The sequence below is a fragment of the Lathyrus oleraceus genome, chromosome 6 (genome assembly GCF_024323335.1).
Source record: "Lathyrus oleraceus cultivar Zhongwan6 chromosome 6, CAAS_Psat_ZW6_1.0, whole genome shotgun sequence".
In the NCBI taxonomy this organism is placed as follows: domain Eukaryota; kingdom Viridiplantae; phylum Streptophyta; class Magnoliopsida; order Fabales; family Fabaceae; genus Lathyrus; species Lathyrus oleraceus.
In genome coordinates, this window is record NC_066584.1 from 519,210,429 (window position 1) to 519,282,517 (window position 72,089).

The 72,089-nt window shown below is 36.2% G+C and overlaps 5 protein-coding genes and 1 pseudogene across 6 annotated transcripts; 4 read left to right on the top strand and 2 right to left on the bottom strand.

Moving 5' to 3' along the window:
* The first annotated feature begins 19,524 nt into the window (after positions 1–19,524).
* On the top strand, positions 19,525–20,446 carry LOC127096581 (uncharacterized). Its single transcript, XM_051035127.1, has 2 exons — positions 19,525–19,966; positions 20,044–20,446. Exons 1-2 carry the CDS (start codon positions 19,609–19,611, stop codon positions 20,364–20,366), a joined length of 681 nt encoding a protein of 226 aa, XP_050891084.1. The 5' UTR covers positions 19,525–19,608; the 3' UTR covers positions 20,367–20,446.
* Positions 20,447–27,031: 6,585 nt separating this feature from the next.
* On the top strand, positions 27,032–32,865 carry LOC127096582 (uncharacterized). The gene is made up of 8 exons (XM_051035129.1): positions 27,032–27,431; positions 27,532–27,641; positions 28,105–28,161; positions 28,244–28,543; positions 28,991–29,235; positions 31,053–31,359; positions 31,446–31,719; positions 32,385–32,865. The coding sequence occupies exons 1-8, from the start codon at positions 27,129–27,131 to the stop codon at positions 32,637–32,639; spliced, it is 1,851 nt and encodes a 616-aa protein (XP_050891086.1). The 5' UTR covers positions 27,032–27,128; the 3' UTR covers positions 32,640–32,865.
* Positions 32,866–33,130: 265 nt separating this feature from the next.
* Positions 33,131–35,211, top strand: LOC127096584 (extensin). 2 transcript variants are annotated; one of them, XM_051035132.1, is made up of 3 exons: positions 33,136–33,586; positions 33,756–34,823; positions 34,935–35,211. In XM_051035132.1, exons 1-3 carry the CDS (start codon positions 33,505–33,507, stop codon positions 34,964–34,966), a joined length of 1,182 nt encoding a protein of 393 aa, XP_050891089.1. In that variant the 5' UTR covers positions 33,136–33,504; the 3' UTR covers positions 34,967–35,211. The 2 variants fall into 2 exon arrangements, with proteins under 2 accessions (XP_050891088.1, XP_050891089.1); XM_051035131.1 differs by having other exon boundaries at positions 33,131–33,586; positions 33,756–35,211.
* A 1,338-nt stretch (positions 35,212–36,549) lies between these two features.
* Positions 36,550–38,894, top strand: LOC127096583 (inositol transporter 1). Its single transcript, XM_051035130.1, has 2 exons — positions 36,550–36,939; positions 37,094–38,894. The coding sequence occupies exons 1-2, from the start codon at positions 36,777–36,779 to the stop codon at positions 38,476–38,478; spliced, it is 1,548 nt and encodes a 515-aa protein (XP_050891087.1). The 5' UTR covers positions 36,550–36,776; the 3' UTR covers positions 38,479–38,894.
* A 174-nt stretch (positions 38,895–39,068) lies between these two features.
* On the bottom strand, positions 39,069–44,426 carry LOC127096585 (DNA-binding protein BIN4). The gene is made up of 13 exons (XM_051035133.1): positions 44,159–44,426; positions 42,704–42,789; positions 42,413–42,566; positions 42,202–42,263; positions 41,757–42,033; positions 41,578–41,639; positions 41,377–41,430; positions 40,592–40,709; positions 40,170–40,216; positions 40,004–40,030; positions 39,749–39,824; positions 39,507–39,643; positions 39,069–39,411 (listed from the first exon to the last, which is right to left on the bottom strand). Exons 2-13 carry the CDS (start codon positions 42,749–42,751, stop codon positions 39,310–39,312), a joined length of 1,164 nt encoding a protein of 387 aa, XP_050891090.1. The 5' UTR covers positions 42,752–42,789; positions 44,159–44,426; the 3' UTR covers positions 39,069–39,309.
* A 6,509-nt stretch (positions 44,427–50,935) lies between these two features.
* LOC127096534 (uncharacterized mitochondrial protein AtMg00810-like) lies at positions 50,936–51,847 on the bottom strand (annotated as a pseudogene).
* Positions 51,848–72,089: the final 20,242 nt, after the last annotated feature.

Here is a 72,089-nt window from a genome sequence, read left to right on the forward strand (position 1 = left end):
TCGATGTTATCCTTGTTGTTATCGTCTGAATCTCATGCCAATGCCTTGATAAAATTCTTGAAGACTGCTCATGTACCTCAAGAGACCTCCGTCGATCAGTTCGAAAACTATGTTGCTAACCTGACTGTTGACAATGGCCTAGGTTTTTCCAATGCTGACCTAACACCAGCAGGGAAGAATCACAATAAAGCTCTGCATATCTCCATTGAGTGTAAAGGGATCACTTTGTCTCATGTGTTGATCGATAACGTCTCTTCCTTAAATGTGCTGCCGAAAGTTGTGCTTGATAAACTTGACTGTAAAAACACCGAACTGAAACCTAGTGACATTGTGGTACGTGCTTACGATGGTGCGAAGAGTGTTGTCTATGGCGAAATATTTCTCCCTATCAAGATAGGACCTCAGGTCTTCAACACTACCTTTCACGTGATGAACATTCGTCCTGCCTATTCCTGCTTGCTGGGACGCCCTTGGATTCATGAGGCAAGTGCTGTAGCCTCGTCCCTCCATCAAAAGCTGAGGTATCCAATAGAGGGCAAGATTGTCACCGTGTGTGGAGAAGAAGAATACATTGTCAGTAGTGTACATGCCTTCAGATACGTCGAGATGGATGGCGAATTCTTTGAGACTCCTTCTCAATCATTTGAAGTAGTTCCTCCGGCTAGTCCTGTCCTTAAGCCAACTTCCCGTGTGCCCAAGGTTATTCACGCTCCTCTTGCTATGATTTCTTTAAAGGACGCTCAAGCCGTGGTTGAAAATGGTGGTTGTACTGGTTGGGGTCAACTGATCAACGTACCATACAAGTCTGACAAGTCTGGCCTGGGATTTAGCTCTGAGAAGAGGGCCAAAGATCACGTTAATGCTGTAGAAGATGCTGATAGCGATTGTGACCTGGATAGCTGGATTTTCCCAACAATTGGTGACGGACTCAACAATTGGAAGGCTGAAGACACTATCCCGATTTCCTTTAGTCAGGAGTAATTGTCATTGTCTATTTTAGTGTTGTAAATTTTTTAGTTTTTACAATCGAACTTCTTAAAGCATTGTGTCTAAGCCCGGGGCACAATAGCTAATTTGTTAAGGGTTTTGTCATTTTCATAAGCATATTCACATTCAATAAATCAATGGATTTTTTGCATTCAAATTGCGCTATTTATCTTTCCTGTCATCTTCCAAACAAGCTATGTTTTCTTACACACACTCACGTAACGAATTGCAGATCCATACCCACTCTGGATCCTGTTGATAATAGTTCTACTACTGTTCATTATGACTTTGAAAATCCGATCTACCAAGCCGAGGATGAAAGCGAGGAAGATTGTGAAGTACCTGGAGAACTTGCCAGACTGTTACTGCAAAAAGAAAGAACTATACAGCCGCATGAAGAGTCAATCGAAATTGTAAACCTGGGTACTGAAGTGGACAAGAAAGAAGTCAAAATAGGAGCAGGCTTGGAAAACAGTGTCAAAGGAAGATTGATTAAGATGTTACATGACTACATAGAGATTTTTGCCTGGTCCTACGAAGACATGCCAGGACTGGATACTGACATAGTAGTGCATCGTTTGCCGACGAAGGAAGATTGTCGTCCCGTCAAGCAAAAGGTTCGGCGCATGCGTCTTGAAATGTCTGAGAAAATCAAAGTCGAGGTTATGAAACAATTTAATGCAGGTTTTCTGGCTGTTACTTCTTATCCGCAATGGGTTGCTAATGTGGTACCAGTGCCAAAGAAGGATGGTAAGGTGCGAATGTGTGTAGATTACAGAGATCTGAATAAAGCTAGTCCCAAAGACGACTTTCCACTCCCGCACATTGATGTTCTGGTAGACAACACCGCTCAACATAAAGTATTCTCCTTCATGGATGGATTCTCGGGTTATAACCAGATTAAGATGGCACCTGAGGACAGGGAGAAAACTACGTTCGTGACGCAATGGGGCACTTTCTGTTACAAAGTAATGCCATTCGGTCTAAAGAATGCAGGGGCAACTTACCAACGTGCTATGGTGGTTTTGTTCCATGATATGATTCATCATGAAATAGAGGTATATGTGGATGACATGATAGCCAGATCTCATACTGAAGAAGAACATCTCGATCATTTATACAAACTGTTTGAGAGGTTGAAGAAATACAAGTTGAGATTGAACCCGAACAAATGCACCTTTAGAGTAAGATCCGGTAAACTCTTGGGATTTATCGTCAGTGGCAGAGGAATCGAGGTTGACCCGGCTAAGGTGAGAGCTATCCAAGAAATGCCAGTTCCTCGTACAGATAAAGAAGTCAGAGGTTTCTTGGGACGTTTGAATTACATTGCCCGGTTTATTTCCCATTTGACCGCTACCTGCAAACCCATCTTCAAGTTACTGAGAAAAAGTCAAGAGATGATATGGAATGATGAATGTCAAGAAGCTTTTGACAAAATCAAGAAGTACCTCCAAGAACCTCTGATTCTGATGCCACCAGTTGAAGGAAGACCTCTAATTATGTATTTAACCGTGTTAGAAAATTCAATGGGGTGTGTGTTGGGGCAACATGACGAGTCTGGTCGAAAAGAGCATGCCATATACTACCTTAGCAAAAAGTTTACCGACTGTGAAACAAGATACTCACTGCTCGAGAGAACTTGCTGTGCTTTGGCCTGGGTTGCTCGCCGACTAAGACAGTATATGTTGAATCACACCACTTTATTGATTTCTAAGATGGACCCTATCAAATATATATTTGAGAAACCTGCCCTCTCCGGAAGAATAGCAAGATGGCAGATGATTTTAACAGAGTATGATATCCAACACACTACTCAGAAAGCAATCAAAGGAAGCGTGCTAGCTGATCATTTGGCTCATCAAGCGGTGGATGATTACCAATCTATGAATTTTGAGTTCCCAGATGAAGATGTCATGCTTGTTACTGATTATGAAGAACCTGGATCGGATGAAGGACCCGAACTGGGATCCCGATGGACTATGGTTTTTGACGGATCTTCTAATGCATTGGGCAATGGTGTTGGTGTTATAATTATTTCTCCCAGGGGTTGCTACACGCCTTTCACTGCCAGACTATGTTTTGATTGTACCAATAATATGGCTGAGTATGAAGCATGTATTTTGGGACTCAGAGCTGCTATAGACCTAAGAATCAAGTCTTTAAGTGTGTACGGAGACTCAGCCTTAGTAATCAGTCAGATCAAGGGAGAATGGGACACTAAACATCTGAATCTCATCCCTTATCGAGAGCGGGTGTTAACATTAATCCCATACTTTGAAGAAATTACATTCGAACATATTCCACGAGAAGAGAATCAATTGGCAGACGCATTGACTACCATGTCATCTATGTTCAGAGTCAGATGGGACAATGAAGCTCCCATGATCACCATTAAACGATTAGATGAGCCAGCATACTGTTATGAACTTAATGCTGATGAAGTAGAAGAGAAACCTTGGTTCCACGAAGTAAAAAGATATTTAGAAACTCAGGAATGCCCTGAAGGGGCATCCATCAATGACAGAAAATTTCTGAGGAAGTTCTCCGCTAAATTCTTTCTGAGTAATGGAGTATTATACAAACGTAATCATGATTCGACTCTGCTTCGCTGTGTGGATAAAAAGGAAGCAGAAAAGATTATGGAAGACATGCATGACGGTATTTTTGGGACTCATTCTAGTGGACATACAATGGCCAAGAAGATTCTGAGATCAGGGTATTATTGGTCTACCATGGAAGCTGATTGCCACCATCACTCCAGAACTTGTCACAAGTGTCAGGTCTATGCGGATAAAAAACATGTGCCTCCTGCTCCATTGAACGTGTTGACAGCACCTTAGCCCTTTGCAATGTGGGGCATTGATATGATTGGAGAGATTAAACCTACTGCCTCTAATGGACATCGTTTCATTCTTGTTGCTATTGATTACTTTACAAAGTGGGTAGAGGCAGCCTCATTTGCTTCCGTCACCAAGAATGTGGTGGCACGATTCATCAAGAATAGTCTCATTTGTCGGTATGGCATCCCTGAAAGAATTATCACTGACAATGGTACTAATTTGAACAACAAGATGATTACTGAACTCTGCACGCAGTTCAACATAAAACACCATAACTCTTCTCCGTACCGGCCAAAGATGAATGGCGCCGTAGAAGCGGCTAATAAGAATATTAAGAAGATTATACAAAAGATGACAGTAACATACAAAGATTGGCATGAGATGTTACCGTTTGCTCTTCACGGTTATCGCACTTCAGTGCGCACTTCGACAGGGGCAACTCCGTTCTCTTTGGTCTACGGAATGGAAGTCGTCTTACCAGTGGAAGTTCAGGTTCCCTCTCTAAGAATCATGAAAGAGGCAGGATTAGATGAAGACGAATGGATTCAGACTCGACTCGATCAGATAAATTTGATTGATGAGAAGAGACTTGCGGCAGTTTGTCATGGGCAGATATATCAGAAGCGCATGACCCAGGCATTTAACAAAAAGGTCAAGAGACAGGTGTACCAAATTGGCGACTTGGTGATCAAGCGTATCATTCTACCACAAGGTGATCCCAGAGGCAAATGGACTCCCACATACGAAGGACCATTTGTAGTTAAGAAGGTATTCTCTGGTGGAGCCATGATACTTGCTACAATGGATGGCGAAGACTTCCCGCATCCCGTGAACGCAGACATAGTCAAAAAATACTACGCATAAAAGAGACCCGCTAGGTCGACGTATCTAGGCAAAAGTAAGGGCATCCCGGCGAACCAAAAGGGTTCGGGCAAAATTAGGGATAAACATATAAAAATGTACACCCGGCAAGTCGAAAACCTGACAAGGCGACTTGGGCAAGAAAGGGTATCCTGGTGGACTGAAAACCTGAAAAGGCGGTCCAGGCAAAAATTAGGGATTAAAGCGTATGACTATGTCCCGTTCTTAGACAGCTTCATCCAAGTTCAAGGGACTAAACAAGCCAATCACTTCCATCCGACAGCAAGGGATGAGATGCTTGAAGACATAATGACAGTAGTGGAATTAAAATCAATAGGACTTTTTTCTGCATAGCTTTCTCTTTGTTTTCCTGACAATTTCCTCTTACTAGGATTTCTGTCTCCCTGTACACGAATTGCCTGTTTATAGGCCCTCCTTCAAAATCAATACAATTGCTTTTGTTCTTACTTTCTCTGTTTTGTTTGCATAAACGTCCATTGATTTAATTTGAATTAATATATGCCTTTGAATATGATCGATGTTTACCAAAAATGCATGCATAAAATAGAAATAACAATTACTACAAAACTTCGGGATCGAGGAGAAGGTCTAACCACGCTTCTCAATGAATCCGTTGCTAATTCTATTCCCCGGCAAAGCCAGTCATTCCCCAGAAGAAATTGGCAACACTAGACAAATTGGTTATCTCTTCCACCCCCAGTCGGGCTTCTACTGAACATTTCTGCCATCAGACAGAAATCAAATACCCCCAGCTGAGAAAGGGCCATCAATACAAATATCTCCAACCAGAATATGGGGATTTATTTTCCCCTGGCAAAACATTTCAGACACATAATTCATTCATGCATCATTCCGCATCATATACATTACATCATTTCATAGCAGGCACATGCATACCCTGTTCGCAGGCATAAAACATCTCATGCATCATGACATGGCATGAAACTAACTCGATTTTTCAGGTTAATTATCCTCCTGATCACATCTGAGATTCAGGCACATTTTTCAGATAGAATCCAGATGAATATCCATTCTGACAAACGTTCTGACATCCTCCTAATGGTGGCATCTCCAAGCCTACCCCAGATGATCATTGCAAATACAACAACAAATATTATCAGATACAGCCTAACGTACGGTTCATTCTGATTCAGCCCAACACATGAGTCCTTCAACTCAGATACGATCTAACGTACGATCCATTCTGACTTTCAGCAACTCCAATACGGTCTAACGTACGACCCATTTGGACTCTCAAATCCTCAGATAGTGCCTAGCGTACGGTACATTCCGGGGTGTAGTCTAGCGTACGACTACTTTCTTCTTCAGATACAGCCTAACGTACGGCTCATTCTGCGACTCCAATACGGTCTAACGTACGACCCATTTGGATTTTCAAATCCTCAGATACGATCTAACGTACGATCCATTCTGACATTCAGCAACTCCAATACGGTCTAACGTACGACCCATTTGGACTCTCAAATCCTCAGATACTGCCTAGCGTACGGTACATTCCGGGGTGTAGTCTAGCGTACGACTACTTTCTTCTTCAGATACAGCCTAACGTACGGCTCATTCTGCGACTCCAATATGGTCTAACGTACGACCCATTTGGATTTTCAAATCCTCAGATACGATCTAACGTACGATCCATTCTGACTTTCAGCAACTCCAATACGGTCTAACGTACGACCCATTTGGACTCTCAAATCCTCAGATACTGCCTAGCGTACGGTACATTCCGGGGTGTAGTCTAGCGTACGACTACTTTCTTCTTCAGATACAGCCTAACGTACGGCTCATTCTGCAACTCCAACACGGTCTAGCGTACGACCCATTTGGATGTTCAGATCCTCAGATACAATCTAGCATGTGATCCATTCTGATCCCTTATCCCCAGCAGCGTATAACATACTCTGACTCCCCAGCGAAGTCGATAGCCTAATGGATAACTCACTATACGGTCTAGCGTATGACCCGGTACGACATCCATGTTTTCAGATATCGTCTAATGTACGACGAATTCTGAAACTCTCATCATCAAACTTCCCGGATGGCATCTTTAAGCCCATCTCCATCAGGAATAACTTCTGATTAACAAGTGTAAATTTTTTGGGCATTCTAGTGTTTAATATTCTTCCACCTCCAGACTACGAATGGCATACATACCATTCTAACTCTCTCGGTTCAAGAATATTAAACATGGGCAGCTGTCATACCCCAAAATTTGCCCGTTAATATTACAAGGCATTTTTAAGGCATCCCAACTTATTTTTCAAGGCATTGATCTCAAAAGAACAAAGACCCAGCACACAGATGGCCAAATCCAGAAAATGGCCCAAACTGGCTTGCTCGCTAGGCGAGCAAATCCTTCGCCTAGCGAACCCCTCGCTATACCGCTCGCCTAGCGAAGCTTGCGGATATCAGAAAATTCTGGGCTTCATTCTGAGCCCATTAGGTCACAAAAAGAGCATTATAAATAGCAGAGCTTCACTCAGGAAAAGGGGGGGAACAAAAACGAAACGAGGACGGGAGATAGAGAGAAGGCGCAGCAAACCCTGAAGGCTAACTCAGAGAGCAACCCTAAAAGAAACCCTGAAGGAAACTCATTCGCATCAAAGCCACCTCCGCCCAACTCAATCCGACTGGCCAAGTCAAGGTTGCGATTCGATTGCAAACAGGTTTGCGTTACTATTACCGCTTTATGTTCTTAATTTGCATGTGATATTATAATTGAATTCATAAACATATTTGAGGTTTTGCATGTGAATTTAAGTGTGCCGGAATATTGTGAATGCTGAACCATGTAATTATGTATTGGATGCCATAAGCCATGCAGCAGGTTGAGATCATACTGTTCTGAAATTCAAAACCCGCAGCCGCTCGCTAGCACATCGCTAAGCGAGCATGTAGCGAGTATTCGCTAGGCCTTCGCTAGGCGAGGCAGAGGCGAACGTGACAGTCGCTAATATTTTGGTTGTTCTGTTCTATGCTTATCTGATCTGTTCTATGTTAATCTTGCGCTATTTTGCCTGACATTCTTACTGCTGTGTTTCTTTTTACGGTGTAATCTTCGATTACACCCTGATTTGGTATCCTGACCTGTGTGCTGAATGTTGTCAAGGTTCACATATTCCCAGGAACAAGTAGCTTACTAGGTATTCCACTTTATTTGTGGGATACCCTTGTGGAGATTCATCCTAAATTACCTAGTTGATTGTAATGTGGAGATTCATCATAATTGTTTAATCGATTTTAATGTGGAAATTCACCTTAATTACCTAATTGACTACGACTATCTAATTAATTGTAAAACCTTGCCTTTAAATAAGTGATCTTGGACCTCTCTTGTTACCCTACGATTACGGTATTACGGTCATGTCCCGCGAATATGGGGATACACTTAGCAAAAACCCTTCGGTTAAATCATCATAGTCCCTCGAATGTTGCCCTTTGTCCCTCGATGACCCTTCGGTGTAGCCTACGGTTAAATGATGATGGTCCCTTCGAATGCTAAGGTATCCTCACAACTGTTGCCTTCAATGACCAATCGATGACCCTACGATGACCCTTTTACATCCAAAGGATAAAACTACTTACTTCTCAATAGTAAGGACAGTTTTACCCTCATAAGGATAGGAAATGCCCGTAAAGACCTTGGACAGGTATAACTCTTAGTTGCTTATTCACAACCTAAAATATTTTTCACACCCCACACCTTTCAAAACATCTTTTAGAAAATCACCACTTGGTATACATTCATACTAGAATCATTACCGAGTTATATTTTTCTAAACAACTTTCAAAACTAAACGAGATAACCACTTTGTATACATTCATACAAGAATCATTACAAAGTTGAATTCTCTTTTCAAAACATTTTCTAAACAATTCACAACCACTTTTTCCAGACAAACATAAGTGATCGAGCAATTAAGAGCCCATGGATAACCATGGATACAAAGGGTGCTAACACCTTCCCTTTGTATAATGTACCTCCCGAACCTAAAAATCTAAAGTAGGGTCTTTCCTGTTCTTTTCCGCCTTTCCTTGTTGGATAAAAGAAAAGTCGGTGGCGACTCTTGCTAACCGCGACATTTGCTTTCTAAAGCAAAAACACACAAAGTCAGTTCACCGTATGACAGCTACGAGTTCAAAAGCAAGTAAAGTAAAAGCACAAGAGACACAAGTAGTTATCCTGATTTCTCTTACAACTTAAGAGTAGTCCAGTCCCCTTGCACTTCCAACATATTTCCATTATAACCAAATCTGATTACAAATGCTCAAGCACATAAGCAAGAGACTTCCTTTCTCAAACACACAAGTATAAGACTTCCTTGCTCAGGCATACAAGCTCAAGACTTCCTTGCTCGGACACATAAGTATGAGACTTCCTTGGTCAAGCACACGAGCTCAATGCTTTCTTTCTTTAACACATGAGCTAAAGACTTTCTTGATCATACACACAAGTCTAAGACTTCCTTGCTCAAGCACACATGCAAGAGACTTTAAATGCTTAAGCATACAAGCAAGAGACTTCTGACTCTATAACAAATTGTTAAGAGATTTAGGTAAAAACTACACTTGATATACAACCAGAGGTGTAAACATAATACAACTTAGAAATACTTTAAGACTTAAGAACTTCTAAAAAATACACAAAGTTAAGATGTTCTAAGTCTTGTAAATTTGATAGAGTAGCTTCTGCTGACATCTATCCATAAGATATTGACATAAAGTAATTAAAACAGATCTAGAAAGTTTAGAGAATACCTCTTCTACATATTTTGAATCTGAGTCAGAACCAACTTCTGATTTTGAGTCTGAGAAAGTTGAAGCCACCAAAGCTAGATTGACTTCTTCTTTAATCTTGTCATCTTCATCTTCATCATCAAGTTCATCCCATATTGCCATGAAACTTTTCTTGAAATTTCTTTTGAAGTTGTTCTTTTGAAATATTTCCTTTTTGGATTTGGCTTTTTGAAGATATGGATAATCAACCATGAAATGATCAAGCTTCTGACACTTGAAGCAACCTTTTTGATCATCCTTGTTCTCACTGGAGCTTGTTCTTCTGCCAGAGAACCTCATGTTCTTGTTTAAAAGATATTGAAATATATTTATGATGAAATACATTTCATTATTATTAGAATCTTCATGAGAAGCTTCAACATGAGTGACTTCTTTATTCTATCAAGTCTGAGAAGATTTTTCAGACCTCTCAACAGATTTCAAAGCTAAAGACTTTGATTTCTTAGTTATTTATTTATCTCCATTGAGTTCTAACTCATGGCTTTGGAGATTACTTATTATAATTTCAAGACTGGTATTGTTCAGGTCTTTAGCTTCTTGAATAGATGTCACCTTAGGTTTATATCTGATAGGAAGACTCCTAAGAATATTCTTGACATGATTAGAGGTGGTGTAACTGTTGTTCAAAATTTGAAGCCTAAACACAAGAATTTGAAGCCTAAGAATATTCTTCACGCTTTCAAGCTACTCGAGTAAACTCTGTCATACATCAAACAACTGTTAAGTTCAAGACGAGTGCCTAAAAATCATGCTAGCACAGTTCATCAATCCTCCGAAAGGATCCTTTTGGCTAGTTATAACTGTAAATCTTGATAGAAATCTCCTTTTACAAACATCTATCACATCATACTTGGTTGAGTTTTCAGTGTTGAGGAACCAGAACCTCCAAAAACATCCTCAATAAGCTCATAGGTTGCAAAGAGTCAGCATTTGCATATCAAGATTATTCACATATCCTACATTAAAGCAAATTCAAATCATGCATAATCAAAATGTACGTCGCACTTATTTTGCATTGACCCAGGTCTCGTTGTTGATCCTATATCCCTTGACCTCAAGTACAACTCAATTGGCACCTATCAAAACCATTTTTTTCCATGAGGTTCATTTTCTTTTTGGATTATACGATGAATTTATGGATTATTCCTTTGTCTCTCTGATGTATTCCCATATCAAGTCTTTTGTTCTGATCCATTTCCAGAACCCTTTCTTTGTGCTATCTGAGGTATTTTCGGATATTCCTTGGTCTCTCTGATGTATTTCAAGGACCCCTTTTGTTATCTGATGTGTTTCCAGACATTTCCTTAAAAAATCTGATGCATTTCTAGAGTTTGTTTCTTTTTACTGTCTGATGAATTTCCAGAGTTTGTTTCTTTTTACTGTTTGATGAATTTCTGGAGGCGCCTTATCTCTATCTGAAGCATTTCTGAACATGCCTTATTTGTTTTGACGTATTTTTAGAACACCTTTTGTGTTATCTGAGGTATTTCCAGACATTCCTTGTAATTCTGATGCATTTACAAAGTTAATTTTTTTCCTCTAATTAATTTCCGCATTATTTATTTTGTTTCTCTGATGTATTTCCAGATTGAGTCTTGTGTTCTGATGTATTTCCAGAACCCCTTTTCTTTATGTTATCTGATGTATTTCCAAATATTCCTTTGTCTCTCTGGTGTATTCCCATATTGAGTCGTGTTGTCTGATGTATTTCCAGATATTCCTTCGTCTCTCTGATGTATTTCCATATTAATGTTGTTTTCTAAGGTATTTCTAGAACTTGTCTGATGTACTCCTAGATGTTTTCCTCATTATTTTTGAAATTTTGGCCAATTTTCTCAAGTACCTCAACCTCAAACTTTAAACTTTGCTCACTCCTAAGAGAAAACCCAAACTTAATTTTTTTTCATACACTCTAGGAACTATACTTCTACCTAACTCCAAAGAGAGGGTGGAAAGAAAATATCTTTCAAGTCATATGATTAAGAATATTAGGCCACATCACTGAAAAAAGAGGCTAAAGGTCAATATGGTTAGAAATGGATATATCTATTACTATATGATTATTTAAAAAGGCTCAAAGTTATAAACAAAAAACTACCTCAGTGTGTTTAGTAAAACTAAATGGACTTAATCGGAAATAGATCAAACCAGATATAATAATAATGCATGGATACACTCATAAAGAAAGAAATGTGAATAATTGAATTTATTTAGCTCAAACCTTACTAGATGAGGTATTTGTAGTTTGAGTACAAGTCTGTTGATTCTTTTCTCATTCATCACCTTCAAGTTGCTAGTTGCTATTGTAATTATCAAATTTCTTTTGGATCATTTGTTCAATGCTAAAGTGCTAAACTTGCAAATCTGAAGAAAAAAAATAGCTACAAACTTGTTTATTAAAGAAAACATATATCGTCCTGGAAGGGTTATGCTCAAATAGCTAATTCCTCTTATGGAAGGTATTGAATAAAAATAAAGTAAATTATGTAAAACAAAAAAACTGGTTAAAACCGATGGGTTACCTCCTATCGAGCGCTTCTTTTCCGTCATTAGCTTGACGTCCCATGCTTAAAACACGTTAGGTGCAAGGGATACACTCACGCCGGTCAAAGCTCTTGTTGTCATTCTTTTGCGAACCTTATTACCTCTTTCTTCCAATTGGTAGCATGTCTTTAGATCCTCCATATATGGTGTCCATTCATACACCTTAAAAACCACTTTTGTTTTGTTGAACTTCAAAACAAGTTCACCTGTCTCCACGTCTATTTTTTCCTTCCCGGTTGCCAAGAATGGGTGACTGAGAATAATGGACCCTCCTGAATCTCCTTTCATGTCAATCACCATAAAGTATGCAGGGAAGGTCAAACCATTGACATGAACTAAAAGTTCCTGCATAAACTTAGAAAACTTGGTAATTAATTCTAAAACCTCATGAAACGAGATACTTAACTGAAGTATTGTCAAAATTTCTTTAAGATTTTCAAACATTCACACCTCATCTTCATGTACTCGTTTCTTCTTAATGATGGGGTACAATGGTTTTATGTAATCCGATAATTATGGATTTGGATCACTTAAGACTTGCTTCTTTGTTCTCCTCCAAGGAGGGTTTTTATATATTAGTTTATCAATGGTGACTCCTTTTTCCTCTTGGTCACCTTGATTGCTATTATCCTCTTTTTCAATCATCACCTCTTCTTTCTCAATCACATCCTCCTTAACTATTTCAGCTTTACCCTTTTCGGTGATCACCCTAAAACATGTTTCTACAACCTTGCAAGATTCATTCTTAGGATTATCTATAATGTTACCTGTAAATCCTCCACTTAATATTGTCAAATCAACTATTTGTCTGGATAACTAACCAATCTGCATCTCCAAAAAATTTATAGACGCATCATGGTTTCTACTCATTGTTTCATGGTTCTTATTTACCTTATCAAAACTACTTTGAGTGACTTTAATGTAATTTTGCAAGGTCTCTTCCAACTGTGAATGTTTCCTTTGCAGTTAAGCTTGTTGCCATTGTTGCATACCTTGGTTGACATTTTCATTTTGATTATTGCTCCAACAAAAATTTGGGTGATCTTTTCAACCCGGATTGTAGGTGTTGGAATAAGGGTTCTTCTTCTTAATATCAAAGTTAGCAGGATCTACCAGTACAAATCCTCTCGAAACATGTCATTCATCGGTTCGTTCAATGTAATTCCCCATAGTTTGGGATGGTATAACTTCCATGGTGACTTCTTCTTCAGAGTCATGAGAAATCAGAGGTTGATCTTCAGCTAAGATACATTGATCTATATTTGCTTCCCTTTCCTGAGAGCACGTGCAGTTCTTTTAATTTCTGGATCAAACGGTGTCAATGTCGATCCTGAGTTGCGCACACACAAACATGAAATACCTCAGTAGCACCATGATTATTAAGAAAATAAAATAAAAATAAAAAGGACTAAAAATAAAATGTTACACAAACATCGTCTTGTTGAAATATCAACATTCCCTGACAACGGCGCCAAAAACTTGATGACTTCTCAACAAGTATATCGATAATGTCACAATAATAAAAAAGATCGAATCCATAGGGACTGCTTCTAACAAGACAAAATATGTGCAATGTATGAAAACTAGTAAATTGTGGGGAATGGTTTTATGTAATCCGATAATTATGGATTTAGATCACTCAAGACTTGCTTCTTTGTTCTCCTCCAAGGAGGGTTTTTATATATTAGTTTATCAATGGTGACTCCTTTTTCCTCTTGGTCACCTTGATTGCTATTATCCTCTTTTTCAATCCTCACCTCTTCTTTCTCAATCACATCCTCTTTAACTATTTCAGCTTTACCCTTTTCGGTGATCACCCTAAAACATGTTTCTACAACCTTGCATGATTCATTCTTAGGATTATCTATAATTTTACCTATAAATCCTCCACTTAATATTGCCAAATCAACTATTTGTCTGGATAATTAACCAATCTGCATCTCCAAATTTTTTATAGACGCATCATGGTTTCTACTCATTGTTTCATGGTTCTTATTTACCTTATCAAAACTACTTTGAGTGACTTTAATGTAATTTTGCAAGGTCTCTTCCAACTGTGAATGTTTCCTTTGCAGTTAAGCTTGTTGGCCTTATTGCACACCTTGGTTGACATTTTCATTTTGATTATTGCTCCAACAAAAATTTGGGTGATCTTTCCAACCCGGATTGTAGGTGTTGGAATAAGGGTTGTTCTTCTTAATATCAAAGTTAGCAGGATCTGCCAGTACAAACCCTCTCGAAACATGTCATTCATCGGTTCGTTTAATGTAATTCCCCATAGTTTGGGATGGTATAACTGCCATGGTGACTTCTTCTTCAGAGTCATGAGAAATCAGAGGTTGATCTTCAGCTAAGATACATTGAGCTATATTTGCTTCCCTTTCCTGAGAGCACGTGCAGTTCTTTTAATTTCTGGATCAAACGGTGTCAATGTCGATCCTGAGTTGCGCACACACAAACATGAAATACCTCAGTAGCACCATGATTATTAAGAAAATAAAATAAAAATAAAAAGGACTAAAAATAAAATGTTACACAAACATCGTCTTGTTGAAATATCAACATTCCCTGACAACGGCGCCAAAAACTTGATGACTTCTCAACAAGTATATCGATAATGTCACAATAATAAAAAAGATCGAATCCATATGGACTACTTCTAACAAGATAAAATGTGTGCAATGTATGAAAACTAGTAAATTGTGAGGGGGGGGGGTCGAGTTGCAATGCGAAAAGGAAATAAGATTTTAAACAAAATTACGAAAGCGATCATGTTGTGTTTAGAATCCTCTAATTCTTTATTGTTGATGTTTGATGCCTTATATGAATGATCTTATCACTATAATCCCACGACGAATTAACAAAACCGTTATAATTGATCCCTCACGAAATAACACACTAACTACTACTCGGAACTTTCTATCCCTAGTTTGCCAGCGTAAGCAGGGTTCGTCAGTGCACATAACATTAATTCTCTATGCCCAAAATCAACTTAAAAGAGTATCTCACATAAAAAGCATTCAGAACAATAAGCAATTGAATGGAATTGTAGACCAAAAGGTTCATACAAAGTCAAATCGACATATTACCCAACGATATTGAAAAAGGTTCACCATACACAACCTAACTTATATGCGCTTAACTACTCATAATTCAGATTACAATACCATAATTCATAGGTGAAAATAACATATGAATTCCCTTGTAGTAGTGGTCCCCAATGGCTTCAAATACCCTAAAATATCCTTTGATGCTCTCCAAATCGTGATTTACTCTCCAATTTTTGTAACCCTTATTAAAGTGCAAAAATACCCTTTAAAAAGGGCTCAGGATAGATCAGACGCATAAGAAAATATCCATAAAAAAGGTTCATCGCGCGCGTGATGACTTGCATCACGTGATATAGCTTTTATGGCCTTATCACGCGCGTGATGTTGTGTGATGGTGCATGTGATTTTTCCCGAAGCTACACTATTTTTGCTCCCCTTTTCACCCAAATTTCCACTAAGTCCACAATCTTTACACTTATCTATTTTTTCCTCATTCTTTGGTCTTTCTTCTTCACTTTAGCTCATCTTTCACTTATTTTGATCCGATTCTTCGACTAAATTCCCTTGAGAGTATATTTCCCCCTCTTTATCAAAATAAAAAAGACGAGTAAAATTGTATTGCAATAATTTAAATATGCAAACATGTTGGCAAGTAAACATTTAGAAAAAGAAAAAAAACACTCATTTTATTGATTGAAATTGCTAGAAATTTAAAGTATAAAAGGGAAATTGCGGAATTGAAATATTAGGGGAAACAGAAAATAAATCAAAAGATTGAATATTCTAAAATACATAGATGAGATCATTCATTATCATAAGCATCATTATCTCTTATGGAGATTTTCTTGATCCTTTCCATATCCTTAACTAAGTTTTGACACATTTTCAATACTTTGTCGATCTTGGTGTCTTCTATCTCTTCTGGATTTTCTTCTTCTTCCTTTATTGTTGGGCCATCCTGTATTTCTCTGTGTTTGATAAGAAATTTTATATCTCTAAGAGAAGTATATGTGATCTTATGGCTGGATGAGTCTTCAACTTCATCCATGGTATCAATATTGAAGGTTGTTAAGAGCTTGGTGATTATAGGTCCATAAGGGAGTTATGTTGAATGGTTCTCTTTGGAGTGAATCATGTGGTTAAAGATTCCTACTACCTAATTTGTTGGAATCTCTTAGATTAACATCCATATGAGTATGACATCTTCTCTAATAACATAATTATGGTCCTAGTTATAAGGTAATGAAAGATCCCAACCTTTGATTTTAAGTGGGTGGATTTGAAAGAGACTTTCCTTTTCTCTATATGATTGATAACAATATTATTTAGGGTTATTGAATATTTGAAGTTTTTAAATTCTATGGGTCTATCATGGGTGTAGAATTTTCCTACAAAAGGTAGCTCAAAGATTCTTCCAAAATGATCCTTGTGGATATCTATTTCTAGTCCCCTTACGGATGTTCTTGGTGAGGTTCGTACAAGTCTTATCTTTAAATAGAATTGTCTTACAAGATGTAATAATGATCTATTTGGTACCTATGTAAAAAAATCTTTCAGAAAGACTTAACAAATTTAATGATATGGTTTATGACTTTTTAAGCCCTAAGATCATCTTTTTTTTTGTTTTCTATTTATTAACCCAACGGTAAACACATCCCTTCTCGGTGCTTCTCTAGGTTTTTGGCTTGTGGAAGCCATGATGATGCTTAGGACAAGAGAACTCACACAAGAAAGATGATAGAAGAGATGAATTTTGCGATGCAAGAAATACTGATAGAGCATGCCTATTTATAGTGCATCATTTAAGATTTTGATTGCGTATTTCTGCCAAGCAATCAATCAATCTAAATTGAATGTGTCAATCGATCGACTAATTTTCCCAATCGATTAGGGTCATTAGCCCAAAATATATTCAAGTCCAAAATGACGGGATTTTTCAATTTATAATAATGTTTAGTTTTTGAAATAAAAAAATCATATAAATAATAACTATCAAATATATTATTGAAAAACTCACCCAATTTAAGCTTATGATTAAAAATTACTAACTCAATAACTAATTATTAATATATTAATTAGTTAAAAAAACTACTCCACCAAACATGCTATCAAACTTAATCTCGAGCATTAGTTTCAAAAGTAAACATAGAGTTTCCCAATCGATTATGGTCATTAGCCCAAAATGTATTCAAGTCCAAAATGATAGGACTTTCCAACTTATAATAATGTTTAATTTTTGAAATTAAAAAAAAAACATAAATAATAGCTACCAAATATATTATTGAAAAACTCACCTAATTTAAGCCTATGATTGAAAATTACTAACTCAACAACTAATTATTAATATATTAATTAGTTAAAAATACTACTCCATCAAACATGCTATCAAACTTAATCTCGAGCATTAGTTCCAAAAGTAAACCGAGTTTCCCAATCAATTAGGATCATTAGTCCAAAATGTATTCAAGTCCAAAATGATGAGATTTTGCAATATATAATAATGTTTAATTTTTGAAATAAATAAAAAACCATATAAATAATAACTACCAAATATGTTATTGAAAAACTCACGTATTCCAATTGATTAAGGTCATTAGCCCAAAATATATTCAAGTCCAAAATGATGGAATTTTCCAATTATTTAATTTTTGAAATAAAAAAACTCATATAAATAATAACTACCAAATATAATATTGGAAAACGCACCTAATTTAAACTTATGACTGAAAATTACTAACTCAACAACTAATTATTAATATATTAATTAGTTAAAAAAACTACTCCACCAAACTATCAAACTTAATCTCGAGCATTAGTTCCACACGTAAACATAGAGTTTTCCAATAGATTAAAGTCATTAGCTCAAAATGTATTCAAGTCCAAAATGATAGAATTTTTCAATTATTTAATTTTTGAAATAAAAAAAAAAAATATAATAATAACTACTAAATATATTATTGGAAAACTTACCTAATTTAAACTTATAGTTGAAAATTACTAACTTAACAACTAATTATTAATATATTAATTAGTTAAAAAAAACTATTCCACCAAGCATGCTATCAAACTTAATCTCGAGCATTAGTTCCAACGTAAGCATATAGTTTCCCAATTGAGTTCGGTCATTAGCCCAAAATATATTCAAATAAAAAATGATGGGATTTTCCAATTATTATAATGTTTAATTTTTGAAATTAAAAAAAATATATAAATAATAACTACCAAATATATTATTCGAAAACTCACCTAATTTAAACTTATAATTATTAATATATTAATTAGTTAAAAAAAACTAATCCACCAAGCATGCTATCAAACCAATGTTTTAAAAATCGGACCGAATCGCCCAGTTCAACTGGTTGGACTAAGAACTGAAGATGAATCTGGTTGGGTCAACCTTTCAAAATTTCTAGTGGATCAAAACCGGAGTAATACTAAAAAAATCGAATTAAATCATCCAAAACTATTCGAATCAAAGAACCGGAGTTGGTTTTGTAAAACCGTCTGGTTCAAAAAAGTTCATCAAATTAACAACTTTTTAAATTTTTTAATATGTCAATATCAAAACTAACATACATTCTCAATCACAAAAAAATAATTCGTATTTTTTACAATCATACAAACTTTTAAGTTTTGTCACTTCATTATAGTTTTTCTTTCAACCACACTCCATCATCATCACGCCGTGTATTTCAAACATAATCACGATATTCAACTCAATATTGATTGTCTTTCAAGTCAATATTATTAGTTGTTGTCAATTAAGATTTATTCGTGGTATTTCAATTCAAATTCGTTTTTTTAGTGTTTAATGAAATATATTATATTATTTATTTTTGATATTTTATCTCATTTAATTTTGGTGTACTTAATTGTTTGAACTTCATTTTATTTTATTTATTATATTCTATTATTTTAATTTTGATTTGAATTAATTTAACTTTATTTATTATAATTTTTTAATTTAGTTAAATTATTTTTAAATGAATGTTAAAATGAAATGTAGAACTATGTTATATTATTATATGTATTATATTGTATTAAATTAATAATAAATTTTTAAAATATTTATTTTATTAAATTGTGAATATATAATTATATATAACATATTTATGAAATTTATTTTTATATTATTATTTTATTTAATAAACAGTTCGACCATTAATCAAAAACATTAAACTTAAATAATAAATTTTACTAGTTTCTATCTCTAATCCAATTTTTAAAACATTGTATCAAATTTAATATTTAGTTAAAAAAACTACTCCGCGTACATTGAAATTACATTACACTAGTCCAAAATAAGAAAAGGCTCCCACCCACTAAATGCGAGTCATTGTCCAACCAATCAAAGCAAGACACGTAGCATATTGTTTATATCGAAAATTATTAACTATTTTATTTTTATTTATTTTTTGTATGTGGAGAATATCGAAAAATATGATTAGATCCAACAACATAGAGTTGTGAAACATAACATTGTGGGTACGATGTCGTCGGATTTCACACTCGAATCATTCACAGTGGAAACCAGCGACGGCGTCAAACTCCGTACGAGGTTGTTCAAACCCGGTCCAAACATAAACATCAAAGACGAAAACTTTGCGGTTGTTCTCGTCCACCCATACTCCGTTTTGGGCGGCTCACAAGGTCTCCTCAAAGGCATCGCTTCTGGGTTAGCTCTGAATGGTTACACCGCCGTCACTTTCGACATGAGAGGCGTCGGAAAGTCCACCGGAAGAGCATCCCTCACCGGATTCGCAGAAGTTAAGGATGTTGTCTCTGTCTCCAATTGGGTCTCTCACTCTCTCTCCATTCCCAAAATCCTTCTCATCGGTTCTTCCGCCGGTAACTTTCACTTTTAATTCTAAACCCTAATTTCATGAAATTGAAAAAAAATTGATGTGTTTTGTTGTTGATGATAGGTGCTCCTATTGCTGGTTCTGCTGTTGATAAGATCGAAGAAGTGATTGGATATGTGAGTATTGGTTATCCATTTGGGATCACTGCTTCGATTCTTTTTGGGAGGCACCATAAAGGAATACTGCAATCTGTAAAACCCAAATTGTTCATTATGGGGACACAAGATGGGTTTACTAGTGTGAAACAGCTGGAGAACAAGGTTAAATCTGCGGCTGGGAGAGTTGAAACGCATCTGATTGATGGGGTTGGGCATTTTCAAATGGAAGGGCCTGATTATGATGCTTATATGGTGGATTTGATAGTTAACTTTATTCAATCATTGTGATTGTAATTTGTAACTATAAACAAATGACTTATTCATGAGTGTGAATTGTGTTTGAATACTAAGATTAGTTGTGTACATAATCTGGCTGTTGAATCTGCATAATTCTAGGTTTAATTACTTTAATAATGATGTTGATGGATTTAGAAAATTGAGGGATGCTGGGAATAGGTTATGAATCAAAGTTTTCATCTTTTGTTTTTTGGTATCTTTGTTTGTTTTGAAACTTTAATTTTGAGTTTGGCTCTGCGTGCAGGTTCTCTTGGTAGCTCTGTCACTAAATGTGAATGGTAATTTGAATTTCTTGCATTTTCAATTTGTTTCGTTCGATCATTTAAGCTCCGGAAAACAAAAACCCCTCCAATTTAAATAGGATATTATTTTTTTAATATATACGCTGACTCAACTTTTTGACAATTATTTTGCTGTCGTGCCACCTCATCAGTAGTTAACGTTTTTTCTCATAATTTAACAGAAAGGATTAAGTTGGCTAACATAACCGTTCTTAATGGACTAAAATGTAACGTTTATTAAATAAGGGACTAAAGTGAAATGTAAATTTAAGTTGGAGGACTTCAAACACTAATTAAGTCTAAATTATTCTACATTCTTCACCAAAAAGAATTCTACATAGTAAAGCTATATACATGTGCCCCACTATAATTGTGCAACATTTTTAATAATGTTAGAGGAGTATAGTCATGATATAGGAACCATAAGACAAAGTCCATTGTCACCACCTCTCCATGTCAATGGTATAATGAACTTTGACAATGATTATTCTCCCATGTATAGTCATATTAGAGAATTTGTAACCAACATTTTTAGTAATGTTATAGGAGTATAGTCATATTATAAATGTGATAGTATCATTGTAACCAACTAACTTATAATCCTTGTCTTATGTGAACCATAAGATAAAGTCCATTGTACCATTGATATGATAAAGAATTTGTTTGCATACTCAAGATGAGTCTTGAGATGAGTAATAGTTGAATTCTCCATGTGATGATTAATGATGCAAATAACATATAGAATGTTAGGTATTAAACATGTTTGTGATACCGTAAACTCTCAATTAAACTCTTGAAATTTGTAGCATCCATATTTTGATAAACTTAAATCTACATTATACTGATGTACTAGAATTATTTATATGGGACCCATCTCCTCTATGTATCTTTGTTTGGAAATGAAGATTTCTTCTTCCTTATGTTTTACCTCTATACCAAAATGATATGAATTTATCTTAATATCAGTCATGCCAAACTCCTTTATAATATTTTTCTTTGATTCTTCAAACATATTTGGATCAATCCTATGAAGATTAAGTCATCCACATATATGCATATAATCAAGATATCCCCATTTTTAATCTTGACATACATGACATGTTCGTGAGAAAACTTCGTGAAATTATTTGCTTTGAAGTAGTTATCGATTCAACTTTACCATGATCTTGATGTCTGCTTTAACCCATAAAATTGTTGGTGTTAACCCTAGAGGCAAATATTTTTATTAGAACTTGGTATTTGTATCAAATTATATGTTCATAATAATTAGGCATTTTTTTATTATGTTTGTTTTTCTAAAGTAATAAAGTCCCTAAAATAGTTAGTCTGTTTGATAAAACATTAAGTGTGACTTAATCGTTAGACCCTGTTAAACATAATAACGTTATTCTTAAAGTATTCATAGTCAAGATTTATTGTAAAGTGGGATAACATCAAAACATTGAGATTATTATATGAATAGACTAATGATCACATCTCACGGGTCATGCATAAAGAGTTATTAACTCTATATGATTGATCCGCAATGAGAATGCTACATAGAATGTTATGCAAGTCTCATAAATTATTCTCATGGTGATATTGGTGTATACCACATTTCGACCTAAAACCACTACGAACCATAAATGAGGAGTCGAGTACTTTATTGTCATTCAAACATTGTTCGTAATAGGATTACCATAACTATGATTGATGAGTATATCATGAATCATATTGAAGTACATGAGTGATTTAGATGTAATTTTTCCATAATGCATAATAGGATAACTGTCTAAGGGTCAAACATTATACTGAACAAAGGTGACATAGTTTATGCTTTGTGTAAATATGGTTAATAAGAGATAAAATAAATGGTTAATAGCTATGTTCCTCTTTGCTATTTGAGCGGTTTTGAAATTTAAAGTTTAAATTCCCCTATAACTTTTAAAGATTCAAGTTTTTGTCCCTCGTTAAACTCATTCATTAAAATAAATGATGTGGCATTGTCATGTGGCTATTTTTAAAAGATTTTTTTTCAAAAAAGATTTTTTTTGAAAAAATATTTTTTAAATGTGTTTAAATGAATAAGAGAGAGAGAGAAGAACAATTTAAAATCGAATTTTGGCGTGAAAAATAGTGAAGAGGTGCCCTTTTTATATAGGAGAGAATGTAGTTAAAAAAGGAAAATTATTCATGGTTTTTTTTAATGCTCATAATCGATTATGCCATAGGTATAACTGATTATGTAGTGTAAAAATGGAAAGTTCTCATATTGTGCAATTATCAATCGACTATCAACCCTAGAAATTAATTATGAGGCATTAAAAGTTAGATAATCGACTAGATATAATGGATAATCTATTATTCAGTATAATTTTCACTCATAATTGATTATCTGGTCTTGAAATCAACTAGCTATATGCGAAAAATATTTTCTGGTGATTTTATCAAAAATAGAGGATCCTCAAAAACATATTGTGAGTGTTGAGATTCCCCTTATTAACATATGAGTTACTCTAACACTTTATAATACTTTGATCACTCAAACATTATGTTAAGCGCACGATTAGCCAAACAAACTTTTACACTCCCTCTCTTTCACAACTTTGAAGCTTAAATATTCTTGCTACATTATCTTTGACTTAAACACTTTATTGGATTCTTATTTTTTTTCTCCTTGATGAGGCTTGAGATAACTTCAGGATGATCAAAACCATTCAGGATAGCTAGAGAGATATCACTAGGGATCAACAGGATCAAGCAAATGATCAACAAGCATGACTCCGTCGAACATCGAAGTCAACATAAAAGCCATTTTGATCATTCAAAGGATCAAGGCACCATTGTTGCAATATCCGCAAGCACGTAGATCCAAATAATAGAAACTTGAACAATAACAATTGTGGCAACTTACTTTGCCACAACAGTCTGAGACGGAAAACACATATATAGAGACCTCATAGAAGTGCACGACAAGCTGAGATGAAAACTAGATTGCTACAAATTCTATATGTTAATCCTTTCACTAAATTATATGAGTTGTCTGGAACTCTTGGTGCAACCGAAGAAGAAGAAGATGTAATGTTTATAAGATTATTTTCTCACTCATTTATTGGTAAATCAAAAGAATGGTATTTGGATCAACCAACACATGGGATAACCAGTTGGAACACACGTGAGGAAAATTTTCTAAACCGGTTTTTCCCATATAATAAGTTTGTGAAAGTAAAAACTAACATAGATGTGTTTCCCAAGGAGCATCATAGACTTTATGTGAAGCCTGAGAGTGATACGAATCCATGCTACGAATATGTTTGAACCATGGTTTTGACGACCTACAAATAGACATATTTTGAAATGGATTGCAATAACATCCAAAGTTGCTGTTAGATGCTACCACTAGTGATTCACTCATATGTGAAGTGTTGAAGGTGCATTTGCAATCATTGAGAGAACTGACAAAGTGACCATCAAGGACAATATAACATATGTCCAACCCAAAAGAATAATGACATCATAAAACTAAACACTAATGACTCAATTTTGGCACAAAATAAGTTATTAACTCAAGTAGTGGATGATCTTGAAAAACAATTATCCAAGCTACCTCAACAAATTAAAGAGATGAATGAAATGCCTAAGCATAGGTAGATTGCGTATAATAAATTATACAACAAATATCATTAGATTGGCTTTTTTTCCACCAACCGAAGAAGAAGTCAACAACGATCAACAGAGGCAAGGATAGTACCAGAATAACAAATTTCACCGCAAAATTAATTACAACCAAGGGTAGAGATCAAAAGCAGGCTCGTCCAATCACAACCATATTAGAATTACACTTAAACTCCTCCTCAACAAGATAAGCTATTAAAATTGGAGGACACATTGAACTAGTTTATGAAGTTGTTGATGGCTAATCAAAAGAATACAAATGATTTTATCAAGAATTTGGAAACATAAATTAGTCAGTTAGCAAAATAAATATATGATCAACCATATGGAACTTTCAACAAAAATACGCAAGCCAACCCCAAGGAACATTGTAATGTTATTGATAAGGTTAAAGTTGAAAACAATGTTGTTGAAAAATGCCAGGTAATAGAAGAACAAAAGAAAGTTGCAATGTTGTCATTCAATAAGACCTACCTGGAAAGGAAGAACATCCATGTGAAATTGTATTACTTATCACTATAGCTGATGTAAAGGTTAGCAGTGCACTCATTGACTTAAGTGTCACTGTAAACATGATATCATTATCAGTGGCACATAAAATTGGTGATTTCAAGTTATAACGAATAATGATGTTATTATAATACTAGGATAAGTAGGGGATTGCCTAGCGAAGCAAATACAATCACCTCTCTAAGCCAAACAAGAGCTCACTCAGCTAGATGTAGAGCAACACAAACATGAATAGCCTTTCTAGGTGAAATAATTAGTTTGTTGGATAAGATCAGGCAAGATAAAATGATTCAATCTTTTCTTTAAGACCGAGTTACTTCCTATTGAAGCAAAGGGTTTCTCTCTAGGTGAAGATGACAATCTCTCATATCAATGCAAGGTGGTTTGAGAGATTCATTACAAGTTAAGTAACTTTAAGGTGAAGGAAGACTAACTCGCTAGGAGAAAACAGGGCATCACTTAGTGAAGCAAGGTGGAAAAGCCCACTTCGATGAGCTGAGAATCAACTTGTGGTACAAAAAAAAAAGTTCGTCGGGCGAGCTAAAGGTCTCACTAAGCGAGACTATTGGTACATACTTGTAAAAATAACAATTTGAACCATTGAAAAAATGGACTTTTGGCATAGGACTTGTACTAAATTCTTACCAGAAATACATCAACACAACAAGGTAGAAAGGGAGAGAGAACAAGATTGAAGACGAAACTTTATCCGAGAAATCGATAAAAATTCTATTCAAATTTTTTCTTCTAGATCATCATTGTACAACTACTATGAGTAAGAGTATATGACTTCTCTTTTGTTTGGGTTAGATATAGTCATATGAATATTCATGTGTTGATCAAATTCATGGTAGTTTATGTAATTCTAATCATGCTTTATTATTGATGATCATCTTCATGCTTAATGTTTGTTTAGAGTAGATAACTAGAACATGTTTACATCATTTTTATATGATATTTAGAATTTTCATTATTAGATCAAAGATTTTCAACTGCTAGATGCTAAACTCTAGAGATAAATTCAGGTTTAGCATATGCGTATACTATTGAATCTTAATGATATTGTATTGGTTAATAGGCTCAGAGATCGTCTATTAGGTAATACGATTGATTTCAGGTTGTTGATTTAGAGATAAACAACAAACACAAAGTGATGTCTCGTAATAGTAATTGTTGATTAGAAATGAATATTAGTGATCATGATAGATAGGAATCATCTGATTCAGGAAACCATGATGTAGATGTGGAAGGCAAATCATTGGCAACAAAGGTGTTTGGAGGATTTGGAAAAGGTGCAACATGCCTTGAGGGTGGTAGATGCCTAGTCCACACACTTTCACCACAAGGATTAAAGTAACCCTTCTATGGAGTTTGATTAAAAGAGTTTCCATTAAGACTGATGGTTGGAATTGTTGATTGAACATGTGTTAGCATCTTATGGTTGAATGACCAAACGTTAAACATATTTGACATTGTATGTTATAGTTGGAGAAACGTAATCCTCTGCCATTGTGACCACCACAATTGCTCCTACTACCACGAATAACTACGACGAAGACGAACCACGTTTGCAATATAATAAAAAGAGATGTGAAAAAATGAATCACACAACACCTCTATTTATACAAAAAAATTACATAATACACGGAGGAGGCAGACCAATTGACACCTCCTCTCATTTTCTACACATATGCGTCAATTGGATTGGCAACACCATGCGGTGTAGCCAATTCAATTGACGTCTCCATTTTAAAATTAAGGGTAGACGTCACTTCATCTAACACTTACATGTTAACATTTTTTAAAGTGGGATAGTTTGAGAATTAATCTAAAAAATAAATTATTTTGAGATTTTTTTTTGAATAACAGTATTAATTGAGTAAAAAAATCGTTTTTATGATTATTAATGAGTTTTGTTAAAAAATTTAATAGATTGTAATGGTTTAATTTCATGAATCTATTGTTATTTGAGTCAAAATCTACCCACACATTTATTTTACCTCACCAAAATAGATTGTAATGATTTAATTTGATCTATTCAAGTCAAATTCATTCCTACACCTATTAAACCATTTGATTCTAAGAAGAAAAGGTGTACTAAAATTAGAGTTAGATTTAGATGGATTAGGACACGTGTATATTTATGAGCAACACAAATAGAGTAACACCACTATGAAAAAAAGAAAAGAAAATAATATCAATAATTTGAAAAGAAAAAAAAAAAGTTAGGTGTTTGTGTTGACCCGACCAAAAATGTGTCGAATGTAATGAAAATCGATAAATTGAATAGTAGTAATAAAAAGAGAAGATGTTAACAACTACAACAACAACAACGCTTCTCACTTCAATCTCACTCTCCAACTCTCTCCGACGCGGCCTCACCAGGAATTTCCATTTCTACCCTCGTAACCGTTTTCTCGCATGCAGAGTCATGGATTCACCGGACCATGGATCGGCGGCGGCGCCACCGTTGATTGACTCTGTAACTCAAGATTTTAAGAATCAAACTATTCACAGTAACAACTTCAAGACCCTCGAGGATCTCAATTGGGATAATTCCTTTGTTAGGGAATTGCCTTCTGATCCTAGAACCGATTCGTTTCCACGAGAGGTTTTGTTTTTTTAATTCATTTTTCGTTCAATTAGGTCTTCAATTTCTAATCTTGTTTAGGAATGAAAATCTCATGTTTTTTGTTTGTTTCGAATTTCAGGTTTTGCATGCTTGCTATACGAGAGTTTCGCCATCAGTTCAAGTAGATGATCCTCAACTCGTAGCATGGTCTGAATCTGTTTCCGGCTTACTTGACTTGGACAATAAAGAGTGAGTTTACTTGCGTATTTTCCAAACCTAATGCATTTGCTGTGTTTTTGGGATGTTCATCAATAGATAGATACACAGGGATTTATTTATTTATTTATTCAGAGAGAAACAAAATTGAATTCAGAACTAGAGAATTAGGGTTTCTACTGTTTGGAATATGTAGACATAATGTTGTCGATATCGGAGCGGAAAATAATGGCTACTATTTAACAAGGTTGTGTAGTCATAATAATATGACAGCTGAATAAAAGGGCTATATCTCTCTAAATTTGATAGAATTACTCGAAGGTTTCCATTTAATTTGGCGAGATATAGACTATAAGCTTAGACATGAAAGCTAGAAAACATACAAGACAACATATTGCTGTTGTTATTGCTGCTGTCTTGGACAGAAAATCATGTGCTTATGCCAATGTTTAATATGCTTCACTTCAGCTACTAAATTCTTGTGTTTGATTTTCAGATTTGAAAGGCCAGATTTTCCCCTTTTCTTCTCTGGTGCATCACCTTTGGTTGGATCGTAAGTGTTGAAACACGTGTCAGCATATCTTTTGGTTGATTGATTTGGTGCAATTAGCCATGATTGACCTTCGTATATACAGGTTGCCTTATGCTCAGTGCTATGGCGGACATCAATTTGGTATGTGGGCTGGGCAGTTGGGTGATGGTAGGGCAATTACACTTGGAGAGATACTGAATTCAAAGTCTGAAAGGTGGGAACTGCAGCTTAAAGGTGCTGGGAAGACTCCTTACAGTCGGTTCGCTGATGGCCTTGCAGTGCTTCGTAGCAGCATCAGGGAGTTCCTTTGCAGCGAAGCTATGCATCACCTGGGGATACCAACAACTCGTGCTCTTTGTCTTGTGAATACTGGAAAGTTGGTCACTCGAGACATGTTCTATGAGTATGCTCACTGAACTTCCACTAATGCTGGCCTTTTCTAATATGTGTTTCACCTTACACTAATTGCCTTTAGCTTGTTACGTTGTATTTGAAATTCCACTCATAGAATGAATAACATAACAAATCCCTTTTCTCCTATATACTATATATATTATGAAAAACTTTTCTGTATCTTTTAATTTTTAATATCAATCTTTCTTGAAATTCAAGTGTCATATTCCTTGCATAGCAAAACTTAACCCTTAGCTCACCAAACAAAAAAGAAGTAAAAGTTGTATTTTAATTTTATATGATAAAAATATGGAATTGGAGATCTAAACCATGCGTTTATAGTGTATTGGCACAAATAAAATAATTACTTTAACACGTTAATATCACACATGTTTATAGTGTATTTGGCACAAATAAAATCAATTACTTTAACATGCTGTTAATATCACACATGCAGTGGCAATCCAAAGGAAGAACAGGGTGCAATTGTTTGCAGAGTTGCCCAATCTTTTCTGCGTTTTGGATCATTTCAAATACATGCCTCCAGAGGTAGTAATCAGGACCTGGAAATTGTTCGTGGTTTGGCAGACTATGCTATTAAGCACCACTTTCCTCATATTGAGAACATGAGTAAGAGTGAAAGCTTATCTTTCAGCACCGGTGATGAAGATGTTGTGGATCTTACATCAAACAAGTATGCAGGTAAAATAAATCTTTTAGGAGGGGTTACTTTTTAACCTCAAAATTTATGTTTTAGGGATACATAGCCACTAAACATTGTCATTCACTTTGAAGCTTGATATCTGAATTTTGAGTAGTTAACTGGTTATTCACTTAGTTGACCTTTCAGCTTAAATATTACTCAGCCTAATGCCCTAATTTTCTCATTCATTCTTTTCTGTGTAAATTGATACATGAATTCAAACAAGTAGCTGAAACATGGGGACCAAGTAATCCCAAACTAAAAAATCAGCTGCTATAAACATGTATAAGAGCCCAAATAACTCACATGGCAGGTGGTACTTCATAAATTGTCTATGGCGGCTGACACAAAGCTTGCAACACCATTCCGTCACAACTGCTATTTAACAACACTGGTAGTGCCTGATTTTGAGAACTTAATCACAGATTAGTAACATAACTTCAGGATGGAAGAAATGGCATTCATGAAGTTTATTCTACCAGATGGCATGTGTGCATAAACGTTCTAATTGTAGGGCAGTATGATGTTACAGTGCGGTCCAACACACAAACTAGTGAATTTTTTATTTTTATTTTTATTTTGGAGTAGTCAAGCCTATGCTTTCTGGATTTGACTGCTGTATATATTATGACAGGATAACAAATTTTGTATAAAACTACTATGTGGAGGCATGACTTTGTTCTTCTGCTTATATTGTTTGGTATCTACTTCTGGGGTTTCATCTCCTGTTTTTGTAGTTAGTGTTAAGGCTATATAGCTTCAAACTTTGGTTGACGGTTGACAGGGAACAAAGATAATTTGCACCGTCTATTTCAGTGTTTGGATTACTTGAACTTCTATAAAAAAAGAAAATAAACTTCATTTTTCTTTAGTAGAAAAAATACCTGTGAGCTTTTGCCGTGTTATATCTTTTAGATCATTGCTATTCACGTGTCATATAGAAGGGCCAGGTTGCTCCTTTAAAACTCCGAAGACGGATTTTTTATTACCAACAAGATGATTCTGCTATCTACCTTACAAACCACGATATTCAGTTGCTTTTCATGTCTAAGACTAGGAAGGCTTCTAAACAGTGATCTTGGCCCTACTAAAAAGCTCCATATTTGCCAGTTGCAGCAGGGGGTATATAAAGGGAAGGGATGCAACATACAAAATAGGGAGACTGAGAAATTGGTGGGTTTAGGTTTTTGAGTGAACATGTTTACCTTTATATATGAGGAGTTGGGGAGGCATTGTTCCCCCTTGCTGCATGGTGATGCAGATAACACCCAGAATCATCTCTGTCATGGTCAGGGAGAGAAATTTCTTTATAACACTTAGTCCATCTTATTTTGACAGTTGTCCAAGTGTATATCTGGTCAAGTTAAGTTGGCCAGTTCAGTTATTCTTGGTGTTGGATGTGGTTCAAGCAATAGGTTGGTCTGGTGGTAGGGTGTTGGGTGGCCTATTAGGTCCAATTAGTTTTTTTCTATAATTGCTTTCCAGCACTTTTTGAAAGCAGTGAATGAGGGGTTGTATTAAGTAAAAATCTTGTGTATGATTTTGCGAAGTGGCAGTAAGAAAGATTGTTTTGTCAGCATTTCCAATTACTCCAAAATTACAGGACTCTGTCTTGTGTAGTTACGCATAATTGCTGAAGTACACTTAACCTCTGGATTATACCTTATACAGTGAAACCATTTTTTTTTACTGGTGGCATGGTTCTGTTATCTTCATTTTTATGGGCTTATTCAGCTGCTTTTCTAAATTTTATTTCAAGTATAACTACAACGCTGACCATAAATCCTTTGTTCTTTATAATGGTATTCTATTTCAGCATGGGTGGTGGAGATTGCTGAGCGTACTGCTTCCATGATTGCTAGATGGCAAGGTGTTGGTTTCACTCATGGTGTGATGAACACAGATAACATGAGCATTTTGGGTCTTACTATTGATTATGGTCCATTTGGGTTTTTGGATGCTTTTGACCCTAAATTTACCCCAAATACCACAGACCTTCCAGGTAGAAGGTACTGTTTTGCAAACCAGCCCGACATTGGTTTATGGAATCTTGCACAGTTTACAACAACACTGGCAGCGGCTCATTTAATAAATGACAAAGAGGCTAATTATGCTTTGGAAAGGTAATAGTAACATTTCTATTCGACTCTCCCCCCCTACCCCATCCCCCTTATAGAAGAAATTTCATATTATGGTTGGTCTGTTTCAGATATGGATCAAGATTTATGGATGATTATCAAGACATAATGACCAAAAAGCTTGGCCTCCCAAAGTATAATAAGCAGCTGATTGGCAAACTTCTTACTAACATGGCTGTTGACAAAGTTGATTATACAAACTTCTTTCGTACACTCTCAAATATTAAAGCAGACACAAGTATTCTGGATGAAGATTTGTTAGTACCACTAAAGTCAGTTTTGTTAGACATTGGTAAAGAGCGTAAAGAAGCATGGACAAGTTGGTTGAAAACCTATATACACGAGGTATAATTGTTTGTGTTTTTCTCTTTTATGCACAACCTTTCTTAGCAAATCTGTTGCCATTCTTAAAATGTCAATTTTTGTTTTTTGGTTTGGCTATGTATATTTATGAAGAATCTGTGGAAATGAGCTGTTTTTAGGTTTTCATATCCACATGCTAGTCATTTCTATTTATTCTTTGCCACAAGCCATAGTATGTACCACCTGCATCACATAGTTTGACTTTTGAATTTTGGTAAGGTTCCGTTTAAATAAAACTCGTCCCTTTTGAATTTTCAAGAGGCATAATCTTGGATAAATGCTTGTTAAGTTTTTTTGGTTCATTTATATCTTGATTTAACCAGTAGTTTCCAAAATGCATACTATCATTGGAACATTTCAATTCAGATTACAGATGAGCAAGTACTGATAGTTTAACTAGCTAAATGCTTTTGAGTATTATTGAACTTTCCAAGTAGTGTCATGGATATGTTACCTTCTGAAAGTTTGCTCATCATATCCATGTGATATAATCAGTGTCTGTATTTTAACCTTGTCATAAGTTGTTGACCGGTAAGATGTTGACTTTCTTGCTGCATAAGTTGCAGTGATAATTTATATGATTAAATCAATTGACCAGGATAATTTGTGCTTTTGACGTCTCTGATTATTGCTTTGGGTTTATACAGCTCTCTACCAGTGGCACTACTGATGATGAGAGGAAGACCTCGATGAATACGGTAAATCCTAAATATATTATCAGGAACTATCTATGCCAGACTGCAATTGATGCTGCAGAAATTGGTGATCTTGGAGAAGTTCGTAGGCTACTCAAATTAGTGGAACACCCGTTTGATGAGCAGCCAGGAATGGAGAAGTATGCTCGCTTACCCCCAGCATGGGCATATCGACCAGGTGTATGCATGCTATCTTGTTCCTCATGAGTTGCTTCCTTCGGTTGGCGTATTCCAAATAGCAGAAATAGGAGAGAAGAATTTAAAAAAGTTGAAAACACAAACTAGGACTTAAAAAAAAAACAAAAGATAGTGTGTATTTGTATTGTACTAGTATAGATGATGAGTTGGAAAACGATACTGGAGGGAACCATCTCTAGTTAGACACAATTGAATGTAATTTATAAGTTATAAGTTATAAGTTATGTTACAATTATTTTTTTTCTTCAAAAAATTCTTTGTTCTCTTGTTTTTCTTTTCAACCATGCATAAATTCTAATTGATATTAGTCTGACTTACCTTCTTCCTCACGCCACAAGAAGGGAAGTTCTAGTCTCTCCGTTGAGAAAAAGTGAGCAAGTGAGCTTTGAGTAGAAAGCAAGCAAAAAAAAGAGCTTAAAAAACCAGACTTTTCCAAAGGGCGAAGTAAGCATATATACCACCATGAAATTAGCTCATGGAAACACAAAAGGATATTTGTTTAGACGGTGCACTAATTTCCATAAAATACACATTTATGAGACTCTTTTTCTGCACTTTTATCATTCCTTCATGCATACAATACATTTTCAACCAAATATAGCAGTGCATCAAAGTTGTCACCCAAAGAATCAATCTTTATCCCAAACAGAACCCCTTGTCTACTCTTCCCCAAAGTATCAATCTTTATCTCAACAGAACCATTTCTCTACTCTTGGCAATTCTAAGGGTTGCCAAGTTGCTTTGTATATAAAAACCTCCCATTGATTGTTCTACCTTTAGGTTTTTCAGAACACATAAATTGTTGTGCAATAGTGAGTGAGTCAAAGGCACAATCCAAATCCTTGTGCATCTGGTGGAATTGCAGTAACAGAAAATGGCAACAAGCAGAGGAAGAATGAATGCTGGGATACTTCTTTTCTGCCTGACTTTAGCTACTCTTCCTCTCACTCATTGTGGTAAGCCAAACTAAAATTTCTAGCTAAAAGTAATTAACCATGAATCAATGATCTGGTATAGATCAAAGTTGTTTGCATGTCATATCTAGATGCATATCTATAACTTATGTGTGTGTGTGTGTGAGAGTAAGTTCACAGTTCAGAAGCCTCTTTACTTTCCACTTTGCAGATGCAGATAGATCAATAAGAATATGGAAATCCCCTAAACACAGAAGAAATGTAATCAACAAGAACTCAAAGAAGTTGAAAATAATCAAACATTTTGATTTTAATCCATCTATATATTCATCAAATGCACAACCCTATAGTATCAACTCTCCATTATCTTTGCCTCCTTATGAATCACTAGGTCCAGAAAATAGCACTCCATATTGTGTATATCCACCACCAAATACTCCTTTCACTATTCCAACCCCCACTGGTTCTCAACCTACCCTACCATCACCTCCTTACTCTTACACCTCACCTTATCTTCCACTCCAAAGCCCACCTCCAGCCCCAACAACCACTACACCAAGCCCACCAGAAAATCTTCCAACACCAACACCTGAAACTGTTCCAAGCCCACCAGAAAATTTTCCAACACCAACACCTGAAATTGTTCCAAGCCCACCTAGTAACATACCAGGCTCACCAGAGCCTATATTAAATCCTCCCATCATTTTTCCAGGCCCGCCCGAATCATCGACGAGCCCACCTTATTTCGAGCCCGGCCCACCCGAATCATCAACAAGCCCACCTTATTTTGAGCCCGCCCCACCATACTACGAGCCCACACCAACGCCATTCATACCTTCCCCTACTGGGGGCAGTGGCACCATCCCAAGCCCATCAAGTACATTTCCATCTCCTAGTGGAGGTAGTGGCACCATCCCAAGCCCATCAAGTACATTTCCATCTCCCAGTGGAGGCACTATCCCAAGCCCAACAGTATTTCAGCCACCTGTAGTCTACCCACCACCAAGTGTGCCACCGCGAGCCAAAACCGCCCCGCAGGCCACGTTGTGGTGTGTGGCTAAGGCTTCAGTTCCAGACCCAATCATCGAAGAGGCGATGAATTATGCTTGCTGGTCAGGAGCGGATTGCACGTCGATTCAGCCCAACGGGCCTTGCTTTCAGCCAGACAGTGTATTTGCACATGCTTCCTATGCCTTCAATAGTTACTGGCAAAGGACTAAAGCTTCTGGTGGCACTTGTGAGTTTGGAGGGACAGCAGTATTGGTTTCAGTTGACCCTAGTGAGTCCTATGATCATAAAAAACATAGACTTTCATTAAGTAACTCATAATTGATTTGATCCAACTTTTGCTTTATCAGTAATGCTGCTTTTTTTTTTTGCTTCTCAACAGGCTTTGATGGATGCCACTTCATCTACAACTGATCAAAGTAATGTTTTTTTCTTCCTTTCTTTAGAACAAAGTCACCTATAGAACCAACCAATGTTTGAAGAGTGAAGACAATCTTTCTTGTGGAAATATGTTATCTAAGGAACACAAGCAGATTTTGTATGTTGTAGGTAGTGTAGAATAATCACAAATGTTGATTTAACCTTTTGTTCTTCTCTAGCTAATAAGTATTATATGATAAAGAGATGGATTGCTATATAATTTCTTACATTGTGTTTCATATTTATGTAATTTGAGTAACACAAATCATTCACAGAAGAGCACCTTATATAAAACAAAATTTAAAAAAAGGAACCATTCCTTGAGGGCTTAGTTCGGTAGAAAAAATGGAGACCTATTGTTTAGATAGTGTTTTTTCTACCAATGTTGCATCGACACCTATTAAAAAGTGCGTATGTGGCAAAACCGACATAAACACCATTATGTTTAATTAGTTCATTTTTAAATTATGATAAGTGTCGACATGTTGATATGTGTATGTATGTTAGGTTTGTACCAAATCGGATAACAAAATTAAGAAAAATTTGTTAAAAAGTAAAATTCAAAGAATTATAGAATAATCTCGTTATGAAAAAGTAATGTTTTATGAAGGTTTAGGTTCATATTTATTTATTTAAAGCCATGAATGAATAGGCTATTGATAAATTGTTAATTAAGCCCTCTGGAGAGATTAAATATAATATGAGATAGGTTAATTTATATAAAGGAATAAATCTAATAAGTCTAACTAACTTAGAGATGAAATAGAAAGTTGTTGTAACTAACTAAACTAGTAGCAATTAGACTAACAATATTAATCAGATAACATCATATATCTCTCCTAAAGTTGAAGCATAAATGGAGGTTAAGTCTAATTTGGTGATGAAAATGAAAGGGGCATGGATCAAGAGGTGGTGAAGATGTCAATTGTTGTGTGAAAGTGATGGAAAGTACAGAAAATAGATTTTGTTGGAGCTTCTCACACCAGATGACAATTAAGATTGATATATTTGGTGCATTCATGAAAAGAAGAGTTAACAAGTATGTGTCATGCTAATTCTCACTAGTGAAGTTCACAAACAATAGTATCCATATCTCTGTATTCATCATTAGAGGAGCTTCTAGAAATTGTAGTTTGAAAGAAACCACAAACAAATCTCCATTGTTAAGGCATGGTGATGGTGATGTCATATTAAACAAGACTCTGATACCATATTAAAGTATAAAAGAGTGAGAGACGTTTGAATGTGTGTTTAAAAGACATTACAGATATTGTATTATATATAGATAGATTATAGCTAATTACATGCTATAATTGATGTGAGACTATTCTACATGTACATTGATTTTAATAAATGAAGAAAATGTTGTTTTAAAAATTGTATATTGACTTTAATAAAAATATAAAATTAATTTTTTAATTATTTTTTTCAATACAAACTTTCAATAAGTTGATTTCTTAACCTAAAAAAATGTCAGCTAAGGAATTTGTTATAACTTAGAAAAAAATTGTTGGTCTTTTCTCAGTGGCAGCCATGTTCCATAAAGTACACAGTCAAACCATCGAGTTTGTGGTGCCTGTTTCTAAGGATCTATAATGTTCATAAAGTCTAGGATATGCTAATTTTATACAATGGTATTAATCAAGAAAAAAAAGAATAGTAACGTTTGATGTTAATAGAATTTTTTTACCGGAAACAACAAGATTAAAGATTAACGATGTTAACTAGTTTGTAGATTGATAAATTATAATCATCTTTTAAACCAATCCCCCAATGCCCACATTTTGTTGAGGGCGTTGCGAGGATGACGAATGTTGTTATGACTACTACAATACAATCAGCGCCAGGAAGTTCAGGGTATTTGGATTTGTACCCTGAACGCAAAATGTCATTTTTTAAGAATCCTTATGTTCTCGGTCTCGCTGCGGTCGCCGGCATTGGTGGCATGCTTTTTGGCTACGACACAGGTAATCCATTCGCTATATGTTCATAAACATCAGAACCGTGTCTTTGACAGTGTGCAGCATCCCCTAGTTATTTTTTTCATGGCTGAATCTTAAAACATGAAAAGGATCTTTGAAAACTTAAGACGGAATGAAAATATTTAAATAAAATTTGCAGGTGTGATATCAGGAGCACTTCTATATATAAAGGATGATTTTGAATCTGTTAGAGAAAGCAAAATTCTGCAGGAAACAATAGTGAGCATGGCAATAGCTGGTGCAATATTTGGAGCATCAACAGGCGGTTTGATTAACGATGCTTACGGACGAAAAATGTCGACACTTTTCGCTGATGTTATCTTCATTTTCGGATCAATCACTATGGCTGCTGCACCTGATCCTTACATTCTCATAATGGGACGCCTTATAGTTGGTTACGGCGTCGGAATTGCGTCTGTCACTGCTCCCGTCTACATCGCCGAAGCATCGCCTTCCGAAATCAGAGGTTCTTTAGTCAGTACTAACACTCTCATGATTACCGGCGGACAATTTATTTCATACATTGTTAACCTCGCCTTTACGCGTGTTCCCGGTACTTGGCGATGGATGTTGGGAGTTTCGGCTGTCCCTGCACTTGTTCAATTCATTCTCATGCTCTTCCTACCTGAATCTCCTAGATGGCTTTTTATGAAGAATAGAAAAGATGAAGCTGTTGATGTTCTTTCCAACATCTATGATTTGGCTCGTCTTGAAGACGAAGTCGAATTTCTAACGGCTGAGGCGAACCAAGACATACGGAAAAAAAAGAAAGCCAGATTTCGGGATGTTTTTAAATCTAAAGAAATCAGATTAGCATTCATGGTTGGAGCAGGACTTATGGTGTTCCAACAGTTTACAGGAATTAACACTGTGATGTACTACAGTCCGACGATAATTCAAATGGCCGGTTTTAAATCTAACGAAATGGCTCTTCAAATCTCAATCTTTGTTGCTGCAATGAATGCTGTTGGAACAATTCTTGGTATTTACCTCATTGATCATGCAGGGAGGAAGATCTTAGCTCTTTGTAGCTTAGGCGGCGTGTTCGCGTCTTTGGTACTCTTGTTTCTGTCATTCTCAAACCAATCATCATCAGCAGGAGCAGCAGCAGTAAGTAGTACCGGGTGGCTTGCAGTTTTGGGCTTGATACTATATATTGCGTTTTTCTCACCGGGGATGGGGCCGGTGCCGTGGACGATGAACTCGGAGATATATCCTAAGGAATATAGAGGAGTTTGTGGGGGTATGGCTGCAACTGTGTGTTGGGTTTCAAATCTGATTGTTTCTCAGACATTTCTTTCTGTTGCTGAAGCTTTAGGAACTGCTCTCACTTTCTTGATTCTTGCTATCATTACAGTGTTTGCCTTTGTGTTTGTGTTTCTATATGTTCCTGAGACTAAGGGATTGACCTTTGATGAGGTTGAGTTAATATGGAAAGAGAAAGCTTGGGGCAGCACTCACATTAACAACAGCAACAACAACTCTGACTCACAAAACCTTCTTGGGAGGGATAATGATCAATAATTCTTAATTTCTAAATTCTTAATTAGGACTCTTCTTTTACTATTAGTCTAGTTAAAGACATTATAGTTGAGATAAAAATCACCAATAATTATTATAAAAAATTTGTGAGTTTAAGAAGAGACTTTGTCAAGGACAAGTTCACTTCTACCTTCATTATAGGTCAAAGGAAAGATTATACAGTATCTAAAAATGTGCGTCCGAGTTCACGGACCATGACAGAAAAATTTAAGCAATATTAATTAATGAAAGTGCAAAGAATGGGAACTAACCAAACTAAAATGAAGTTGCAAAGATTGGATGACGGCTTTGCGACAGCAACAAGAAAAGGCAGGAACTGCTGAACTATATCGACCAGGAAACATTGGTTGGAGCTCAATTTACATAAAATCCAAATCTTATGTTGCATCCTACAGCAAACAACATGTTTCATACCAACAGATAGATTATTCGATTTCTTTTGTTATTTATTTATCATTATATTTTTTAATTTAATTTTTTATATTATTATTAGAGATTAGTTTTCATACACTATAATTTAACACAAATTGGATAACAGTTACCAGCTAGTGCAGATAAGTTGAAAGACAAGATAACAAACAAATTGAAATACTAAACCAGGTCTGATAAGGAGGAACATAGATAAGAAATTGATAATAACTCATCCAGCAGACTATATTCTTTAAATTCTCCTGCACAGGGTTTGGTAAGAATTCTAACAACAACTGATCTATCGCCGATTTGCCATCTCTGTCGTTGGCAAATTGATTCAACATCTGTATTTTTAATTCAAGTACAAGGCATATATAACAAGTTATAGAATGTTTCTTTGACTCATTTCTTAGTCTTTGCTCTCTTGGAACTTGGAGCTTTTTTCTTGGATATCTTTGACTGTGATTTTCCGCCGGTACTTCTACCTCTTTTCTTTTCAGTACCCTGCATCCAAATTTTCAGCAACTAAGTATGTATGCATAGTATTTTCAATTATTAATAAGGACAAATCTAAAACCTGAAGCAACTGAGAAACTTACTGATGTTTTGTCTGCCTTCCGTTTAGATTTACCAGGTGTGTGTTCCTCGGCGTGCTCGTTTTGATCAGATGGGTGGGTGGCTTTCTGATTCTTGCCAGCTTCCTCATCAGAATCAAAGGAAAAACCATCCAATGTCCCTTTTCACATGAAAAGAATAGATGTCAGGCAAGAAATCATGCATTATATTTAAAGCAATGCTACCAGACACAAACAACAGTTAGTTGTTGGTGGATGCAAATTACCTTCAACCATAGTTTCGGCTTCATAAACATCAGACGGTGGATTCAGCTGTACGAAGTCATTCATGATGGCCTCTATCTGAAAATAATTCTAGGTTAAACACCAATGGCTGCCCATATTTTACAAAGTCCTTGTCAAAGCTGACTAATCACTAGTAAATGAATAAATGAGGAAATGAGTAGATAACAAATAAGAAGCAATCAAGACGACTTCAGAAATAAAGTGAGCTAATAAGTAGGACCTATATAACAACAGACCTTTGCCTCCGACTGCCCAAAGCTTACCTGAAAAAGAAAAGAAAAACTCATTAAAGTGATATTTTAAAGGTACGAAATCTTAATCATGGATGTGACTAGCTACAAGGTCAAATAAAAAGTTTCAAGGACATGATGATAAATGCAGATTACATCAAAGATGACATACAACGCAAAACGTCCGGCAAGGAACTATAGATGTTTTGTAGACTGTTCCTGAAAAAAATATTAAAATTTGAGCAATCAGATACAGGTTGCCACTATCAGACAAATGCAGTGTAACACAAAAAATGGAAGCCTAATAATGTACACATTACAGTAGCATATAATTTGGAGTAGAAATCAATATGACAAAAAATGAGGTGATCACTAAAAATCAAGGTTTTATGATTCCCATTTTTAAAAACTTATAGCATACAGTCAGCTGTTTCTGGAAGACTCAACTTGCAACAATCAGTACAACACTTAGCTAAGCTGTATTATGGTTCTGCATGCATACAGAGTGTTATCATCAAGATGTATGTGTGTGTCTTTATACATTAAAGACAACAGTATTTGTTTCTTAATCGGAAAACAAGTGTCCTAAGATACCTTTCAAATCTAAGCCCATTTCCGGATCCCCAGAAAGGGAATCTGAGATGATAATCCGCCCTACAGCTCCCATATCACCACTCAAATCTATGGAGTCACCTTGACACTCAATAAGAGCCTGCAAAACAGAGCGCATTTTGTCACTCATTTCCTATTTCATAAAAAATGAAAAATGAAAATCATTACAACAGATGTGATTTTTACGGAAAAACCTAGATGTCATATGCATCCCCACTCAACAAAATTGTAAATCAAACTAGCAACATTTTGCTAGACCTCTTATTATTATTGTTATTATATGATATTAGGCTGCAATTATTATGTTATTAAGCAACAACCAGTAGTTATGTTATTAGGCTGACAGTTATTTTTGTAGATGGATTTTAAATAAATAATAAAAAATATGTATGCACTTTATTTTGGGACTGGATTTTGATTAGGAGAGACCAAGCTCTTGAATTCGTGGAAGGAAGAGACCAAGACTCTCGAATTTCTTGGAAAGGAAGTATTTATCTTTTTTTTTGTTTTCTGTGTTATAATTCTGTAAACAAGGTTTCCTGTTGCAATCCAAATTCTGACCACGGTAACCAGAATTGTTCAATAAAAGTCAGTTATTTCATCTATATTTCTATGTTTGGTACTAGGTCTGTATCACTTTTCTTCCACGAAATTTTATTTGTTTTCAAAAGTGAAACATGTTCCTCATCTGGTTGTCCCTGTGTTATCTAAACATGGCCGGTACAATACAACTATAAAACCAGACATTTAGCAAAGGAAATCCTGACCTTTGTACGGTGAACTTTCTCAGAAAGCATCAAAGGCAACATTGAGGAGGAAACCTAGAACAAATAGAAAGCAAATTTTAGAATGTCAGACTAGATAGGAAGTCAATGTGGTCTTTGATAGTTATTATTTATTCATGTATCAAAGTGATGGGCATGCTGCGATACATTTTTAGGAAATCATTATAACAATGAAATTCTTACATTTGGTCCAACATGCTTTTCAACAGTTTCTTCCTCTTTAACCTCTACATCTCCATCATCACCTGTCCCATTTCCATATGCATGTACAAAATGGTAATGAAGTGCTTTTCAAATCCATTCGTATTAAGATGGGGCAATGTATTGCATTTTTTTAAAAGTAAAAATTAACCATTTCATACCTTTCCCATTTACATTAACCTTTGTTTTCTTCCCTTTTACTGGTGTACAGCCTTCTACCATTATTTGTTTTTGTGCCGTCTTTGCTTTTGAAACCTTTTTGGATGGAGACTTTCCATCTTTGTCAGGAAGTCCATCCCTACATTCTACTTCACTAGGAGGTGGAGATATTTGGGGCTTAGAAGTTTCCACCTGATCAATATCATCTTCAGTTTTTGGAATATGATCACGGTATGACTCGGAATCTGATGACAGTTCCCACAGTGAACGAATGGGTTCCTATGCAAAAATATTGGATATTATCAGTAATAACAATATAAGTGGCAGGCCAAAGCCAAAAACATATTCGTGACACGATGTGCACGATAAGGCAAAAGGAAATGTGTTTTTCTCCGAAATCTACAACTGCCACCTAACTATTAAAAGATGAGATGGCATGGATCTTACTCTGTGCTTGGTTTCGTTGTCAGTGTCAGAGTCAAGCTTGATCTTCTTATCCTCCCTCTTTCCTGCATCATAAGTACCAAGGGGCGAAATGACAATGCAATAAAATATAAAACTATCGAAGGATTCTCACATTGTATAACTCAAGTCAATTGACCATAAATACTATTTCATCTTGGGGGATCTGCAATTGAAAATCAAATATCAAGTGTACCATTTTTCTCCTTCTGCGTATCCATTTTCTTCCCTCTGGATGGTGTTTGATCATCTATTTGAAGACTTTTTCTATCCTCATCTGAAAAGCCACCACTATCACGTAAAGGCTCGGAATCAGATGACAGTGCCACCGGCGAATCAGGAGTGGGTACCTAGTAGCAGGAAAATGTATAAGGACCATGGTGTTAGCAATGCTCAATCAATCGTTAGGAACTATATACAATGTGAAGATTGCAATAATGGAAGTATGCAATAAAAAAGTGTAATCATGGGCAAATTATTGTGATACCTGAAAAGAACGCAACCAATCGGGGGAGCTGTCTCCAGAACTGCTCATTCTTTAGGTAAATGATAATGAGAAAGCGCTATTGATCCCTGAAAGAACGAAAAAACAAGTATAACGCATCGTAGGGTTGTACATGGTTAACCAGATCACATTATGGTTTTGGTTTGCTAAACCAAACCATTTGTCTACTTAATGGCACATCATCAACATTATTTACTTAATCTTATAAATCATTTACTAAATCTTATACATTCAAACATTATGTTTCAAAAGTCTACTAAATGATAAATTCCAGCTAAAACAATTTTTATGTCTTGATCCTAGAGCGAAAATCAATCTTCACCAAATCTAGTTCATTATTTGATCCTTTTGCATAGTAGGAGTCAATGTACTGACAATAGTTCCCAAGGCACTATATATGATGGTTATGCTGCTGCGATTTGTTTAAGTACACTTGGGAATGCCCATGATATTTAGCATATTAATTTCCTTTTAACGTTACAAGTACCAAATGTTTGCGCATCGCATAATCTAATTTTAACAACTAAAGTGCCAAACAGTTTTGCCAAAACTAGTGCAATTGGGACCATACAAGAAAATGCTACTGCAACACCTTGTACAAAACTTAAAAATCCCATCAAATGATTTTCCAATCTGTTTTAAAATGTATTATCAATGTTGATCATGAGGCTGCATGTTTTAAAATACGACTTTGGCTTTAACTTTGTGCACCCTTTATTGCATAGAGTCAATAATCAACAATAGTGAAGAGGACACTAATTTACGATAAGTAAAAGATGTATCCCGGATGTTGCAAACTACATATGGCAACTAAGCTCGACTATTTGCAACAAAAGTGAAGAGGACAGTAACTCGCAACATGCACCTATCAAAATAAGCAGGATGCAGGAGACGTTGAACTAACGGCTGATTTTGAGTTTGAGATCTTAATCAAAGAATCTAGAATTCGTTAAGCATAGCCAATTAGCCACATATTCTAGAAAAAAGAAAATTAACAAGAAACTCAGAAGAAAAAAAAGCATCAATGAAATCAATAATTCAGATTATACCACAAGACTTTCAGCTAAAAATCAGCTTGTCCTTCCTTATGTTGAAAGCTTACACTAAACTTTATAAGAGACTATCATTCATGATAAGAAGCATAAAAAAAATCACTTAATCTCAAACTCGATTATAATCAAATGAATTAAAAGTTATTTCAATCAAAAGCGCACATAATCAATTAAGCTAAATAATCAATTAAACTAGCATAATCAATTTTAGAATCAACAAAAATCACACGTGATTAACAAATCTAGCATAAACATGCTACAGAAAAAGTGAATATGGCTGTAAGTCCAAGGAACTGGTATAAACTGCAAATTCAGAAAGCGAAATCTCAAGGAAATGGAGGAAGAAATGAAAATGAAGCATGAAAGAAAGAGAAAGAGAGCTTACGTTAGAGCGTGAAGTGTGAAGGGATTGCGCACAGAGAAAGAACGCTGGAGAAAGAGTGTGAAAAAAATGGTGAAATCGATTTGCGAGGTGGGAGCTAGGGTTCAGTCACTTCGATTTGGGATTTGGAGGGAAACCGGTTTATAAACCTATTCGATATAAAGGTACCCGTTTTTAATTATTGCTGTCTGGACTGGTTCAGTTTATTGATTAAATGGTTTGGGGTTAAGAAGGTTTGGTTATTGTTGTGGTTAGAGATAACTACAGAGTTTATATGATTTTGGAGTAGTAATCTAATTTGAATTTTATATTTAGCATATCTTTTGATTGATTGATTTTTTAATTAATATACATTTTTGATGTTTTAATTTTTTATTTCTTTATTTTAAAACTCTGTTATTTAGTTCCACTATCTTATAATAATATTTGGCCGGTGAAGAATAATATATGAGGAGTGTGAGGAATAGAGAGATGAGTCTAAACAATGTTAAAGTGAAAAAGTAGAAGTTGAAGCGAAAATGGATGATATGGTTGTTTTTATTCTTCTTCTTTCTCACACTTCAATCAACATCAAATCAAATTTCAATTATGATATTCAATCTTTTGTCTTTAGAGATATCAAAATATCATGGTTTTATTTTAATTATATTTTGTGAAATATTTGATCAAACTCTAATATGATCGAAGGGTAGTTTTTTGCTTCGACAATTCGACAGGATCATTAGCATGCCGTCGAAGTCTGCTCATATATTGTAGTCGAAGTATGCTAGGATTGTTAGCATGTTGAATTGAGTCTGTTTGGTATACTCAATTGTTTAAGTCAACTTGTTCTCTAAGTTATCTTGTGGAATGGATATGTGTGTAAAAGTCAATTAGTTTAGTGTGTTAGTTTTCTTATAAATAGCATATTTGTCTATCATCATTGCATTACGCAAATCCTAATTAGGGTGAGAGAGGTTATTTGCTATTTTGTAACACATGTAATCTTGTTTCAAAGAGAAAGTAAATAATAATAGTTTATAATCAACTTGTTGTGTTCTTCTTGCTTCCTTTTTCCTACCCTTGTGAATTTCTTGTTGATTAAGAAATCGATTATACTTTGTTATTCCGGTATCGTTTTCACAACAAAGTGGTGCGGTGAGCGTGGAGAAGATGCAGTCAACAAAGTATGAGATTGAAAAGTTCACCGGAGTGAACGATTTCGGTTTGTGGCGTTTGAAGATGGAAGCCCTACTGGCTCAACAGTGTTATTTAAAGGCGTTGAAGGGAGACGAAGCCATGGACATTGCGTTAACGGACAAAGAAAAACGACTATGGTAGAGAAAACCCAAACAGCGTTATCTTAGCCTTGGTGATAAGGTTTTTCGACAGGTTTCAAAGGAGACAACAACGTCGGGGTTATGGGTGAAACTCGAAAGTTTATACATGACCAAATCGTTGGTCAATCTCATCTACCTGAAGCAAGCCCTGTATTAATTCAAGATGAGTGAAGACAAAGTTCTGGCTAAGCAGTTGGATATGTTCAATAAGCTGATTCTTGATCTTGAAAATATCGATGTCAAGATCGAGGATAAAGATCAAGTATTGTTGTTGTTGTGTGTCTTGTCCAGATCACGTGCTCACTTCAAAGAAACTCTCTTGTATGGAAAATAGTCTCTGACCTTTGAAGAAATTCAATCAACCTTGTATTATAAGGATTTGAACGAATGAAAGGAGCACAAGTCATCTTCGATTGGTGAAAGTATGTCGGTTAAGGTGAAATTCACAAAGAGAGCTGGCAAGTTCGACAAGAAGAGGGGTAAAAGTCAGCATAAGTCTTATAATGGTGATGCATCTAGTATTCAGTGTTATCACTGTAAGAATGGAGGTCATACAAGAAAAGTATGTCTTGAACGCCTGAAAGATCGTGGAGGTAAGGATAATGGCAACACAACCATTGTTCAAGATGATTTCGACTCATCAGATGTTCTTGTGGTTTCAAGCGGCGACTCAAGTAAATAGTGGATTATGGATTCAGGTTACACTTGGCACATGACTCCAAACAAAAACTTGTTTGAGGAACTATGTGATCAAGATGGTGGATTTGTATTGCTTGAAAACAATAAAGCTTGCAAGATTGCAGGTGTTGGATCTGTGAGATTCAAGCTTCATGATGAGTCAATAAGGTTGTTGACTGAAGTCAAGTATGTACATGATTTGAAGAGAAATTTGATTTCTCTTGGTGAATTCAACAAGAAAGAATATGTTTTACAATGAGAGAAAAGTATTCTAAAAGTCATGAAGGGGTCAAAAAAAGTCTTAAAAGATGTGAAGAAATAAAACTTGTATACCCTTCAGGTTGAAGTTGTCAGTGGTTCTGCAGATGTTGCATCCACAAAACCTTTGTCGAAAATAGAACTTTGGCAAATGAGATTGGTCCATGCCAGTGAAATGGCTTTGGTCGAATTGGGGAAACAAAATTTATTTGGTGGAGACAAAGTCAAAAAGCTGAAGTTTTGTGAACCCCGTGTACTTGGAAAATTTTGCATAGTAAAGTTCAATAAAGTCAAATAAATAACACATGGATCCCTTGATTACATCTATGTTGATCTTTAGGGGTCTGCATGTGAAGACAAGCTTCCAACATATTTTGATGAAGACAATATCTGAAGCTCAAACTTCCATATCAAAAGAAGAAGAAAAAAGAAGGATCTTATCATAACTTTGTTCAAGACTTTCATTGATTAAGTTTTAAGGTATATTGATTTCTTGGCATATACACTTTTAGTGCTCAAAGTTTTTGATCATGCATTATGCCTTTATAAAGCCATTGTTATAAGATCATTTATGGCTTTGGTTGAAAAGTTGGTTGATTGCATCATTTTGGTGTTTTAACTTAGAATATTTTAAAACTTTTTCATGCACCAATCAATTGATATTTTGGAACAATCGATTGGTTGAGACTTCTACTTTTGAAAATTTTTGTTTTTCTACTGAGCCAATTGATTGATGTTTTGGAGCAATCGATTGGTCTGAGTTGATTTTTTCAAATTTTTCCTTATGTCAATCGATTGGTCCTTCTAGTCAATCGATTGATCCTGTTTATTTTTTGAAAAATCTGAAACAGATTCATTCATTCTTTACACCATTTCATCATATCTCTTCATGGCAACCTTCACATCTTTTCACTAATAATTTTTTTAGGATTTCTCTAATCACTGCCATGATTTTTGAAGGGATGCTTTCATCACTATAAATACATTTCAACTTTTCATTTTTCATTCACCTTTTTCAAACTAATCATAAAATCTCTCTAGATAATTTTCAACATAACTTTAATATTAAAATACTTTTAGCTTTGTAATATAGTTTCCTGTAGAGTTGTCCCAGGTATTTTTCACTATGTTGTAGCTTTCGGCCTCCATTTTCCATATATTCTCAATTATGTTTATGCTGGTATGCCTATTATACTGGTACTTATGCTAAGTCTTAGTAGTAAAAGCAAGCTTTATAGGGCAGTGATCAGAATTATAACGAAGTAAGTGAGTATTTTCAAAATTGCAAAAGTTTTCAGGCCATTTAGAGGAGGCAAGATATTTATCAAGTCTACCTTGAATGTAGTTATTTCCTAACTGATTGTTGGCTCAGGTATACTTATTTCCAATGTAGCCTATATCATAAAGGTCACAAGTTATAATAGTATCATGGAAGAGATTGGTTATGTTATTGTCAATCGGGTTACCCCTTTCTTTTCATTATTGTTAAGCACCGGGTTAAAATCCCCAAAAGCAATCCAGTTCTCGTTATAGTTAGTGTTGTAAAGCTCTTTAATCATGGAAAAAGAGTTGAGTTTATCTTGATGGTTAGGGGACCCATATATACACGTTATACGACACATTTTATTATTATCCTCATTAAAAATAGTATACACATCAGCATAGTTATTATTGCTATCACGGATGTTAATGGTTACATTATTGTTCCACATGAGGAATAGGCCCATTACTTTCCCCCCACCAGTGGTAGAGCAGTCATACACTTAGAAATTATTCTAGATATTATCAAATTATAGTAAATTTTAGAAAAGGATAGATAAGAAATCTTAGCTTCTGAGAGGAATATAATGTCTGGTTAGTGAGTGAGAGGAATATAATGTCTGAGAGGAATATCATGTCTCTTGGCTAGCTCTCGAGGAGCTTGTCGTTAGTGTTGTGGTAATTTTTTTAGGCCCAGTATCATCTCAACGCATTTTCTTTTATTGTCTTGTTGCTCATGGGTATTTGGTTCGTTGTTCATGTTGTGCCAATCAGACGTTGCATGAATTATTATCCCCATGTTTTTCATAATCTGGTTTTTTGTGATATTAAGCTTCCATATTCTCTTTAAAAGCCCTTCTAGGATAGAAGTGTGTATGTTGACACTCGGGGATTTTTGAGGTTTGCTGTTGTGGTTTATGTCCCCTATTTTGCGAATCCTTTTTCTGAATTCTTGTGAGCAGAGCTAGGGGCCTAGAGGATTTTGTTTCTTCCTTCTTTGCGTCCATAGGGCATAATTCTTTGTTATGCCCTAGGCGACCATCGTTGAAACAAAACATTGATAACTTTTCATATTTAAAGTCCACCTAACACGTTCCTTCCTTAATGTTCCATATGTGCATTTCTGGTATAATAGGTTTTAGGGTGTCAATCTTCACCTTTACTTTAATGATAGTTTCTTTATTGGGGTAAAGATATAGGTTTTCCTCCTAAACTGTGCCAAGTTTAGCTCTTACCTTTTCCCCCATCTATCTGGTTCTGGCTTTTTGAGGAACTCCCTAAATTTGTATCCAAATTGGAACTCTATGGAATTGCATATCCTGTGTGTTTTAATATGGATCCCAAGGTTTTAAAGACATCCAATATTCCGAAATATCCAGGGGCTCCCTTTAAGGAGCCTTTTCACATCCATAGGGTTGTCCATAGTGATTCTGTAGATTCTGGGTTCCAATTCTGAAATCTTGAGGTCTTCTAGATCACACCATATGTTGGACAAGCCTGAGCCTAGAGTTTTTGAGTATAGGTTTCTCCGAGAGAAATTTTCCAATGATAGTGTTGTTATTTTCTTTGTACTTTGATTTGATGTCTTCGTCATTACACATACATAAGTCGTTGCCTTGTTCTGATTGGTCTGTTATGTTGTTTATGTTGTTGACTGTTTCATTCGTTCGTTGATATTGCTGGTTATTTTGACAAGTTTTCTTATGTGTAGATATTTACAGGCGTGTCAGTGGATGGATGGAGGTCATATTCTTTTTGGCTGGAATATTATTTCTTGTTTTGCAAATGAATTTTCTTCCATCTAATCTTGATGGAAGAATGGAGAAATGCAACACACAAAGAAAAAGAGAAAGAAAAGAAAAGAAAAGAAAGTAGCAGAGAGGGAAGACTAAGGAGAAAAGGCCAGAAAAAATAGGAAAAAGGAACACTACTACAAAATATATCTTTAGTAAAACTATATTACTATAGCAGTCTAAATCACCGAGGTAATAACTGATATTCACTCGCCTTAATTTTTTAATATTTTATTAAAATAACGTTCACTTTTTATTTTTCTTTTTTATATATGTTTTTCCTATTTATTTTAGTTATTTCTTTTTTATAGCAGCTAAAATTCCTATTTTTCAGGAGAATTTTTTTTCAAGATATTAAATTGTATTTTTTTAAAACTACACTTTGCTAAAGAAATATTTTTTATTAAGATTAATATATAAATATTTTTTTTATAAAAATAGTAAACGAATTTTTTTATCTCTCTTTTTTATAAGCATTTTTTTAACCTTTCTTACTTTCTCTCGCACGATAACCTTATCCTGTTAATAAAATTAAAACGAGTTGCCGCCGCTTTTGTGAATTCCTAAACCACTATCATTGTCAACTTCACTCTCTTTCATTTGTGTATTTCACCTTCTCATGTTTGTTTAATTTCTCTTTGGATGAAGGAAGCATTGTTAGGGTACATAAAGGTTCCATATTTGGAGGACGATGTTGCTTCCTCCACATCAATAGAAGTGCTCAAGAAATAGTAAGTAATATGTTCATCGTTATACTTTGTGGTGATTTTCTAATTTTTTATTTTATTAAAGTAGATTGTGGCTACTACCTCCACAGTCGGAGTCATATGGTGGAGAAGGATCGTTGTGTCGAATAGTCAGGGCCTCCTTAGATGTTCTTGAACTCTTGATGGTTGTGAACTAGCGTTGGCTTGCGTATTCACCAGAGTTCCTCCTGTTTGGCCGCTTTGCAAAACCTTGATTTTCATCACTAACTCTTCTACGCGAATTGGCCGCCCGTTTTGTTGCTGCAGTAGATTAAAGATGTTTAACAATAAGAGATCTTTTGTGCTTGGAGTTACCTGATGTTGAGGGTTTTTCGTTAAAGCATGTGGATCTTGTTATAGAGGGTGCCATATTAGAAGAAACTCTTCCAGGTGGTGTTGAATTTTGAGGATTTTGTGAATACTTTTCCCATCACGGGTGAATACCCTTTTATTACTCTATAACTCCCTTTTTCGTTTGTCTTTAATTATTTTTTTCTTTTCGCACATTACCTGTTTGTGCTTTTACTTTTAGAATTAATCATTTTATAGTTGTGTTTACACTCTTGTTGAGATCGATTTGTAAGATAATGGAAATCGTGTGCTTCTCATTGATCTGAATAGAATATATATACATCAATGTGTAACATTTGGTCAACTATCTAATTATGATACAACATAATTATAGGAAACTAATTATGACTAATTATAACAAAATATTCTATTCTATCACATACCCGCAGTCGAAGCGGTAGGTCCACAGACGCTTAGACTGGTTCGAAAATCATCAAAGAGAATGCGAGGAAGTCCTTTGGTGAAGATGTTTGCGATCTGATGTCTTGAGGAAACATGAAGGACGCGAGCTTGACCACGAGCTACCTTTTCCCGAACAAAATGAATGTCCATCTCAATATGCTTAGTGCACTGATGTTGTACATGATTACCAGATAGATAGATGGCACTAACATTGTCATAATACACCAAAGTGGCCTATGGAATAGGAAAATGGAGTTCCAGGAGAAGATTGTGAATCCAACACGATTCGGAGACAACATTGGCAACCCCCTTATATTCAGCTTCAACACTGGAACGGGAGAGACTTAGATGCCTTTTGGAAGACCAAGAAATAAGGTTGTCACCTAGAAAAACACGGTAACCAGATGTAGAACGTCTGGTGTCAGGACATCCACCCCAATCAGCGCCAGTGTAAGAGATAAGCTTTGTAATGGGAGATGGGGATAAGTGTAGTCCAAAATGTAAGGTGCCCTGAACATAACGTAAAATACACTTAAGAGCAAGCATATGTTCCGTGTGAGGGGCATGCATGTGAAGGAAAACTTGTTGAACAACATATGATATATCAGGTCGAGTGAAAGTGAGATATTGTAGGGCCCCTGCAAGACTTCGATACAAGGAGGGATCCTCATAAGAAGTGTCGGAGGAGGTGTTGAGTTTCTGCTTGGTGTCAACAAGAGTGGTTGATGGTTTACATGACGCCATGCTAGCACGTTCAATGATCTCTGATGCATAAGTGATTTGACTGAGAAATATGCCATCAAGATGACGAGATACTGCAATACCCAAAAAGTAACTCAGAGGGACCAAATCCTTTGTTGCAAACTCGGATGCTAAGAGTGACATAATTGATTGGTGGAGGACCTGAGTGGAGGTGATGAGGATGATGTCATCTACACAGCAGAATGTAGGCCATGTCTAAACCTTATAGATATATGAAGAGGGAGTGGGCTGATGTGCTATGGCGAAAGCCAATGGTGGCGACATAGTCAGCAAAATGTTGGTACCATGCCTTAGGCGCTTGCTTGAGACCATACAGTGACTTATTCAACCGACATACATAATCTGGATGACGGAGGTCGCGGAAACCCAATGGCTGATGCATGTAAACAGTCTCATGAAGATCACCATATAAAAAGGCATTCTGGACATCCAGTTGATGAATGGGCCAGGATTTGGAGAGAGCAATGGTAAGCACTGTTCAAATGGTAGCAAGTTTCACCATGGGGCTAAAAGTCTCATCACAATCCACACCTGCAACCTGTGACCTGGCATCACCTACAAGACGAGCCTTATAATGCTCAAAGGAGCCATCAGAATTTTTCTTATGCCTAAAAATCCACATACATCAAATAAGATTAGCATCATAAGGACGAGGAACTAAATCCCACGTCTTATTTCGAATAAAAGCATCAAATTCAGATTGCATTGCGGATTTCCAATTCGGGTCTAATAAGGCTAGTTTAGGGGTTTTAGGCATGGGAGAGATGGTGTGGTCAGAGTGAGAGATTGATAAGTTAAATATCGTGTGAGGTTTGACAATGCCTTTCATGCTTCGGGTGGTGATGGTTCGTGTAGGTGGAGGTGGATGCGGTTGAATTGATGGTGGTGATGGAGAGTTTATTGTAATGGGTGTGTTGATCGAAGAGGTAGGAGATGATAATTGTTGGTTTATTGAGGGTAGTGGTTGGTCAATTGGGATTGTGGGTGTTGGTTGATTATGTGCAACAGATGGTGAAATTTGATTTTGCCACTGATGTATAAGGTAGGGGTGAAGGTTATCATATAGGAATTGATAAGAGTGAGGTGAAGGGGAGTGTATCTTAGTGAAGGGAAATTGAGTTTCATCAAAGATAACATGCCTCAAAATTATTAATTTTCTATGAGACAAATCAAAACACTTATAACCTTTATGATTCGGCAGATAACCCAAGAAGACACACGGAGTAAAGCGGGGTTGTAACTTATGAATGGTAGATGCCGAGAATAATGGATAACATAGACAACCAAAGACTCTGAGATATGTGTAGGTGGGATCACGATGATGCATGAGTCGTGTTAGTGACTGATTATGAAGTGTTTTACAGGGAATAATATTTAACAGGTAAGTTGCCATGTGGAGAGCATGATACGAAAGCGAGGGGGGAACAGAAGAATGAGCTAGCATAGTGCGTATCATATTATTAATGGTTCTTATTTTGCGTTCCGCTTTCCCATTTTGTGAGGATGTGTGGGGACAAGAGAAACGAAAAACTAGACCATGATCAGTGCAATATTTTTGAAAAAGCTCATTATTATATTCACCGCCATTGTCACATTGAAATGTTTTGACTTTTTGCAAAAATGGAGTTTGAATGAGTTGAGTAAGTGACTTGAACGTTTCAAACACATGAGATTTTCTGCTAATAGGAAAAGTCCACAAGAAGTTTGTAAAATCATTTAAGAATAAGACATAATATTTATGACCAACAAAACTTAAAATTGGAGACATCCACAAATCACTATGTAAAATGTCAAAAGGCATCAAAGTCGTAGTTTAAGAATAAAAAAATGGCAATTTAACCTGTTGGCCTAAAACACAATAGTCACAAACGACAGAAGAATTAAAAGGTTCACAACATATGAACTTATTTTTGTGAAGGGAATTCAAAACAGACACGCCAAGATGACCAAGACGACTATGCCAAAGACTGGATGTGAGACCGGAAAAACTGGGAGGAGTGGTAACTGGATAAAGATCTCCACGACTGTCACATCCGAGAAGGGTGATCCCCGTCTGAAAATCAGAGACAGTAAAACCAAAAGGATCAAAGGAAACATAAACATTATTGAAGCAAGGAAGAGCAAGTTCTGCACATCATTGAAGGTATTTTGTAGAATATTTCTTCTCTTTGATTCTCACTCAATTCCCATCAATTCTCTTGGATCTTTGGTTGTTTGAAGTCCTACCAATGTAGGCAAGAAGATTGAGTTGCTTTGAGGTAAAACCTAAGCAACTCAGTTGACATACCTCAAAATTCAACTCCTCATATCTTTCTATATATTTGGAGTTAGTTAAAATTGAGGCCAGATTCGTGATCTATGCCATTTTTTCTTTCAGATCAGGTCCTCCTTTTTCATTTATGTCATGGTAATGATTGGACCAATCTGGCCAAGGTCGCATGAGAAGACGACTGACGCTTTGCTCCGGCAGTGATGTGGCGTGGTCCTGAACCATTGACCCAATTTAAAATGTTTTAATCTCACGCGTTGGTTTGGATGACCAGTTGTATGGTGCGCTGACTAAGTTCCATCATGGAACGCGCGCTTGTCGCCACTTGATCTGCCACCTCAATTAATGAGGGAGATCAAGTGGTTCACGTTTTTTTGTATTTTCTGATTTTCATTTTATTCCTTTGATTTTCATTAATTCATATTAATTTTAATATTTATCCAAAAAAATTGAGAGTTTCACCAAAAAAATTTAAATAAAGTCCTCTTTCATATTTTGAATTAAAATTAATTTTTGGATCATTATTAATATTTTTCATGATTTAATTGATTTTGTGAATATTTTTAATTGTTTAAAAATACTTTTAAGTTTCTAAGAATTCTGAATTTTTTTCTCCAAGGTCCTTTGACCTAGTTTGACCTGTGATAAATCTCATGGCCATTTCTTTGGTGTTTTGATGAGGATTTAGGAATTTGACAAACCATATTTAATTTAATGCATTGTTTTTAGTATTTTAAATTGAATAAATGCCAAATAATTATGTTGAGCCATTTTGATTGATTTGTGTAAGTTTGACTTGTGTTGTTGGGCCTTGGTCAAGGTTGATTTGACTTTGCTAGGTTAAGATCATTGGATTTAGGGGATTGATGGAATGTACATTCCATCTCCCAAAATGAATGAATGATCTTAATTTGGTAAAAGTCCTCCTTTGTCCAATTTGAGTTTGATCTATCTCCCCTCTCTCTTCATCTCATTCCCCTTTTTTATGCATTCGTGTCATGGTCCTATGATATCTCTACATCCTAAGGCTAGTTGATTGCAAAATCAACATAAGTATGGATGAGATTAGGCCACCACTTTTGCATATTCTTTTTGTGTGTGGTATGTTTCATGAGCATAGTCCATTATACTATGTCTCTAACATGAACTAACACCAAAATCCTATTGCCCGACCTCAAATAGTTGTGACTTCTACATAAGTCCAATTACGATTGCTTAACATAGCGCTAAATTTTGACACAAAAGGCATAACATTCTAGTTAGTGAGATTGTAAGTCTCCCCTCTTTCATGGTATTGTGTGGAAACTTGGCCTTTTTTCCTTCCTTTGGAATATGTCTTGGGTCAAGGATCCATGCTTGTGATAAATGGGTTGAGTGTTCTCCAAAGAGTGACTTAAAAACAAAAGCAAAAGCAAAAGCAATACTAACTTCTAACTCATTAACAACTAACATTTAATTTCAAGTCATTTACTTTAATGCACTTTATTTTTTAAGCTCTATTCATTTGCCATTATTCATACCATTCTAATTGTTTATGTTAATGTCATTTTCACTTTGTCCATTTGGACCATATTTTGTGATATATTTTGCTTGTGTATATTATATTTGTTTGTGTGGTCTTTGACCATTAATGTACATAATAAGAACAAAAAACCATAAAAAACATCTTTTGTGGACTGTTGGTTTCATCTGAGACTTTTGGACTTAGAATTTAGGCAACACTCCCTATGCAAAGGACTTGGCCAATGCCAACTTTCATGTAACCAAGTGCTTGTAATCTGAAACTTCATTTGATACATCATTGAAGATCCATTTGAGTTCATCTGCAACATGATCATTATGAAGCTGTTATTTTGAACCTGTGACTTGTGGCATTGTGGAATTCATCTGCTACATGGGCAAATTTGAAAAGATCATGGAGTTGCTAAGCTTGGATGTGGCTATCTTTATTTGATGTCTTGCTCTTTAAGTTGATATGGTGTGCATTGTTTGTTGATTGATTCTAATGTCCAAAGGAATTTGGGTTTCTATATTACATTCTTGTATATTGGATTGCAGCCCAATGGTCAGATCTTTTCAACTCTTAACTTTTAAATTTATGCTTAGGATTAGTCTTTTCATCTCTTCCCCATTTCTTTAATTTCAAAATCTCTCTCTCCTTTTAAAAACTTCTTTGTTTGCACTTGTTTTCCTAAACTTAGACCATTTTGCAAACTAGAAACTTTGGCTTTATGACATTGCCTTTTCAAACTTCTTTTTCTTAATCAACTTGTAAATAAAATTGACTATACTTGACTTAAAAATTTCAAAAGCCAAAAAGAACTAACTCATTCAAACCATTTTTAGGCCTTTGTTCCTTTCAAACCTAATTTTTGTTAAAAGCAAAGCATCCACTTTGAAATTTATACCACGAACTACGAGGTTTTGATCCCTCGTTTTTATGTTGGTACGTAGGCACAAGTCCAAAGGTCTTGTCAAACACAAAAATATAATCAATAAATGCTTTTCTAATCTCCCAATTATATTCGTTTGCAAACATAATTTGTACCCAAATACATATGCACACAAGAAAGGGCTCCCTAGGAGTACCTAGGACACTTTGGGTGCTAACACCTTCCCTTTGTGTAACCAACCCCCTTACTTGTAATCTATGACATTTTATTAGTTTTGATTTGAAAACTTATTATTTATGGGTTTTGTTCGTACTTTTTACCTTTTCCCTTGGAAACAATAAAAGTGCGGTGGCGACTCTTGTTATTTGATGTCTTGCTTATCCATAGCTTGATGATCATGAATTTACCACTACATGAGCCCTTTTTATGTGTGCATTTGTTTTAGTATAAAATAATGTTTGCAATAAATAGAGTGAGGGGATGAGAAAATAATTCATTAATTATATTTTTGTGTTTGACAAGACCTTCAGACTTGTGCCTACGTACCAATATAAAAATGAGGGATCAAAACCTCGTAGTTCGTGGTATCAATTTCAAAGTGAATGGGTTGCTTTTAATAAAAAATTAAATTTAAAAGAGGCACAAAAAGGGCCTAAAAGAGTTTGAATGGGTGTTAGTTCTTTTTGTCTTTTGAAATTTTAAGTCAATATGATTAGATTCATTTACAAGTTTGATTTAAGAAAAGAGTTTAAAACGCAATGGCATAAGGCCAAAGTTTCTAGTTTGCAATGAGGTCTAAGTTTAAAAAAATCACAAGTAAAAAAGATTTTGAAAAGAGGGAGAGATTTGAAATTTAAGAAGTGGGAGGATATGAAGAGACTAATCCTAAGAAAATTTTTAAAAGTTAAGAGTTCAAAAGATCTGACGAATGAGATGTAATCCAATAGACAAGAATGTCATATAGAAACCCACTTTTCCTTTGGACTTTAAAATCAAGCAATATCATTAAGCAAACAAGATGAAGAGCAAGACATCAAATAAAGATAGCCACATCTAAGCTAGCAACTTCATAGTCTTTATTATAATCTTCCCATGTATCAAATGACATACTCCTTGAATGGCTCAGAATAAGGCATTAGACACAGGTTCCAAGTAACATTTGCATCAAGACCATGTAGCAGATGAACTCAAAAGGATCTTAATATTTGCATCAGATGAAAGCTCACTTCACAATAACTTGGTTTCAGAGGTGTTGGCATTGGCCAAGTCATTTTGCATAGGGAATGTTGCCTAATTCTAAGTCCAAAGCTCATATCAAATCCAACAGTCAACACAAACATTTTTAAGGGTTTTTGTTATTTATTAGGTATTTTAAGGTCATGAGACCATAAACACAAACAAGATACACAAACAAGTATATACAATCACAATATATGCCTCAAGTGAGCAAAGTGAAAATGACATAAACATAAACAAGTTAAATGATATGTATAATGACAAATGATAAAAGGCTTGAATTTAAATTGCATAAAGTAAATGGCTTGAAATTAAAAGTTAGTCAAATGTTAGTTGATTAGAAGTTAGTGGAGTTTTGCTTTTCAATTATTTAATTCATTCTTTGGAGAACACTCAACCCTCTATTCACAAGCATGGATCCTTGAACCAAGACATCTTCTAAAGAAAGGAAAAAAGTCCAAGTTTCCACACAATACCATGAAAGAGGGGAGACTTACAATCTCACATACTAGAATGATATGCCTTTGGGTCAAAATTTAGCACTATGTTAAGCAATCGTAATTGGACTTATGTAGAAGTCACAACTATCTGAGGCCGGGCAATAAATTTTTTGGTGTTAATGCATGTTAGAGATATGGTATAATGAACCATACTCCTAAAACATACCACACACAGAAAGAAAATGATCAAAGGGCGGACCTAATCTCATCCATACTTGTATTGGTTCATCTAACACAAAGTTATTGATGAACCAATTAGTATTGGGATATTGAGATGTCATTGGTCAATGAGAGAAATGGGATAGAAAGGAATTGAAGATGAAGAGAGAGGGGAGATGATACCAACACAAATTGGTCATGGGAGGAGTTTTATCAAATTAAAATCATTCATTCATTTTGGGAGATGAAATGGACATTTCATCAATCCCCTAAGTCCAATGATTTTAATTCAACAAAAGTCAAATCAACCTTGACCAAGACCCAAACACATAGTCAAACTTCATAAGTCAATAAAAATGGCTCAACATAATTTGTTCACAATTAAACAATTAAAAATCAAATTAAAATGCATTAAATTAAATTATGTTTTATCAAACACCTAAAACCTCTTCAAAACACCAAATAAATGTCCAAGAGATTTATCATAGGTCAAACAAGGTCAAAGGACCTTGGAGAATTTTTTTCACTATTTTTGAAAATTCAAAAGTATTTTTAAACAATTAAAAATATACACAAAAACAATTAAATCATGAAAAATATCAATATTGATCCAAAAAATAATTTTAATTCAGAAAATGAAAGAGAAAAAGATTTGAATTTTTTTTGTGAAAGTCCCATCTTTTTTGGATCAATAATGAAATTAATATGAATTAATGAAAATAATGAAAATAAAAGAAATTAACAGAAATTCAAAAAAACGTGGACCATCTGATCTCCCTCATTAATTGAGGTGGCATATCAGATGGATCAGCGTGCATATTCCACATGGACCTAAGTCAATTGAGAAGCACGCGTGGTAATCAGAAGCAATGCACAAGATTAAAACAATTTAAATGGATCATATGGTTGAGATGCTTCCAACATATCACCGGAGCCAGAGCTTTGGTCTTCTTCTTCGGTGGACCTCACCGGATTGGTCTATCTTCAACCATCACCAAAATGAAAAAGCAAGACATGGATTTAAAGAAAAAATGCTTAGGAGCTCGAATCTAGCCTCAATTTTGTCTAACTCCAAGTATATGAGAAGATACAGAGAGTTGAGTTTTAAGGATCATGAACTGAGTTGCTTCGATTTGACTTCAAAGCAACTCAATCTTGTTGCCTACATTGGTAGGACTTCAGACAACAAAAAATCAACAAGAATAGTGGAGAATTGAGAGGGAATCGAAGAGGAGAAGTTTCTGAAAAATCACCTTCGAGTTTATCCAATTTCACTTGATCTTGATCTGGATTTGATTGCTTTCTCCTCCTCTTGCTTGTAGAAACCAAATGGAATGAAAATAGAAGTAAATTGGAGTTTGAACTTCCAAATAGATGGTGAAATTCAAGCTTGATTTCAAGAGAAATCTTAGAAAACTCTATGGTAGTGAGGGTTCGTAATGGTCTAGCAAAGCTTGGGCAAGGTGTTGATGATGAATCTGAAGCTTTAAGCTTGTTTAAATGGGCAATGTGTTTGATATTTGCACCACTTAAAAATTGGACAAAATTACCAACTTCCTTGCATGGGTGCATGGGCAATCATTTGGGCCTCAAGAGTGATGCAATCCGCTTCCAAATCGTGTACAAAGTCTGTTGAAACCATCATGTGCAAGCATGCAAATGGAAATGATCATGTGAAGTTCAATCTTGCTAAAACACTTCCCATAATGAAGCCATGCGAAAGTTCTTCAATTTTAGTCTAAATGAAATGATATTGGAGGTTTTGGAAAGGCAAGATCAAGCAGAACAACTTTCATGTTGAACACTTTTTCATTTGAAGCTTGGATCGTGATGAATTTTGAGGAGGAAGTTTTGGAAATCAAACATATATTTGAAAAATTTCTAAGTCCCAAGTCAAATATTCACTTCTTCCACCTTGAACAACTTTTTCTATAGACTTCAAATGAGAAAAGTTCATTCATCAAAGTTGTATATATTTCAAACCTCTTAAATTTGGTCACCAATTTGACCTCATTTGGAGTTGGCATGAAGGAGTTATGCATTTTAGAAGTTAAGGAAACTCACTTGTTCAATGGTATTGGTCCAAAATGACCTATAATGATTCCTCTTGGCATATGCATTTGAAAGTTGAATTTTCACTTCCTCCAAACATCAAAGTCTCAGTAGACATATTTAATTTAATCATGCAGTTTGAATGTCTTTCATATCATAAAAAATGAGCAAGTTATGGCTTGGGAAGTTGATCTTCAAACTAGGGTTTAGACAAAATGACCTATAATCTTTCACTTCAAAGAATGACTTTCCAAGAAAAATTAGATCTTGAACTCAACATGAAAGTTGTTTGTAATGTCATTTAGAGTAACGTTTCTCTTGGAATCATTTTCATATGACAAACATTATAGGAGACAGGGTCTAGGGAACCCCAGTTTTGACTAGTTGACTTTCTCTGGTCAACCACCATGAACCAACTTGCTAGCTTAACATTCTATTGACTTTTGGGACTCATGGAGGATAACATATGCATAATATCATGTAAGGTGAAGTATCCCTTGAAATATTTTATTAAATGTTGAAGAAACTTGTTGAAGAAGTTACATAAGATACCCAGATGAATTAGGATTTCCAAGGCAAATAAACTCCAAACTCTTAATGATTTTTGGATCAAAATAACATGTGGAGATCATGGGGATTCATATATTATACTTAGAGCCAATGTAAGCCAATTCTTGATTGAGCTTCTTGCAATGAGGGTCTTAAACCATAGATATGAGCTTGTTAGAGCATAAGTGAGCATACACACTACCTACAAAAGAGTTAAACTAACAATGACATATTTTTGGTATTTTGGTTAGTAAATAATGAAAAATGAAGTATGATACAATTAAAAGGGCTTTGTGATCTCTTCCAATGCAAACCCAATGAATAAGGGGTAAGGAGAATGTCAAAGTGTGCTCCCAATGCTAATGCATATGATGAGATAACATGAGAGATCTTAGGGTCAAAATTGGGGTCTTACAATCTTAAGCAAGATCAAGTGTCCCAAGATTTTCAGTTTAATCATCCGGTAATGTTACTTCTTTGGTAGGAACCCCTTTCTTCAAAGTGTTTACTTGGTTGAATCCTCATTGCAAAATCTTGAGTCAAAAACCCCAAACCACGATCTTGGAGGAAAACCCCTAACTTGTTTTATTAATGAAACCCCCAAATTAATCTCAACCCAATTTGATTTACAAATATTAAATTGGACCTTATAAAACTTATCTCTGGATGGTGTAACACCCCAATAAAATAAAGTAATTATTTAAATTAAGTTAATAGTATATTTATTAATTTAATTAAATAATAATTTGGATTATTATTTGAATAATAATTATTGGAATATTATTGGGATTATTATTATTGGATTATTTTTATTATTATTATTGGAATAAAAGTAGAAATCAGTAAAAAGGTCCCATTGAGTAAAAAGAGTTGTTTTTTCACGTGAAAAGGAAAAAGAGACAGAAAAGTGGAAAAAGGGAAAAGGGCAAAGAGCCAGAGAACGAGGGTTGAAGGAAGGAAAAGCTTGGAACTCAGAGATTTGCTGGATTAACTCAGGTAAGGGGGGTTTATCGTCGTTTGATGGGTCTTATGGGATAACATGTAATGGGTAGTGATAAACCATGGATTTTGACTCTGATTTGAATGATGCATGCTGAAATTGTGAAATATTTGATGAACGAATTTGGATGATAATTGACGAAAATTCGTAGGAATTAGAGGTAGTAAGGTTAGCGATTTAGGAAGTCGAATGTGTATGATCTGTAAATGATAAAACGAACGAACATGTATGAAAATTGAACTGTAGAAGGTTGGGATTGTAGAGATCTCGTAGCAGAGAAAACCCATAGCAGATCTGGAAAACTGGATTCTGGTCATACGCGTATGGCACTAGGCAATACGCGTATGGGATGGCTTGGAAAAGGGAGTTTTGGCGCTGGTACGCGCCATACGCGTGTGATACGCGTATCCCATGAGTGGTACGCGTATGGGGTATACCATACGCGTATGAGTGAAAGAGATGATGTTTTGAACGTGAAATTGTCTCTGTTGGTACGCGTATGAGGATGTGGTACGCGTAGCATACGCGTATGGGCGTGGGCAATACGCGTATGGACTTGGTCAGGAATGGGCAATACGCGTATGGGCATAGGCAATACGCGTATGGGCAGACTTGTGGTTTTTCTGAACTGTTGTTGTGCAGTTTTTGGTTGTTTAGGCTGAGTGATGTAACTTAGCTGATGTATGACGTAGTAGGGATCATTTCCCGTTGTTTTGAGTAGTATAGGTATTAGTAGAGTGTGCTAATACTGTGTTTGATTATGTGGCATGATATGATATGCTTTTGTGATAAAATGTGTTGATGATGTGTGATGGTATGCATGATGCTGTGAATGTATCAGTTATGTATGCATTTGTGAATAGACTGTTTTATGGCTTAGAGTGTGAGCATATGTCTATTCTTGAATTGTTGTTGTTGTTGCATTGCTAGGTGATTAGCATGCATATTGTGGCCTTTATGGTGGTAGCTAATTCCCATGGTGAGGAATTAGTGAGTAAATCATTTTGATTGTTGTTGATGTTTGCATGCTAGGTGATTAGCGTGCATAGCATAGCCCTTGGGGTGGTAGCTAATTCCCATGGTGAGGAATTAGTGAGTGAGTCACTATGTCTCAAATGAGTGGGACTAGTGAGCTTGGTAGCCGTGCCTGGATTTGGACGGTGAGGTTGAACTATATGTTCACAAATAGTCGGTACCGCATGCATGGAGTCTCATTGCATAATATATGTATGGCATATAATATGAATGGATGTATTCCAATATTATACGTGTGTTTGTGTTGGTGTTGAGTATTATGTTGAGTTGATGTGTCGTTACTGAATATATGTTTGATTTGGGTGATGAAGTGTGTTAAATTACTTAACATGACATGATATTTTATAATACTTATTATATCGATTGAGGAACTCACCCTTACAACTGTTTTTCAGGTAACGAGCAGTGATTGAGTAGGAGCTAGTACTTGGAGTCTAGAGTAGTTCCTTAGTGGGTCATGCTCTGATAGATGTAACATCGGGAAGGGATGTTTTAAATGTTTTACTGTTGGTTGTGAACCATTTTACATGTAATGTGTTACCTGTTTTGATTGATTTGATTTATATCCGCTGCGATTTATGCAAATGTTTATTTGATTAAATAAAGAGCATGACTGTTATTTTGGAACATGGTGTGAAGTGATTGTGTGACACCCTTAACTGCATAATTACTCTGATGTTGTATTTTGATATTTAATTAAATAATTGGGGTATTTTAAAAGGGTGTTACATTAGTGGTATCAGAGCATAGTCGGTCGAGTCGAGTCGTAATTATTCTGTTTTCCCTGTACGGGATAGGTGTTGTGTAACCCTATCAGTACTTATTGTTTTGGCTTGTTGGGTTTTCAGAATAGAGATGGCTGGAAGAGGTAGAGATGATGATGCGATTGCTGAGGCTCTGGGTATGCTAGCTGGAGTACTTGGAGGAAATCCAAATGTTGTGGGAATGGGAGCTGCTCGTCAACTGAGTGAGTTCCAGAAGAACAATCCTCCAATGTTCAAGGGAGCATACGATCCAGATGGAGCTCAAAAGTGGTTGAAGGAGATCGAGAGGATCTTCCGAGTGACTGAGTGTGCCGATAACCAGAAGGTCAGGTTCGGTACGCATATGCTGTCAGAGGAAGCAGATGATTGGTGGGTTGCTACCCGCACTGAGTTGGAAGCTGCTGGGAATGCTGAGATCACTTGGGCGGTGTTCAGAGAGAGATTCCTGAGGAAGTACTTTCCAGAGGATGTCAGAGGAAAGAAAGAGATAGAGTTCTTAGAATTGAAGCAGGGCAACCGGTCTGTTACTGAGTATGCTGCTAAGTTCACAGAGCTGTCGAAGTATTACACTCCCTATAATGAGGCTACTGGGGAATTTTCGAAATGTGTGAAGTTTGAGAACGGGTTACGTCCTGAGATCAAGCAGGCTATTGGATATCAGCGGATCAGAGTGTTTTCTGACTTAGTTGACTGTTGCAGGATTTTTGAACAGGATTCCAAAGCCAGAGCGGAAAGCTATCAGCAGAGGGTTGATAGGAAAGGCAAGAATCAGAATGATCGTGGGAAACCGTATGCAGCTGGCAAAGGTTTCCAGAGACAGAGTGGGATGAAGAAACCTAGTGGGGGAGACTCCAGTGCTCCTGCTAAGTGTTACAGATGTGGTCAGGCTGGACATCGTATCCATGAGTGTACAAGTAATGAGAAGAAGTGTTTCAAGTGTGGAAAAGGTGGTCACTTGGCTGCAGAGTGCAGGTTGAAGACTATGACTTGTTTTAACTGTGGAGAGGTGGGTCATATCAGTCCACAGTGTCCTAAGCCAAAGAAAGAAAATCAGTCGGGAGGCAAAGTCTTTGCTTTATCGGGTTCTGAGACTTCTGCAGATGATCGTTTGATTCGAGGTACATGTTATATTAGTGGCTTTCCTCTTGTAGCTATTATTGACACCGGTGCGACTCATTCCTTTATATCTTTGGATTGTGTTGTGAAACTTAAATTAGAGATATCTGAGATGCATGGATGTATGGTGATTGATACTCCTGCGAAGGGTTCAGTAACTACTACTTCAGTTTGTTTAAATTGTCCTTTGAGTATCTTTGGTAGAGACTTTGGGATAGATCTTGTGTGTCTTCCATTAGTGCAGATTGATGTTATCTTGGGTATGAACTGGTTGGTGTTTAACCGAGTTTCTATCAACTGTTTTGATAAGACTGTGATATTTCCTGAGATTGAGGAAGGGAGGAGTTTGTTTCTATCAGCAAGGCAGGTGAATGAGGCAGTAGCAGATGGGGCAGAATTGTTTATGCTGTTAGCGACTTTGGAAGCTAAAGATAAACTGGTGATTTGTGATCTAGTAGTGGTGTGTGATTTTCCTGATGTGTTTCCAGAAGAAGTGAATGAATTGCCGCCAGAGCGTGAAGTTGAGTTCTCGATTGATTTGGTACCTGGTACTAGACCGATATCGACGGCTCCGTACCGTATGTCTGTTGTTGAGTTAACTGAATTGAAGAGTCAGTTGGAAGATCTGTTGGATAAGAAGTTTATTCGCCCGAGTGTGTCACCGTGGGGTGCACCAGTGTTGTTGGTTAAGAAGAAAGAAGGTACTATGAGGTTGTGTGTGGACTACAGGCAACTGAATAAAGTGACGATCAAGAATCGGTATCCTTTGCCGAGGATTGATGATTTGATGGATCAGTTGGTTGGTGCGAGTGTGTTCAGCAAGATAGATTTGAGATCTGGGTATCATCAGATACGTGTGAAAACTGAGGATATTCAGAAGACTGCTTTCAGAACAAGGTATGGACATTATGAGTATTCTGTAATGCCTTTTGGTGTGACTAATGCGCCTGGAGTATTTATGGAGTATATGAATCGGATTTTCCATCCGTACCTAGACAAGTTTGTTGTGGTGTTTATTGACGATATTTTGGTGTATTCGAAATCTAAAGAAGAGCATGCTGAGCATTTGAGAGTGGTTTTAGGAGTTCTACGAGAAAAGAAGTTATTTGCTAAACTCTCTAAGTGTGAATTTTGGTTAGAAGAGGTTAGTTTTCTTGGTCATGTGATTTCAAGAGGTGGTGTTGCTGTTGATCCTTCTAAGATAGAAGCGGTATCTAAGTGGGAAGCTCCGAAGTCTGTTGCTGAGATTCGAAGTTTTCTTGGGTTGGCTGGTTATTATCGGAAGTTCATTGAGGGATTTTCTAAGTTGGCGTTACCGTTGACGATGTTGACTAGAAAAGGGCAAGCGTTTGTTTGGGACTCAAAATGTGAAGAAGGTTTCCAAGAGTTAAAGAGAAGGTTAACTACTGCTCCTATTCTGATATTACCGAGTCCGTCGGAATCATTTGAGGTTTACTGTGATGCTTCATTGTTGGGTTTGGGTGGTGTGTTGATGCAGAATAAGCAGGTTATAGCTTATGCTTCGAGACAACTGAGAGTTCATGAGAGGAACTATCCGACGCATGATTTAGAGTTGGCAGCTATGGTGTTTGTTCTGAAGTTATGGAGGCATTATTTGTACGGTTCAAGATTTGAGGTTTTCAGTGACCATAAGAGTTTAAAGTATTTGTTTGATCAGAAAGAGCTAAATATGAGGCATAGGAGATGGTTAGAATTTCTGAAGGATTATGACTTTGGTTTGAATTACCATCCGGGTAAGGCAAATGTAGTAGCTGATGCATTGAGTCGGAAATCGTTACATATGTCGATGTTAATGGTTAAGGAATTGGATTTAATTGAGCAGTTTAGAGATTTGAGTTTGGTGTGTGAGAGTACTCACAATAGTTTTAAATTGGGAATGTTGAAGTTAACGAGTGGTATTCTGGATGAGATCAGAGAGGGTCAGAAATCCGATATGCTTTTGGTTGATAAGTTGACTCTAGTGAATCAAGGTCAAGGTGGTGAATTCAGAGTTGATGAGAATGGTGTTTTGAAATTTGGTAATCGGGTGTGTATTCCGGATGTTACCGAACTTAAGAAGAGTATTCTTGAGGAAGGACATCGTAGTGGCTTGAGTATTCATCCTGGAGCTACGAAGATGTATCATGATTTGAAAAAGTTATTTTGGTGGCCGGGAATGAAAAGGGAAATTGCGAGTTTTGTTTATTCTTGTTTGACTTGTCAGAAGTCAAAGATTGAGCATCAGAAGCCGTCTGGGCTAATGCAACCGTTGACTATTCCAGAGTGGAAGTGGGATAGTATCAGTATGGATTTTGTTTCTGGGTTACCGAGGACGATTAAGAATTTTGAAGCTATTTGGGTGATTGTTGACAGATTGACGAAATCGGCTCATTTCATTCCGATCAGAATGGATTATCCGTTAGAGAGATTAGCTGAGTTGTATATTGAGAAGATTGTAAGTTTGCATGGTATTCCGTCGAGTATTGTTTCGGACAGAGATCCTAGATTTACATCGAAGTTTTGGGAAGGTTTGCAGAGGGCCTTGGGAACTAAGCTGAGATTGAGTTCTGCATATCATCCGCAGACTGATGGTCAGACTGAGAGGACGATTCAGTCACTAGAGGATCTTTTGAGGGCTTGTGTTTTGGAAAAAGGAGGTGCTTGGGATTGTTATTTACCTTTGATTGAGTTTACCTACAACAATAGTTTTCATTCGAGCATTGGTATGGCACCGTTTGAAGCTTTGTATGGTAGGAGATGTCGGACACCTTTATGTTGGTATGAGTCCGGTGAGAGTGCTGTGGTTGGACCGGAGATTGTTCAATAAACTACGGAAAAGATTAAGATGATTCAGGAGAAGATGAGAATTGCTCAGAGTCGTCAGAAGAGTTATCATGACAAGAGGAGGAAGTCACTTGAGTTCCAAGAGGGAGATCATGTGTTTCTTCGTGTTACTCCGATAACTGGTGTTGGTCGAGCTTTGAAGTCGAAGAAGTTGACACCTCGATTTATTGGTCCTTATCAGATTTTGGAGAGGATAGGGGAGGTAGCTTATCGTATCGCTTTACCGCCGTCGCTTGCGAATTTGCATGAGGTTTTTCATGTGTCTCAGTTGAGGAGGTACATTCATGATCCGTCGCATGTAGTCCAAATAGATGATGTACAGGTGAGAGATAACCTGACTGTTGAAACATCACCTATGAGGATCGAGGATCGAGAGTTGAAGCAGTTGCGGGGTAAAGAAATTGCTTTGGTAAAGGTAGCTTGGGGAGGACCAGCAGGTGGCAATGTGACTTGGGAACTTGAGAGTCAGATGAAAGGGTCTTATCCGGAGTTATTCGCTTGAGGTATGTTTTCGAGGACGAAAACTCTTTTAGTGGGGGAGAGTTGTAACACCCCAATAAAATAAAGTAATTATTTAAATTAAGTTAATAGTATATTTATTAATTTAATTAAATAATTTGGATTATTATTGGAATAATAATTATTGGAATATTATTGGGATTATTATTATTGGATTATTTTTATTATTATTATTGGAATAAAAGTAGAAATCAGTAAAAAGGTCCCATTGAGTAAAAAGAGTTGTTTTTTCACGTGAAAAGGAAAAAGAGACAGAAAAGTGGAAAAAGGGAAAAGGGCAAAGAGCCAGAGAACGAGGGTTGAAGGAAGGAAAAGCTTGGAACTCAGAGATTTGCTGGATTAACTCAGGTAAGGGGGGGTTTATCGTCGTTTGATGGGTCTTATGGGATAACATGTAATGGATAGTGATAAACCATGGATTTTGACTCTGATTTGAATGATGCATGCTGAAATTGTGAAATATTTGATGAACGAATTTGGATGATAATTGACGAAAATTCGTAGGAATTAGAGGTAGTAAGGTTAGCGATTTGGGAAGCCGAATGTGTATGATCTGTAAATGATAAAACGAACGAACATGTATGAAAATTGAACTGTAGAAGGTTGGGATTGTAGAGATCTCGTAGCAGAGAAAACCCATAGCAGATCTGGAAAACTGGATTCTGGTCATACGCGTATGGCACTAGGCAATACGCGTATGGGATGGCTTGGAAAAGGGAGTTTTGGCGCTGGTACGCGCCATACGCGTGTGATACGCGTATCCCATGAGTGGTACGCGTATGGGGTATACCATACGTGTAACACCCCGAATATTGTTAGACTAATTTAAATATTATTTTAATATGATTATTTGAAGGTAAAATGAATTATTAAATAATATTGGGAATTATTATTATTATTATAGATGTTATTTATTTTAATAATAATTAAATAAATAAAATAAATGGAATATGAAGAGTGGAAGGGTAAAAGTGGAATTTGATAAAAGAGGCCAAAGTGAGAACTCAGAGTGTTTTTCACGTATTTTTGCCTCAGAGTCAGAGAAAGGGGAAAAACGCTGAAGAGAAAGAGAAGGAAGAGGAAAAGGCCAAAGATTGCTCAGAACTTCCTTCAATCCAAAGAGGTAAGGGGTCTGAACCTTATTAAACGATAATATGCGAGCAAATTCATGATATATGTTGGATTGTTGATGGATTTTGGGGATTTTAGGGAGATTGGGAAAGTTGGGGTTTTGATGGAAATTCTCCGATCTGTGAGTTTTGTTGAGTTATATGCATTATAATCGAAGTATGTTGTGTATATATGACTGTTAAATGTTGATATTGGGTTGTTAGCTGTGGGGTATGAGTTATGGCGAGTAGAGAAGCAAAGCTGCGCTGGTTTCCGTAGCAGATGGCTTCTGTTCGCGCGCGATTCGCGGCGCGAACTGGGCAGGATTCAGAGGAGTTTTGTAACGCATCGTTCGCGGCGCGAACCCTGCTGCGCGGCGCGTACTGAAGCGAATTAATTGTTCGCGACGCGATCCTTCGTTCGCGGCGCGTTCTGGAGTAATGGAGGAGTTCGCGGCGCGTCCCTATGTTGGCGGCGCGAACTGTGCTGTGAAGCTAATGTTGGTGAGTTTTTGAGTACGTTGAGTTGCGAGACTCTTAGTAAGTCGCTGTAATTGTATTATAAACAATTAACAGTGATTATATGATTGTGTATGAGGTGTTTATGATGATGAGATGTTGAATTTACGTGTTTAGTTATAAATGTGTTATGTAACGATGTGATATCGTTGTAATGTTGTTGTTGTTTTGTTGAGTTATATGTCATGCTATTAATGATGATGATAACATGACTATATGATGCTGTTGTTGCTATGTTGATTATGATGCATGTTTGGTGTGCATGCATTCATGAAAGGCCGATGCCTAGTGATGAACGGACTGAGTTCCAATGATGTTGTTGACTCCGGGCTTGTTGAGAGGCTTGGTTCCTTGCGGGGAACTCGGATTCTATGGTGATGAATCTGGGAGTGGTGATCCTGTAGTTGGTCACAAAATGGGTATACCGAGTCGTGTTGAGTCATGCATGGGTGTGTGCATTGCATTTGATATGTTGTTTTGTTGATGTTCATGAGTATGTTGATTATGATGATTATGATGAGCTGTGTTGGCATATGTGAAATATATTTATGTTTATATTTCTGTCGTTATATTATTATTTAATAATGTAATTCTCACCCCTTCTGCATGTGTTTATGTTCATCTATGATGAGCAATGTGCAGATAAAGAGGAGTAGCTATTGTTGAGGTTTGAAGAATAAGTGTAGAGTTATTCTACAGAGTCGAGTCAAATGCTCTGGTCATGTGACACCGGGGTTATGGGATTCGATAGATAATTGGTTATTATTTACGTTGTTTATGATGACTAATATGTTGAGATGCTTTGTTGAGATAATGTTGAAACATTATTATGAATTGTTATATGATGAATGATAATATTTGTGTTGTTGTCCGCTGCGAAGTTTTAATAAAATAAATAATATGTTTTATGTTGTGATGCGATAAGTGTTATGTTGTAAGAAATGTAAACTCTTCTACATGTTGTACTCTGATAATCTATTTAAATATGTCGTTTGGGTAGAAGGGTGTTACATTAGTGGTATCAGAGCATAGTCAGTCCAGTCGAGTCATAATGTGATGTTTTCCCTGTTGGTCGATTAGTGTAAATGACACTGTCGATATTTAACGGTTGTGGTTGTGTTGTGCAGAGTATGGCTGGAGAAAATGACCGTGCGATTGCTGAGGCTTTGGCTGCTATGGCGCAGGCTATGCAGGCGCAGCAGAATCCGCCGGTCGACGAGTTTAAGAATTTGGGAAGGTTTCTGAAGAATAACCCTCCTACATTCAAAGGGCGCTATGATCCAGAAGGTGCAGTTTGGTACGCATATGTTATCGGGTGATGACGTGTACTGAAGCACAGAAGGTGCAGTTTGGTACGCATATGTTATCTGAAGAGGCTGAAAACTGGTGGGATAACACTCGCCAGAGAATTGAAGTACCAGGTGCTGAGATGACTTGGGAAAGGTTCAAGACGGTCTTTCTGGAGAAATATTTTCCTGCTGATGTGCGATGTAAGAAGGAGATGGAATTTCTAGAACTGAAGCAGGGTAACATGTCTGTTGCTGATTACGCTTCGAAGTTTGAGGAGCTGGTGCAGTATTGTCCTCATTATAATGATGCTGATGCTGAGGAATCCAAGTGTGTCAAGTTTGAGAACGGGTTGCGTCCCGAGATCAAACAAGGCATTGGTTACCAGGAGATTCGTAGGTTTCCTACACTGGTTAATAAGTGCAGGATATTTGATGAAGATAGCAAGGCTAGGACTGCTCATTACAAGAGTCTTAGTGAGAAGAAGAATAAGGATCGTGGTAGTCCTTATGCATCTCCGAATGGTAAAGGTAAGCAGAAAGTGGTAGATGAGAAGAAGCCAAGTGGGGGAGGATCTCCCATAGCTGGTAAATGTTTCAAGTGTGGCGAGCCAGGCCACCGTGCTGATAGCTGTACCAAGAAAGTGCTGAGATGTTTCCGATGCGGTCAGGCTGGTCAGAGAGTTACTGAATGTAAGGATGCTGGTCCGACATGTTTTAATTGTGGCGAGAAAGGCCATATCAGTTCGCAGTGCTCGAAACCGAAGAAGGCGGCTACTGCAGCTCATACTACTGGTAGGGTGTTTGCTCTGAGTGGGGCTGAAGCTCCTAAAGAAGATAATCTGATTAAAGGTACTTGCTTGATTAATAATGTTGAATTGCTTGCTATTGTTGACACTGGTGCTACTCATTCGTTTATTTCGTATGAGTGTGCGACCAGGATTGGTGTGATTATGTCGTCCCTAGGCGGAAGTATGGTGATAGATACTCCTGCTAATGGTTCTGTGAAGACTTC

Bases quoted from the DNA above. Each gene is read 5' to 3' on its own strand.
- LOC127096581 (XM_051035127.1), top strand. From the start codon at position 19,609: ATGTCGTCGGATTTCACACTCGAATCATTCACAGTGGAAACCAGCGAC. The intron at 19,967-20,043 runs GTAACTTTCACT...TGTTGATGATAG, and splicing joins TCTCATCGGTTCTTCCGCCG to GTGCTCCTATTGCTGGTTCT.
- LOC127096582 (XM_051035129.1), top strand. From the start codon at position 27,129: ATGTTAACAACTACAACAACAACAACGCTTCTCACTTCAATCTCACTC. The intron at 27,432-27,531 runs GTTTTGTTTTTT...TTCGAATTTCAG, and splicing joins CCGATTCGTTTCCACGAGAG to GTTTTGCATGCTTGCTATAC. The intron at 28,544-28,990 runs GTATGCTCACTG...TCACACATGCAG, and splicing joins ACTCGAGACATGTTCTATGA to TGGCAATCCAAAGGAAGAAC.
- LOC127096585 (XM_051035133.1), bottom strand. From the start codon at position 42,751: ATGAGCAGTTCTGGAGACAGCTCCCCCGATTGGTTGCGTTCTTTTCAG. The intron at 42,034-42,201 runs GTAAGATCCATG...ATTTTTGCATAG, and splicing joins ACAACGAAACCAAGCACAGA to GAACCCATTCGTTCACTGTG. The intron at 41,431-41,577 runs GTAAGAATTTCA...TATTTGTTCTAG, and splicing joins AAAAGCATGTTGGACCAAAT to GTTTCCTCCTCAATGTTGCC.
- LOC127096584 (XM_051035131.1), top strand. From the start codon at position 33,505: ATGGCAACAAGCAGAGGAAGAATGAATGCTGGGATACTTCTTTTCTGC. The intron at 33,587-33,755 runs GTAAGCCAAACT...TCCACTTTGCAG, and splicing joins TCTTCCTCTCACTCATTGTG to ATGCAGATAGATCAATAAGA.
- LOC127096583 (XM_051035130.1), top strand. From the start codon at position 36,777: ATGACGAATGTTGTTATGACTACTACAATACAATCAGCGCCAGGAAGT. The intron at 36,940-37,093 runs GTAATCCATTCG...TAAAATTTGCAG, and splicing joins GCTTTTTGGCTACGACACAG to GTGTGATATCAGGAGCACTT.